Raw genomic sequence first — 72089 nt, forward strand, 5'->3', positions numbered from 1 at the left:
CTGCTGCTCCTCCAGCAGTATATCGTCCTTACGCAATGATTCCGTTGACGTCCTATGAGCATACTATTTTGTTCAATGGCACCCTTCCTCACCCTGTCTCTTTTGTTTGTATGGGCCCCTTAAGTATCAATGGGGCTTCTTGGCCAGTTTTGGCTGGTTTTACACCACATCCAAAAAATCTCAATATTACTATCATTGAGCTTCGTTTGCTATATGCACAAGTAATTTAACTTTATATGCGTCTTTGGTAGCTCTGGCTGGAGCTGCTCCTCCGGCACCAGCGCAGGGTGGAGGTTTTGTGATTAGTCCCATCATGATTAACTCCGTGATGGGCAAACGTCCTCAGAATCATGAGTACCTACCATTTTGGATAGCATGGAAAATTGAGCAGCTTGAGGCTGTTTTTCCACACACATTTCCTGTTGAGAAACACAGAATCCTTACGATGTATTTGCCAAGTGGTTTGATTCCTCCTTTAGCGGACTGCAACACTTGGGGGACAGTGTTTGCTTCAGTGTATACACTGTGCTTTAGCACCTCCTCCATGAGCGTTCTAGCGAGCGTTCTAAAATGTGTACAGGATAAACACTGGGCTTGTCAAGCCCTGGATTTGAGGAGGAAGTTAATGGGCATATTCCCTATTGTCTCCAATATGCTTCTGGCCAACATTAAAGAAGTAGCAGTTTGCTTGTAGGTGCGCCAATGCCTATCTGCGGTGGCGGATGCTGATCAGGAGCTACAGGTGCCGATTATTATTGCGGCGGTGTCCATGTTCTTAGGGCTTGATAATTTGGGGGTCCGATCATTTACACAGAGTAAACGCTCTCCAGACAAGGAGGGTCATCTAGTCTTTCCAAAAAACACATGGAATGAAAATTTGCAAGCAGAAGCCTAGTTCTCGTGCTGTTTCGCCTCCACCTGACGCTTCTGAACGTAGATCTGATTTATGTGAGCGCTCTAAAATTAAAACATCCGAGACGTTCCAGGATACTGATCCCTGTTCCTTTCAGGAGTTGTCGGATAAACAATTTGGCGGAGGAAGGCGACAGGATCACAGGTAAGGCGAGTCCACGTAAACAAGGTAAGACCCCCAGCGTCAGTTTGACGAGAAAGTCCAGCAGGAGGAACCACCACAATATCAAGCCCCATTTCAGAAGAAAAAAGTTGCCGCTTTGACTGCAAAGTATGCCTCTGCTGGTGAAAACCCTCCTCCTCGAAAGGAGTTGGGCGGTAACCCTCCTCGACAGCGCTGCCGAGGTTACCATAGAGAGACAGACACTACAACAGTGCGGGAGGCGAAAGCAACTGACACTTTTATTATCGTTGAAACCGCTGACACCTGTGTTGCTCCTCCTGATAGGCTTTATAAACTGAACCTCCAAATTGAAGGGGATAATAAACACACTGTCACGGCAGTTTTGTGTTACAATCTAACATCGTCTTATATTTTGATGATGGAAGAGGTTGATCGGCCTCTCCCATTTGTCTTTGCTTCCTCTAGGGTAGAGGAGGTTATTCTACCATGTTTTTCGCAATATTGCCAGAGGAGACTAAAAATGCTTATGCTTGGGAGTGGGCCCTAGCCTTTGCTCATGCATTATATCATAATAAGGCGGGTTGGGACAAGGATTCGCCAGTGCATATTATTCCTTTGCATTCTATGCCACAGCCCCAATTGCAATATCCAATTAAACGTGATGATAAGGAGCCCTTGATGACATTCTGACTCAATCGGAATATCAGGGTATGATTGAACCCTGTGATTTGTCAATGAATAATCCTCTTTTTCCGATATTGAAACCGGACGGTTCATATCGTGCATTTTTAGACTACAGACACTTAAACAGTCATATTCGCACCTTTGCAATACAGAACACACACAGCTCTGCGCTGGTAAATAACATTGTTCAAAATAAATATAAAACTACGTTGGACAGTTCCAATGGATTCTTTAGTCACACATTGGCTCCTGAAAGCCATGACTTAATTGTATTCAGTGCTCTAGGCAATCAAAGACGATATACGAGATTGCCCATGGGATATAAGACTAGCCTCAGTCTGTTTGCAGCACGCTCTGTGCCGATTTTACATGAAATTGACCCTAACGCCCTTTCATATGTCGATGAGATATACTTGACAGATGATTAAATAAATCTCATCTCATGCACGTGGATCTCATTATCATGCATTTTGCAACGTTGGATTACAAATTCAATTTTGCGAAGCCGCATATTGCCTTTTTGGCTGTCATTTTCCTTGGTTATGAGCTCAATAATGAAGGTAGGGGGGTAGACCCCCAATTTTGGGGAAAATGTGCTAAATTGCATCCTCCATCTACCCTAAAAGAAATTGCAGTCTTTGCTGGGTTTCTTGAGTTTCTGGACCTACATTCCTGATTATGCCCAGCGTATCAAACTGCTAACCGTGTTGATACAACCTTCTTTTTCGTCATCCACTTGGCTTTCAGAACATATACCTGTACTTGGGACTTTGCAGTCTGATCTGATCTGCTTGCGACTCACTTCTTGTTAACTGAAGACAATACAACAAATTTGGTAATAAGAATTGTACCAGGAGCGTTAGGATTCACCTAAGTGACTTGAAGGGGACACACTTCCCATAGCTTATAAATCACATTTGTAAACTGCTGAAATGCGTTTTTCTTCGACCAAACATTTTTTGACAGCAGTACTAATGGCGATTCTCAAGGAATGCTCTCTGGCTCAGGGAAAACACATTTCAAGGTTTCTCCGGTGCCCACATTAGAAGCTCTCACAAAGGTGAGTGCACCCAATTCTAAAGCCCTGCATCTTCGTTGGATACAATGGGTTAGTTCATTGACATTGGCTGATGCAATTTTATCTTTGATCCTGCTTTGCAAACACAGGAGTTTTTACAATATGAACATGTTCATCCTCCACCTTTATCACTACTCCCTCTTGATCAGGACAGATGTATAATTTACACTGATGGGTCTGCACAGCCTGCCATTGGTTCTAAACATACTAATTCAGCAACCTGTGCTATAGTGGCGTGCACAATAAAGGACAGTGGTTTTAAATCCTCCTTGGTTCACATGCAATCTCTTGGGGATAGTACAGCACAAATGGCTGAGTTACGTACCTTGCTTTTGGCTCTACAGTTTGCTGATCCTGAATTGTCTACACTTGTAGTCTGTGATTCCTTTTACTGTGTACAGTCCTTTAATGACAACTTGTGAAGAACCGGGTTTTAGAACCCAGCGGCGCCATGGGCACGCCCAAAGTCTTTGAATTCACCTGTCTTAGTGTACAGAGACGCGGAATACTTCTGGGTGGCGTCAGAGACCAAATGTATTAGCTGCAGCTAGTAACAGTAATCTCAGCAATACAACACGGTGTACATCTCAAGAAACTGTTCAATTCTTGTAAGGCAAGACATCCCTTTTTATCCCAAAATTCACAATACGAATACACACCCATTGCGCAAAATTCTACCCAATAAGGTACATTCTCAAACAAAGTATCACATAGCAAAAACTCTCAGTATACATTGCCCCAACCCACAAGTTAATTATTAGGAATGTTCCAAATCCAATCTTCACAAGCCGGACAAACCCATAATTGAAAGCACAATGCATGTAATGAAAGAGCATAGAAAAGGAAACAATGACAGATAACGAGCAAGATAAAGCATGTGTAAGGAACCTAAAAGTTAACGATGTCCTGAACCTTGGTTCGTAATCTCACACATCCCACAATTAACCAAGGAAATTGGCTTAGCGAGGTCAGTTTCAGATGGAGGGGCCTGTTTCTTACAATGTACCTTAAAGTCAAGAAAAGGCCTAGTTAATAAGTGTATGAACAGTGAAGCTCATGCAACTTCGTTCGTTCGGTTACCTCCACGGGCCCACGGACCTACGTGATGGCAACACAAAATGGAGTCACAAACAAAATGGAACCCATGTTTGAAAACGAAGTCTCTGAATACGTAATGAACTCGCTAGTAAACATGACGAATTCGCTCCATATTAGCCGTATTTACTAAATACGGTTTGACATCACCAAAATCGTGACGGAACCATGACCTCACGAAGCAAGTCAGGATTTCACAGAACCTCAGACCCTCCTTTTGCCATTAAGTAGGCAATAACCCAAACTCACGTTAATCTGAATCTAGGTCTATATCAATATTCATCAGATCATCAAGATGTTGCTGGAGCATTATCCTACTATTCTCTACTTCTCTCGAGACAGGTCCCCGTACACACAAGGCAGTACTAAGACTACAGACAGCGGGAGCACACTGGATGCAAAGACAACAAGAGAAGAGAATAGCTAAAATCATACCAAAGAATATCAGAATCTTCCATCCCCATCTGGGCAGTAGTCCCCAAAACCATCCCGTCAATGACCAGTCACCTTTGTCCACGTGAATAGACTCGGAGACCTTATGCAGTCTAGAAATGGCCTGGTATACCGTAGGGGCATTGTCTGGTATGAAAACACAACAACTAGATTGGATCAATTTGCATACCCCTCCTCTATCTGCAAGTATAATGTCTAAAACCATACGGTTTTGTAACGTCATAAGACGATCCGCTTGAAGCTCAGCGGTGACATTACTAAGGGCACCTGCAGTCTCATTGATAGTGGCCTCAACCACTCTCGTAAGGTGTCGTATATTCCTGCTATTGGCCATAGGACCCCAAAACGATAGGAACCCCTTGAAAAAGTCTCCTACTTCCTGTGCTGCGGTATCTTCCTGATCAAAGACACCTCTACCATATCTTGTCCTATGATAGTCTCGAGTAGCAGTATACGTAGAGGGAAGCAAAAATGCCACATAACAAGATCCTGAAAAATCAGGTGGCAGCCATGTGTATGCTCTGTCATGACAAACAAAATACGTGCCTTTAGCTGGCACGAACGGAGGAGAAGTCTGAGATGAATAAACATAGGTGTGAGCACACACACTCTTACCTAACTGAGCTCTCGGATTTCGACCACTAACTTGCAAACAAAAGTGGCCTCGATGGGGTACAATCCAAATCGGGGGAGACCTTTTTCGCCTCTCCTTCTCTGTCAGACTAGTACTATACCCTGTCACGTTCCATCCAATGTAAGCCTACACCTCATCCTTAGGGATAGCATTATATGCATCAATATCTCGGATCATATCTACTTTTCCCTTTATCAAGGCACTATTTCTCGGATTGTCTTTCAAGGAACGTAAAGGATATACCTCATTCGCATAGATAAACATAGTCTGAAAAGCCCATACAGACCCATTGAAAGTAAAAGGCAAAACCAGATAAGGCATACCTCTATCTGTCGTATGAGGCATAAGACCACAAACCCAGCAATTAGTGGTATTCACTACCAACTGATGCTGATGCAACAGCTGTATAAAAGAATTGTTAACAAATTCCGATCTCCTTATCTGTTCATGTTCAGGCAACGTGCAAAATTGGTGCGAAGAAACAGTAGAAAAAGAAAGCATAGGTTGGGACGTAGGTGCAGAATTCAGTGGAGTAGCATGGATAATCCAACCCGCTAAGGCTGATGTGATACTTAAAAGCATAAAAGAACACAGTATTATAAAAGATTTGCTACGCATCAATGTACATAATCTCATCTTAAAATTCATTTTTTCAACAACTCTCTCAGTTACAAAAAAACTCCATCCTCTAACCGTGCTGTTCGCGGCAGTTGTTTCTTTTCGCTCAAGTGTGCGTCTGTAAGTCCAGGGAATGCCCTAGAACAAACCAGAACCGCTGACCTTGTGTCCACACGGCTCACAACCTTAAGTCTTTATACCGTGACCCTACAGCTGAGCTCGGATGGTAGCTCAAAAAAGAAAAATAGAACAAAAAGTTTCTTGTCTGAAAGAGTATAGTTCCCAAAAAAACTAAATTTTTATTTGTCCATGTTAGATCTCAGATTGTAGCGTTCTTTACCATCTGATCCTTAAAAAGCAACTCTGGTTGGGTGGTATCAAGCTTCAGTTGCGGAGGCACAGCTTCTTGTAGAACTTCGTCATCTGCACGTTCCGACTGAGTCCATGTCAAACATGCATCACTAAAAAGCACAAAATTAGAGACCCTTTCGGTTTCTGAATCTGCAATTCCTTCCCTCACCCACTGATCATATGGTAAGGGCAGAGGAATCTTCTTGCAATGGGTGGCATGCACCCAGTTATTTTTTGCCAAAAACTTTAACGTCAGTCCTTGTTGCGAGTAGAACCTGAAATGGTCCTACCCACCTCGGTTCCAGATTCTTTGTCCTCTGGAAATTCCTCACCAAGGTCCAATCTCCAGGTTGTATTGAATGTCCTGGATCCACAGAAGCTGAAGGTAAGGTATCGTGCACCTGTTGGTGAAGAATACGCAATTTAGCAGTCAAGTCATGTAAGTAGTCCACCAATATAGGATACTCGATATCACTATACTCGTTCGGCCTCGGCACACCCCAAACATTTGCCGGGCGACCAAAAACAATCTCATACAGACTGAGTCCCACACGAGATTGTGCTGTCGTCCTTGTTGACAAAAGTGCCAACGGCAAAGCATCGGGCCATGTAAGACCAGTGCTCGCTTGTATCTTGGCCAATTTAAGCTTAAGAGTGCTTAAGAGTGCCATTGTAACACTCAACCAAACCAGCTGACTGGGGGTGATTCGCAGCATGAAATTTCTGTTTGATTCCCAAACTAGCACACACTTTCTTCATTTTCTGGCCCACAAATTCACTTCCGTTATCACTCCATACCATCCTCGGCAAACCGTACCTGGGGAAGTATTCCTTTAGCAAAACCTTGGCTGTAGATATAGCAGTATTATCCTTTAGGGGGTAGGCCTCTACCCATCCAGAAAAGGCACAAACAACCACAAGGACATACTTTAGGTTATTACATCTTTCCATGTGAATAAAATCCAACTGCAACACATCAAACGGATATGTTGGAGGAGCAAAATGACCAGCTAGAGTTGGGGTTCCCTTGCCAGTATTATGCATCAAGCAAATCATACCGTTTTTAACCAGATTCTCTGCACACTTTGGAATTCCAGCATTCTGCCATACCGGAGCCAACAACTTACATATCCCTTTTGAACTGATGTGAGCCAATCCATGCGCCATTGTAACCACTGGGAGCACATACGCATCAGGCAACAACCATCGCTGATGCTCCGACAATTTAACCCAACAGCCAGTCGAATCCAACATTCCCGTAGTCTCTCTCCACACATTCAATTCTTTCTCAGTAGCTTCTGCCTGAATCGATTTCACACTTTCTATCGTGTCTACGCACATTCCTCCTGCCATAACCCATCTAGCAGGGCCTGCAACATACATTCTACTCGTCACATCTTTCGCCGTTTCTCTCACTACTTCATCCGCAAACGCATTACCACGACCAACATCATCCGTAACCTTCCTATGTGCACTGCATTTCACAATCGCAACTTGTGTCAGCAAAGTAAGTGACTCAAGCAGTTCATTCACCAATTGTCCATGCTGAATTTTCGTACCATGAGAGGTAATAAAACCTCTTTCCTTCCACAAACGTCCGAAGCTATGGGCAACACCAAATGCATACTGGCTATCAGTATACACATTCACTCTGTTTCCTTTCGACAATACACACGCTCTCGTCAGTGCAATCAACTCTGCTGCTTGAGCTGAATTCTGTGCAATTCGTGCAGTTTCAGCAATCGTGTGCAAAGTCGTAACCGCATACGCTGTGTCGTATCGCCATTCGGGAGCTTAAAGCAGGAACCATCTACCCATAGGGTACCATCTGGTTTCTCAAGAAGAGTATCTTTCAAATCAATCCTACGCTTCGTTTCCTCCTCTGTCCGAAGAAAACAATCATGCTGTTCCTGAACATCTGTCTCTACAGAAATCGGCAACAATGTAGCTGGATTCAACGTGTTGCACCGCTTAATGTGAACATGACTAGCCAAAAGCGTCAACTCATAACCCGACAAACGTGCACTAGTAAGGTGCTGAGTCCTAGTCTTATTCAGTAAGGTATCCACTGCATGTGGGACCATCACAATCAACGTATTATCCAATACCAAGCCAGCAGACTGTCGGATAGAAACAGCCGCTACCGCTGTAGCTCTCAAACAACTCGGCAACGCTTTAGCTACCGGATCCAAAATAGACGAGAAATACGCACATGGGCGCTGCTTGTCCCCAAATTGCTGTGTCAGTACTGACAACGCACAACCCTCTCTCTCGTGTACGTAGAGTGTAAAAGGCTTACTGTAGTCGGGAGTACCCAACACCGGAGCAGAACACAATGCATCACGCAACTCAGAAAAACTCTTCTGACATTCGTCTGACCAAGGAATAGGATTCGGTGTATCCTTAAGGGTAAGTGCCAACAAAGGTTTCGCCAATAGAGAAAAATTCGGAATCCATTGCCTGCAATACGAGGTGATACCCAAAAACGCACGCACCTCTCTTTGTGTGGATGGCACAGTCATCTGAGCAATCGCTTGAATACGTTCTGGGGTCAATCGTCTTCCCTCCTTCGACAAGAGATGACCTAAGTAGGTCACTTCTTGGTGGCAATATTGCAGCTTCGAAGGCGACACTTTATGGTGAAGGTCAGACAAATGTCGCAACAAAGAAAGCGTAGCTGCTTTACAAATCTCTTCATCATCAGCAGCGACCAACAAATCATCCACGTACTGGATAAGAGTCGCACCAGGAGGCAAAACAAAAGCATCAAGCTGAGTTTTCAAAGCCTGACTATAGATGGAGGGACACTCACAATAACCTTTAGGAGCGCGCTTAAACCGGAAGCTTCGACCTCCTAAAGAGAAGCCAAAAATATCTCTACTTTCTTCAGCAATCGGAATACTAAAGAAAGCATTCTTCAGATCAATGACAGAAAACCAAGCAGCCGAAGCAGGGATCATAGTCAATAGGGCAGTAATGTCCGGAACAACAGGAAACTGTGGCACAACAATTTTGTTGACTTCTCGAAGGTCAATCACAAACGGATACACAGGTGGTTGAGAAGAGTCACTACGCTTAAGGACAGGCAAAACAGGACTGTTACACACGTTACCTCTTGTTTCTTCAATCACACCTTTCTCAACCAAATCATAGGTAATCGCTAAAAGAGCTCTCTCACCATCACTAGAGATCTTATATTGGGGAATGCGAGGTAGCTTAGCATTCGACTTGAGAGTAACAACATAGAGTGGAATCTGCAAAAGGCCAACATCGTTCGGACCTGTAGCCCACAAAGTATCAGGAAGCGAACGCAATTCCAGTGGAAGCCGATCTTTAGACAAATACATCGGAGAGATCACTCTCTTACCCAACGTAAGATGTACTAACGAAGGAGAACAATGTAATGTCGCATACAATCTTTTCAACAAATCCAAACCCAACAGATTCTCACCACAACCTTTCGTTAGAATAAGGGGTGCTTCCAATTCACAAGGACCATTAGAAAGAGACAAAGGACTAGAACCCGGATTACGAACTAGAGCGCCAGAAAATCCTACCAAGACATTCGTCAAGCCAGACAAAGGCGCACCAGGGTGTTTAGAGTGCATGATAGAATTCTTAGCCGCACCAGTATCCAAAAGAAAAGGTTCTGACACACCTGATGTAATTACTTCAACATAAGGTCCACTCTGGTCTACTGGAACTGACACTACTCCCTCTCTTTGTCCACGGCTGTCCTAGCTATCATTAAAGCCAGCACTCTCACCTTCAACATAATAGTCATCCGTGTAGTACTTAGCAGACTGAACAGACAAATCGTTCTGTTGATCAAAATAATTCATAGAATTCTGAAGGGGAAAGGAACGTTCATTCTGAGAGAACGTACCACGTCCTCTACCCCTAGATGCTTGTTGAAAACCACCACGGCCTCTCTGAACAGACCACCATTCGCACGTTGTAGCAACACCGGACAACTATTCTTGAAGTGACCCTCTTCCCTACAGTAAGCACACTGATTAGGACCTAACGGAAGTCGCGGAGGAAAAGACTCAGGCTTCTGCAACAATCTCTGGAACTGTGGGGGCTGCTGAAACTGGGAAGGTTGCTGACGCTGATTCGAGCGAGGCGGATACGACTGCTGTAAAAGAACCTTTGTCTTTAAATCTTTAGTCTTCTTTTCTGCTTTATCCTTCTCTTCTTTATCCCTATTCTATTAGTACTCTGCAGTAGCCAATATCTGGGACGAAGAAGAAACAGCCCGTGAACTCTCAGAGTCCTTCAACTTATTACAAAGTTCGGGAAGCAAATTAAAACCAAACTTATCTACAAACAGTCGTTGGCCACCTTCTGTACTCATGTCCTGACCACTGTTATCGATGAATGTTTCTTCAAAGCTAGTGAAGAAATCAGACACACTCTCATCTTTCTTTTGTTTGCATGCTGCTAACTTATCCCAATTCACTCGCATAGGAGACATCAAAGTTTTCCTTAAATTAATAATCCTACCAGGTAATTCTGCAACTAAAGGCTCAAGTTTGGCACCTCCTACCTGTCGACCATCTGCAGCAGCAATGTTAGACCATGCATCTCCTAACTCTTGTGCATGATCCTCATGACGAATCTTCGCCCACAAAGGTTGAGGAACTACATTACCCAACAACATATCTATATCAGCTAGATTCATAATACACGATTCAACTGTTTGGGACAACTCCTTGTAGTACCCAGCAGGATTCTTACAGGGGCCAGGCAAGGTCTGCTTAAGAGCCAAGACCTCTGCTCTCTTCCAAGGAACATGTACCCATACGCACTGAAAATGAGCCGGTACACCTTGAATACCCTGATTAAGATTAGCCACAACTTCCTCTCTCCATACAGGGGGAACTTCTCACATAGGATACTGCTTCACTTTCCTCCTAACAGAAGGATCGGGTTCAAACAACAACTGAGAAGGAAGTTTACACCTAAACGCAAGAAGCGTCTCTACCGCTTCCTCAACCTCAGGACCCACTATCGTCCCTTTAGCAAATTCAGACTGAACATCAAGCACTTCCTGCGGAATCAGACCCAACTCATTATTTTCCCATTCTTCACGAAGGAAAGTACACATTACATCAAAAACATACCTTTGCTTAGGCGGATCCCACTGCAAGAAAACATCCATAACTGCTTGTAAATCATACCTAGAAGCATTCGAAACCCATGTACGAGCCAAAAGATCCAACACTATCCGCTCTTCGGGACCAGGAAGCTGACTACGACTCTGCTTACGTTCCGAAACCGGGGTCATATTCAGTGACCCAAAGAATGGAGACAAAATACTAACAACAGTCTCAGACATCCCTTTCCGAGCAGAAGGAGAAGTAGTCGACATAAGAACAGGAGACAAAGTGTTTTGAGGAGACAAAGACATAGGATCAGTAGAAAAAGAAATCAAAGGCACAGGAGAAGGGGGCAAAGGAGTTTGAAGCAAGACTGGTAGCAATGCTGGCGTCCCTAGAGAAGGCTGCGCCAATAGAGAAGGAACCAACTGTGGAATAGCAGCTGGCGGCTGAGCAACACCAGGGGGTTGAACAACTGGGGGTTGCTGAGGTGCTGTAGCACTCTGCACATAATGGGGTGGTAATCTTAACAGATGCGACATCAAAGGATCCTTTTCAGGGTCATTTGTCGCATTTGAAAGAGGAGGTGGCAAAGCCGGATAACATTTATCAATGGCCATACAATGCTGTCTATCTGACACCTCAATCGCACGATCTTCTTCATCTTCTTTAAAGTGGCTAGCAGCTTGCATAATCGATATATTCTTCTCTTTCCTATCTTTCTTCGCTTGCTTAATTTCTCGCTGTTTGGCTTCCTTTCGCCAGAGGCGGAAAGAGTCAAACATCGCCGGTCGGGCTTTCTTCCTAAATAGCGCAACTTCTAAGTCGTCTAAAACCTCTGATTCTAAACTACCATGTTGGGGCCATCGTAAGACACCATCTTTCCTAGTATAACGGAGCCATATTTGATTATACGTAATTGGACCCACGCCATGCTTCGAATAGAGCTCATAAGTTGGAGTTCCAATCGGAGGTATCGGACACGAATCCTCCAATCGGGAATCCCTTCTACAACTACAAGAAAACTATTTCCTAGATTTGCTAAGACCAGGCATCTTATAGCTCGCTAATCTAGCTTCAAACTTCTAGGGGTTATCAACACGATATACTCGCAAATATACGAGCCCCTCGGCTTTGATTGTTGCAACGATCAAATCAAAGAAACGCAAGAAACCAAACAAAGTTGTCCGAGTGACCCACTTGTACTTAACCAAAATGTCTGTCACGCCACCAGAAGACCTTCTATCGTCTCGCCTTACAATTCTTCACAAACGGGTCCAAGTCAGGGCGACAGTCAGGGCAGCAGTCCTTCGTAGCCGTCGGAAAGGGGAAGCCTCGCAGTAAAGACCTTCGGTCCACAGTCGACATGCAGGGGTCGATGAAGTGGGGGCCCTCCTCCAGTATTTCCTTACGAAGCTCCTCACGATCTTCAGGCTTGGACCGGTACCACTGAAGTCACCCTACGTTGGGCGCCATTTGAAGAACCGGGTTTTAGAACCCAGCGGAGCCAGGGGCACGCCCAAAGTCTTCGAGTTCACCTATCTTAGTATACAGAGACACGGAATACTTCTGGGTGGCGTCAGAGACCAAATTTATTAGCTGCAGCTAGTAACAGTAATCTCAGCAATACAACACGGTGTACAACTCAAGAAACTGTTCAATTCTTGTAAGGCAAGACATCCCTTTTTATCCCAAAATTCACAATACGAATACACACCCATTGTGCAAAATTCTAACCAATAAGGTACATTCTCAAACAAAGTATCACATAGCAGAAACTCTCAGTTTACATTGCCCCAACCCACAAGTTAATTATTAGGAATGTTCCAAATCCAATCTTCACAAGCCGGACAAACCCATAATTGAAAGCACAATGCATGTAATGAAAGAGCATAGGAAAGGAAACAATGACAGATAACGAGCAAGATAAAGCAGGTGTAAGGAACCTAAAAGTTAACGATGTCCTGAACCTGGGTTCGTAATCTCAAACCACAATCAACCAAGGAAATTGGCTTAGCGAGGTCAGTTTCATATGGAGGGGCCAGTTTCTTACAATGTACCTTAAAGTCAAGAAAAGGCCTAGTTAATAAGTGTATGAACTGTGAAGCTCATGCAACTTCGTTCGTTCGGTTACCTCCACGGGCCCACGGGCCTACGTGATGGCAACACAAAATGGAGTCACAAACAAAATGGAACCCATGTTCAAAAACGAAGTCTCTGAATACGTAATGAACTCGCTAGTTAACGTGACAAATTCACTCCATTTTAGCCGTATTCACTAAATACGGTTCGACATCACCAAAATCGTGACGGAACCAGGACCTCAAGAAGCAAGTCAGGATTTCACAGAACCTCACTTGTTCTTATGGGAAAAAATGATTTTCGTGATTCTAAAGGTAGTGCAATAAAGCATAAAACGCTTTGGGTCCAAGAGGCCGCTCTTTAGGAACGTTTGCCACTCATACATGTTATCCATACTCTGGGCAATCAGCATGTGGGGGCACACACTGTTCATAGTTCTATGGCTGATGAGGCAGCCAAATCTGCAGTTGCCTCATGCTCTGTAGCAGCAGTTACTAGGTCTATTTCTAAAATTCATGACATTTTGGCTTCTATCGCCACAACAAAATTGGGAACAGTTTCCCCAGTATTCCCTTCTTATTACACCACTCACTTAAAGCCTGATCAAATTCCATTTGTAACTATTCCATCAGTTAGTGATCGTTTGATTCCCAACGAGGACCGCAAGCTTTTTTTTTTTGACTGCCCCTGCAGGCATGGCTTCTGCAGATGCCGGAGTGACAACATGTACACATGTTCTTTCTTGTGACATTTGTCAACAAATTAAACTTTTTACTGTTTAACGTCCACCACTTACTCAACTCTTCATTTCAAATCAACCGTTTGGTTGTATTTATCTTGATCACTGTGGTCCTTTGACATCAGACAATGCTTTCATTTATATTTTGGTTGCCTAAGAATCGTGCACTAAGTTCCTTCGGGTTTGGCCACAACACAGTGCTGATGCTCAAACGGTTATAAAATATTTGCATGTTTTTGTTGGTGCATATGCCCGTGGCACCTTCCATTCAGACTAAGGTTGGTTTTTTGCCTCTAAGTCTTACCGTGATATGATGAAGTCTATGAGGGTGTGGGCGCAATTCTCATCTCCATATCGCCTGAGGGCAATTCTGTTGTGGAGCAGATGAACCGTGACTTTAGGCAATCTTTAACAGCAAGGGTATTAGGTATGGGTTGAGGCTAGTTGACTCATCTATACAGAGTCTAACGTGCAATAAATAATCTCCCTAGAAGATCTCTGGGTGGGTGGATCCCGTACGAAATGGTCTTTTGCTTTAAGATGTTTGTGCCAGATCTTGATGATCTAGACGTCGTGGCGGCTGCCACAACATTTGATGTAGATAACAATTGTGCTATGTTACAAGATCTACATAGGAATTGTGACACTCTTGCGAAAACTAATTTGCCCTCACCCACGGATGCAGCAGTGCTGATACCAGTTTCTGGCTGGCTTCCTAAAGTTGGTGAGAAGATGGAGAACAAGAAAGAATTTGGTCCAACGTACCGTGCACCAGATCCTTGGTTTTAAAGGCACCTGAACTGTGGTCTTACCTCTGCTTCCTGGATGTAAAGATGATCGATTCATTTCTATTGAACATGTCAAGTTACACCATATGCCTACAAACATTCTGCTTGTAACCGAAACAGTGGTTCCTGCGTGGCAATGAAAACTATATTGATAATAATGTGCACAATCGCAATGATATAGGGTTACAGTGACATCAGAAAGAAAGGCTAGCAAGGACATAGATGGCTGTATATCCAATATTGCTTTTATATGTCAAACAATTAAGTATGGGCGGAAAATCCGTTCCGCTCGCGGATTTTGTGGATTTTCGGGAAATTCGCAATCCGCGAGATTCGCGAATCTCCCGCAAAATCCGCAAATCCGCGAGCAGCGGATTTTGCTCGCACTGCTCGCACTGTTCGCGTGAGTTCGCGGCTTCCCAGTACAACTTCGCGCCCCGCGAATAAGTGCTAAATTGCAGAAATACGATCTTAGCAAAACTGAAACTACTTACCAGGTTCAAAAGTTCAGGCTCATCATTAGTAGCCATTTCCTGTAGTGCTTCCTGAGGGGCCCCTCCAGAGTTCAGTTGCCAGTTGCAACTATTATGTGACCCTGCTCTGAACCTTAGAATAGTTACACATATGCCACAAAGGTCCTGAATTACAGCTAAGGGAGACAAGCAGGAGCCAGGCTGGAAGTTAAAATCCATTAATCAGCCCCTAATTCATTATTGTCAGTTGGGGCAGGGCAGGTGTTGTAACTAATTTTGCAACAATGAAAGCACTTAGCAAGTTCAAAAGATCACTAATCAGGGCGCACTAAGGAAGCAGGTGCCAGCTAAAAAAATATTCTGTGACACATTAATCAGCCCCAAATTAATTCAGGTCACTTGAGGCAGGGAAGGTGTGCTTTGCTTTGCCGAAAATAATGTACACTGGACAACCAGAGGGTGTGGTGATGAAACAGAGGGTGGCATGGGTGGGCCAGAGGGTGGCATGAGTAGTCAGAGAGTGGCAGTGGTGACAGAGAGTGGCAGTGATGAAGAAGAGTGTCCCAAACAGGCTGGACACGTAGAAACAACAAGTTCGCAAAACTTGCGACCCGACAGGTAAGTTCGCAAATTGCGAAATTGTAAAAACCCTCGCGAACTGGCAGAAACACGGGCGAACACAAAAAAAAAAAATCCGCAAATTCGCGGGAATTCGCGGATTTTGCGGATTGCGAGTTCGCAAATCCGCAAAATTCGCGAACGCGAGATCCGCAAAATTCGCCCATGCTTACAAACAATGTATCAATGTATACATAAAGGGAAAATGGTGACAGATGTGACTTGGTTTCCACAAAAAAACGACCATAAGCAATTATACAATGATCACAGCCTCTGTGTACAATAATCAGGGCTGATTAAATTGGTTTGTTTTGCTAGGCTGTCAACTACGTTTCGACCCTTCAACACAGTAATGGGTCTCTTCAGGACCTATGGATGTAGGGACATCTGAAATGTAATTGCTCAGCCATGTGAAGAATGTGATACAACGGTTGAGTGAAAGAAGAAATAAAAGATACTTACAAGGGACCCGGCCGGGTGCCCTTTGTGTGTATCGGGGTGAGGGGCTGGCAACCAATTAGATGCAGAGCGCGGTCATTGCTGCAAGATAAGGAAGATGATGTGTTCCGCCTGTGAGTGGAGAGGAGAGATCTCGGGAAGTGACTGCACACATAGTGCAGGTGCTGCTGTGTTTGAAATTCGGTAAGTTAACACGGCTACTGGATCGTGACTCCATGTCCAGGGATTTTCTTATAATTGGATGAAGGAGATCTTTAGCGTGTGACCCAGCATCGCAAAGAGGTAGATATGAATAATCCATCTACAATGATCATTGAACCTGGGTAGAGTGGGCCTGGCCCACTTTTTTAAAGTCATTGCATCTATCCTTGTCACCTCGTTTCAGACTATTTTGGGAGTAATCCTTGCTTTTATTCATTTTATTTTTTCCAGCGTATTCAGAGGGTTTCCCCTACTACTCCTCCAGGTTTGTGGTTTTCTGTTACTTCTACTGCTGCTCCATAATGGCTGCTCGATCTGTGATACTGCCAACCCAGGAATAGTTGTAGCTGTACTGTGATTGGATGCAGCAGCTTTTAGGTTTTATTCCATTGGACGCTCTTGGCATTGACTATCGGGTGACCTTCCATTATGCCTACTTTACATGCAGGCAACCTGTGCTCTACTGCATCCGGTGCCCTTTTCAATGGGCCCTAGACGTCTGCCTGTCCACAACGTCACATGCTACCCTGGATTATGAACTGTTGATGGGTCCATTGGTGTCCCTTTACCAGGACTGTTAGGTAGGTAGGCGCTTTGTGTACGATCCTTCAGCTGGACCTGTGGCAGATTAGAGTCTGTGTGCTTGTGCACAGCGCCTCTTGGAACAAAGTTTCATCAAAGAGGACACAGGTTGCCCTAGAATGCTCCTAACGGTCTCTGGATATGAGGAGCATGTCTGCTCATTCGAATTGCTTAATTGGATGGTGTACCTTTTTAATATTGACCGTTCTGACCACTTGTTGAACCTATGGCATTCCACTGATACGCTGTGAATAGATATCGTATTGAATTCAAGAATAGATATTGAATTGAATAAAAAGAAAAATTATCCTAATTCTTCTTCATTTTTTCAGTCCACAGTGATTCTACTTTGGATTTGAATCATTATTTGGCCTTTGACCTAGATGCTTTGCCTCTGCTCACCTCTGATTTTCATTTTTAGCCCAGGTCTACCGACCTGACCAAGGGGAGGGTGTCACATGGCCCATGGTGACATTGTTGTCTTCTCTATGTTAGCATGAGCACACTGCAGACTGTCCGCTGCTTTGTGCATGTTACAACAGGAGTTTATTTTGCAAATGCCTCTTTTGCCACTTTTATATGAGAACCTACTGCTGTGTTGACACACTGCAGGTTCCTGGGATTTAGTCTGAACATTGTGAGCAAGGTCAATCAATAATGCCCCTTCTTATTCTGTTCTGGTCAGGCCCTAGCACCTAGACAAAACATACTGATGCAGCTGTTGTTTAGGACTTGGTCTTATTGGAATACACAAATAGGTAACACACACTAGGAGAGAGACTTTTCCAGGGAGAGGAGCACAACAGCACCTATTTTGTAGATCTACCATCTATAGACTGAGGTATGGGGTCTGCAGAACACGCCTAGAGATCTTCTAATATATAATCATTCTGCTTCGATACAAGAGGAGGGAGGTTAGGCTACACTGTCTTTTTACAATGACAGCTCCTTTCATGATTTATGGACTACTTGCTATGCTCACCGTGTTTGTGTATGCATTTTCCTGCTTATTGTGGCACGTATACTGCATATTAGAGCACGTTAATTAAAATAAATAGTTTAAACATGTTTGTCATATCCCCTTCAGATCTTATTGTGAACAAGTACAAGAGTGCAAGCAAAATGGTGCGTCTTGCAACCGCGATTCCATATATCCCCTTCAGATCTTATTGTGAACAAGTACAAGAGTGCAAGCAAAATGGTGTGTCTAGCAACCGCGATTCCAGAGATGGTTGGAGTGTTGTGTTTTGGAGTGTCTAATCACTAGTTTCTTTGTGAGTTAGTAGGAGAGTAAGTGAGACACTATAACTAGTTGGTCCTGGGATCATGGGTACTAAGGTGGTAGGATGTCTCAGTCCCTGTGCACTAAGGACCCATAATTCTAAGCATAGTTCTGTGTTTGCGCAGAATCCCTGCAACAGAGGCATCTATTCCAAAATGTTTGATACTTCGGTTTTCTCTGTCTTCCCTTGTTTTCCTCAGCACGGGTTGCCCTCTTTTGTATAAGAATTTGGATCCACTGTCGTACCTATTTCGGGTGGTTCTTCTTTCAGCCGTCTTCCTCAGGCTGCTATCCAGTCTCAGCCTTTGTGTAAAGTGATGCTTTTTACAGTGTGTGACTCTGAGGCTGTTTCCCACTTAAGACACCCTCTACAGAGGCACAAAGAGTTGTGAGGTTTCTGCACATCTCATCAGCCCAGCTAAAGGAGTAATAAGGTACAGTCTAAAAGGCAGGCCTCACCTCTCACAACAGAAACCTCAATCTCATCCTTCACAACTGCCATCCCCCTAATGGCAGTGCTCGAGAAAACTAACCGGAAGAGCCTCAATAATAAAAGGCTTAGTGGAATTTATAAAGGTAGGCCTAAATCGATAGTTGTCCAGACTGGGCAGGGGGAGCATGACGGCCGGAAGCTAACGGCCGTGACGGAGCTCCTCCCACTTTCGTGCATGGCGTGTATGGCGTTTCATCATGTTGGCTTGCTCGTAGTTCAGCGAGCTTTGAAGTAATTTTCGTGGTTGAGGATACCTGGAATAATTGAAGCGGCCCCTTTTCGAGCTGTGGCGGGTAATGACTGCTCCATGTATTTCTACAACCTCGAGGTAGGAAATGCGGTGAAGTTTTTTTTGTAGCAGCGGTGGCAGGCGATGTGTTGGCTCTTTGGACTTGGAGGCTGAGTGTTACCTACCCGAGTATCGGAAGCTTCCCCTATGAAGGAAGAGCACTCGGCACCGGCAAATGCGTGTGCAGGCTGGGAGGGCTCTTTTCCTCTCTTGTTGTAATTAACCGAGGAGTGACATTTTTCAGAGTATTGGGCATCTTTTCTCGAGGGGAGAAACATCCGGGGTAGGCAAATATGTGTGCGGGGTGGGAGGGTCTTTTTTCCTTTTTACCTCTCTTGTCGTCTTTAACCCTTTGCCGCCTTGATTGCCTTAGAGATTAACTGAGTAATTATTGCCCGATTTTGTGGCTCTGAGAGCATAAGACACCTTCAGGCAAAATAAAGGTTAGGGGTGAAAACAGGTTAAACATCACTTTTTGGCATCCTTCCCTTCGTGGTGTTTGCAAGTAATAGAGGACTAGGCAGGGTTGGGTGAAAATAATTTGGTATTGACATTGTATTGGTCATTAGAGAGTGGAAGATACCTTAGGCGGATGGTGATGAGAGGTGGTGGTGCGCCCTTAGAGCCTGCCTGGTTCCGGGGACTGGGTGCTGTTAAGTCCTGGAGGTGTAATCTGGGGAGGCCGCAACAAAAAATAGGCAGAAGGGTAACCTACTCACTGAGAACAGTAAGCCTGCCTCCTGGCAAAATACAGGTTACTGGTTGTTTTTTGAGGAGCGGGGCTTATCACCATGACTCTATAACCCTCACTTTGGGGGTTTCAGCACTGTTTAGAGATACCGCTCTCACTCAGCAGGTTAGAAAGGGAGTAGAAGTAGGAGCTATCTGTAGCGGCATCTCAGATATTGTACCCTACGTCCCTACAGTGTTTATCTATCACCCAGGGATTGCTAACAGAGGTGAAGAAGGGAAGCAATGTATGGAGAAAAACAATCAGGACAATACTCGCCTATACCCCGACCTTTCCCCAGATAAGTCAGATAAATCAGGCTTTGTGGTATCTAGGACTCTCCCTCCAGTTGGAAGGTATACTCTCCGCAACCAGACTTCTAACTTAGTCCCAGGTATCTCTAGACCATTAATCCCCCCCTCCCCCCGGTAACTCTTATCACAGCAACATCACAGAAAAGGAAAGTGAAGGGAGATCATAGTGAATCAGACACACCGCCAGGAAAAGGGAAAAGCAAGAAAAAGACAAAAGGGGGGCCACCAGCAGTAGTGAGAGTAACTCCGTCATTAAAATCTTATTATAAGGTTCTCTCTACTACTACATCAAACGGGACAAAAGTGATGGCAGCGGCAAAGGCAACAATGAGTGCAGTAAATGAAGATGCAGAAGTAAACAGGGAAGAGGCTCCCTTAGAGGAGTTAGCCAATGTGAACACTCCACTTCCATCTGCATTCACACCTATTCAGTTCTGTCCATCTCCGCAACCATCTGTACTCTCTGCAACCAATATGTTTGAAACAGTGCATCCGACTGTGGAACTCTCTAATAGTTTTTCGGCTCTGGATATCCAAGATGTAGAGCAACCGGAGGAGATATCGGGGCACAAGGAGGATGTTCCTAACAGTACCCCCCCGGATATTACGACATCTACACCAATTGCCCCGCAAACTCTGGCAGATATTTTACTGGGTCTAAGAGAAGATATAGGGAGAAGGTTTTACCACTTCAGAGGATAATCAGATAGCTATTCAGGCCTCTTGTGAGGTGCTTGCCCAAAAAGTGGAAGAAGTCTCAAAAAGGACGGACGCCCTAGAAGCAGAAGTACCTAAGATTAAAGAAACCCTTGCTACATCTGTAGTTAATATCGACAAATTGGTCCAAGAGAATCGGGAAATGAGAGAAGATCTCGAAAGACTCGAAAATCATTCTAGGAAAAATAATTTAAAATTCTGGAATATTCCCGAGGACCTTGAAGGGAAGGACATCAAGGCATTCATTGTCGCAGTGCTTAAAACTACAATATTAAAAGATTCCTCTGACTCAGATCAAGAACTAATGGATGACATCCAGAGAGTCCACCGTGATCCTTTCAGGCAAAATACAGCGAAAGAGCGTCCAAGAAAGATCTTGGTCAATTTTCTTACATACGCTATCAAAGAGATGATTTTGGCGTTGGCCCTCAAAGCAGGTCCTATAAAATCAGTGTCCTTCCCTACACCCTTTACCTTTACAATCCGCTCTGATATATTGCACATTACAGCATCAAGGCAATGGGAAATGGGTAGGAGAATGACAATATTTAACTCTTTTGGGGCACGCGCTCAACTACAATTTCCTGCTTCACTTCGGGTGATGTGGAACAACCACATGCATATTATCCGATATGTGGAGGAAGCGGACAGTTTGATCGAAAAAATATGAACAGATAATAAAGGGACAAGTGATGAAGAGTGGCAGCTAGACGGGGCCGCAGGAAAGGAGTGAAAGACATAGCTGTAGTAACATGGGAGAGAATTTTAGTTGGGTAATTAACTGTTAGATTTGAAGTATGTTACACACTTATTTCAGGTACCAATTGACACGGAAAATTTAATCACTTACAATTTGTATCTTCTTTACACATCTTTACACATCTCTATACATCTCTTTATAAACATGCACTGGGTGGGGGGAGGATCCGTCTAAGAGCGGAATGCTCAGGAAAGAAAGGAGGGTTCCCCAGGGAGGTAGTGAGGGTGTGGGGGGCAAAGGGGGGGGGGGGGGGGGTGGGGAGGGTGCAGAGGGAAAAAAGAAAAAAAATATGTCCTCGTTTAACAGGTACTCACAAAGACCCCAAATTAAACAATACTGCGTAGATGGCTACATCGCTATTAAGGCAGGAGGGAGGAGAGGCTAATCTTTCTATGACTCATAACAACATAGATTTTATATCTTGGAATGTTAACGGCCTTCACTGTACAAGTAGACGCAGGGTGATCTTTAAGTATCTTGAGCAGTCAACTGCGAAAATATTCTTATTGCAGGAAACCCACTTGAGTTCTGGCGAGAGTAAGGAGATCTTCGGGAAACTTAAATGGGTTGGAGCCTACTGTTGTTCTGAGCAGTCAACATCAAATAAGGGTGTAGCAATTTTAATCAACACTGGCTCTGGAGGCATTGTAAGGTCATTTACATCAGACCAGTCAGGAAGATGGGTTCAAGCGCAAGTCGATGTAAGTGGAAATGCCATGACTATTGTCTCTTACTATGGGCCAAATATAGATGACCCAGCCAGCCTGCAAAAGATACAGCTCAATCTAGCCGAAGTTCGCTCCCCTGTGATTATAGGGGGTGATTTTAATATACTTCTTGATCCATCGAAAGACCGCTCTAATCACCATTGGGTAGTCACCACTCCGAGATCCCGCCGTGCCATGACGAATATGAAACACGATCAGGGCTTAATTGATATTTGGAGAGCCAAGAATGTCCTGGAGTCAGGTTTTACATACTTTAGTAAAAAGCATGGGCACGCATCAAGACTTGACTACATTTTGATTAACAGAGTCTGTCTAGGGGCCTTGCTAGACATTAAAATCTTACCCAGTATTCTGTCCGATCATGACTCTATTTTCTTTTCAATTAATACGGGGAAAGCTAGGGTTCCAACTAGTCGCAGATGGACCCCAAAAAGGACAGCTCTGAATGATCAGGATATAGTTACAGCGATTGGCGTCTCCTCTAATAATTATTTTTTGGATAACACAGGGTCTGCCCCGTTTGAATTTGTCCGGGACGCCTATAAGGCTCATATTCGAGGTCAGTTTCTTAGCCTAACTAGCCTTAGTAACAAAAAAGAGGCTGCCAAATTTAGGACAATAGAAGAGAAAATCTCATCTCTGGAAGTGCAGAGACTAGGGGCCAGATGTAGGTAAAATAGATTTACCGATTTTTAATTACTGAATTTTACCGATTCGGTAATTAAAAATCAGTAAATCTAAGGGGTGGATATATAGGTATTCCAGATGTGCTGGAATACCGATTCGGAAGAATTCGGTATTTACCGAATCGGTAATGCCCATTCATTCCTATGGGCTTTGAAGCTTATAGGAATGAATGAGCATTACCGATTCGGTATTTACCGAATCAGTAAATACCGATTTTCACAAGGGTGCAGGGGGTGTCACTTTGACACCCTCTGGCACCCCCAAAACAGGCTCGGGTGCCATGTGGCAGGCATACATGCCCTACGGGCAGGTCTGCCTGTCCCATGGCATAGGTGTGCATGCACACATGTGCATGCACACCGGAATCGGTATTTTACCATCAAATTGGATTTGATGGTAAAATACCGATTTGGTAAGGCCTCTGGGACTCTGACGAGTCCCACCTACATCTGGGTGCCTTCGAATCGGTAAAATCACCGAATTTTTATTTTACCGAATCGGTAAAATTACCGAATCGGTAATTTTACCGATTCAGTAAAATAATGCCCCCTACATACCTATCACCCATTTACCGATTGGTAACGGCCAAAATCGGCCGTTACCGCTCGGTAAATGGCCTCAAACGGCCACCTACATCTGGCCCTAGATGTCCAAGATGATGCCTTGGCACAAGTCTTGGCTGAAATAGAATGCATACTCCTAGAATATCGAGGTTTATTAGACCAAAAAGTCAAGGCCCAGTGGGCTGCATATTCAATGGAAAACTATGAGTTTGGAGAGAGGGCTGGTGCAGTATTGGCTAGAAAGATAAGAGCAGACCGGGTCAGAAACAACGTCAATAAGCTTATAATTGATGACCAGGGAACTATATCTTATAATCAGGAAGATATGGAAAAATGCTTTTTTTCCCTCTTTTCGAATTTATACCAAGAAGAGGCCTCCCCTGATTCCCCCACCACTCGACAGTGGTTGGAAAGTAAGGCTCTATCGGGCGTAACAGAGGATGGCCGCAATATGCTTAATAGTCGCTTTACTGAAGAAGAAATAAAACTATGTATAAAAAAAATCAAAAATAATAAGGCAGCAGGGCCTGACGCACTTCCCGGCGAAGTTTATAAAACGCTTCAGGATATGTTGGTACCAAAACTTTGTGAACTATTTAATTATATATATAGCCCTCAGGGTAAAATTCCGCCGTCTTGGAAAGAGTCTACCATTGTGTTAATTTTAAAGCCAGGGAAGGATCCCCTTAGGGCGGACTCTTATAGACCAATCTCCCTGCTGAACGCAGATTATAAGATCTTTACTAGTGTTTTGGCAGGGAGATTGGCCAAACTAGTCCCGTGTTTGATCAATCCGGACCAGAAGGGTTTCATTCCAGGGTGATACATCCACGAGTTGACCTTACAGTTGATCGGTAATATTGATCTTGCCGTGAATCGGTCGGAGCCTTTAGCGGTGCCAGCTTATGACGCGGCAAAGGCTTTCGACCGTGTCAATTGGGGTTTTCTCTGGGATGTTCTTACTATCATGGGGTTTGGAGAGACCCTTATTCAAACTATAAGAGGATGCTATGAGGGTGCTTCGGTGGCAATTTTACTGAATGGCTCTTTATCATCACGTTTTGATATCAGGAGGGGTACAAGGCAGGGGTGCCCCATCTCACCCCTCTTGTTCGACCTCTATATCGAACCTTTGGCACAAGCATTGAGGCTAGATGATCAAATCACTCCTTTCAGAATAAAGGAATACTGCTGCCAGCTGGCATTATATGCAGACGATCTACAGGTTTATACCAGCAACCCAGTAGAGGTTTTCCCCAGAGTCGAGGAGATAATGGCAGACTATGGTTGATACTCCGGTTATTTAATCAACAATACAAAAACAGAAATAATGTGCTGGGGTGTCGACCGGTGGGAGGAAGCAACAAGCAGCCAGTTCAGGTATTTAGGCATATTAATTACATCTGATCTTAATAATATAGTGAAAATAAAACTGAAAAAGGTGGCTAAAGATATTGACCATCTATTTTCGACATGGCAAAACCTTCCCTTAAATATATGGCTGCGTTAATTTGGTCAAAATGGTCATTTTGCCCAAAATAACCTATCTATTTAACGCAATCCCCTTAACATTCCAGGATAAAATCTTAAGGAAGATCCAGGGGAAGATAGGTAGTTTTATCTGGGCAAATAAGAACGCCCGGATGTCCTGGGAAAAACTGAAAAGAAGATTGATAAAGGGTGGGTTGGCACTCCCGGACATTGAGTGGTATGCTTTTGCTTTCCAGCTAAAAAATGTCCTCACCCTTCTAACAGTCCAGACAACTCTCATTGGGGGCAGATTTTGAATATGATGTTAGATCAGGAAGGGGGTGGCCCTGGTTTTTTGTATAAGTTTTGTGCGCCAAGATTTTACAAGAAGGTTCGCCTAAAGGTATTGAAATCGGCCTTGATTCTTTGGAACAGAGTTAAGGGGTATTGGGGCATAAAATATTATTCAGATCTTGCTCCTATGTGGGACTTCCCGGGTACTCCGCAATGTCTCCAGGATAGCCTTTCTCTGTCAGTCAGGAGAGCGGGAATAACAATCTGGTCAGACCTAATATCATCAGAGGGGGTACATCCCTGGGAGGTGTTGCGGTCTAGGATTGGGGACTCCCTTTCAAAATTTAAATATATTCAACTCTGTTTGTGGTATTCCTCTGAGAAAAATAACACAGGTGGAAACTGGGACATTGAGTTTCCCTTTCGGCCCCAACTCAGAGGAAGAAAGAAGTGGGTTTTCTGTATAGGAAGCTGATTGAGGCAGATGAAATTCGAGCTCCACCATTACATCAAGTATGGAGACTTTCTGTCTTAGAGGCACCTTCAGCTGATCTGTACAATTTCTCCCTTCAATATCTATATAGATTTGTTAAATCCGCTCCCCTTGAATCACTATTATGTTATAAATAGGCTTTACTACACCCCTAAACAAATCGCAAAATTTGTCAACCCACCTCCTGTATGCCCCAGATGTGACATGCCAGAGGCCGATAATATCCATGTTTTTTATGAGTGTCCTAAGATTGCCTCTTTTTGGGCCACCATCGAGAAGACACTGGAGAGTATCTTCAAGATGAAACTTAGTTTTAATCTTGTAAGGGTCTTTTTTGGTTTGGACATTCATCTCTTAAATGGGTTAAGGGAGACACAGGTGGCTTTATTTTTCACGCTTATTCTAATTGCACGTAGGGAAATTTGTGAAGGATGTCACCCCCCCCACACGAAAAATGGCTTCAATCTGTACTAAGAATAGCACGCTTAGAAACCAGTACAGCACACAATAGGAATAGCGCAGTATGGCAACCTCTGATGGAATGGGCCAAGGAAATAAGGCTGGTAAGAAACCCTGTCATTTTCCAATGATTACACCTGGCCCCGGAATAAAGGGGTAGCCGGGTCGGCTCTGGGTACAGCAAGAACTTCAACCCGGGGCGCCCAGGATGGATAGTGGGTTGCGAGTGTTCATTTGTACGTTCCAAGGTGAGTTGAGGACAAAAAGAAAAAAAAAAAGGTAGGCCTAACTCCATCCTCCTCATTTCATGCATAGATCACGCTCCAGCTGCAGGAAAGCAGACAATAGACTTTTGCTGCCCGGGAGCACAATCCTAACCCTCCATCGTGTTCTGTTACATGCCCAGGGTATTCAAAATCAATCCTACTGGCCTGAGTTACTCGGGCTTTCCCCACACACAGTTCATGATCACAGATATGTTATAAGCATTATACATGTGCACACTCTTTACACATACAATCCCTACACGATTCTGGCCCAAAGTTCATAAGAGATCTGTTCATCAGACACGATCCTTCTCGCAATCTTCGGTCCGCTCACAAATCCCTTTTGAGTGTCCCTTCTTACAAAAGGAAGCGTCTAGGCGGTTGCTGCTTTGATCATCTTGCAGCCACCTTCTGGAATTCCCTTCCTCTTCAATTGAAATTGAGCGGTAATATTCTGAGCTTTAGACACTCTCTCAAAACCTGGCTATTCTCCCAGGCTTATTGCTGAGCTGCTTTATCTCTATTTTTAACTGTTTTGCAGCGCCATGAAGCCCTTGGGCGTACGAGCGCTTAATAAATGAATATTAACATTAACATTAACAATCACAAAAGAGGGGCGAGGGTCAAATAAGTTTAAACTCTACCACCCCGAACCCCCAGAGACCTATAGTTGTACACACAAAAGGGGTGGGTAGAGTAAATAATAAAACCATATATACTAATACGGTGAGGAATAGAGCAAGCCCCAATAGGGCAAATCACTCTATTTGAAAAAACTGCCCTCACTCACATACCAAGGTATGTGACATGCTTCATCATTGGGCCTGCTTACAATATGCCCTGGTGTACCCCACACAGGACGGAGCATAAGGGAGGGGGAAAATAATAAATTTCTCTTAACACAACATATAGTCAAACAGACTGAACAAACACAACACTAAACACATCCAATGAGGTGAAAATAGTGCAAACACCAAGTGTTTCCAACCGAAAAGTGCGACAAATGAATCGTGCAGTATGAGGAGTGATTTAAAACTGATTAAAGGTGTCAACCAGAATACAAACTTTATTAGACTTTTCTTGGCACCTCTACCAGGATTAAAAAATAAGTGAACAAAGGATGGGAAAATGCCTTCAGGAGATAATTAGGAACCTCAAGGCTTCCCTCCTACCACTGCCAGAGTCAACATGTTTCGACCGCTCTTGATGCGCCTGTATGGTCACTCCGGTCTTCTTCAGGACCGTCGCATTCGGTTTCTCTCAGGGTTCCCCCGTATTCCGGAGAAAAATTATTACCCCAACAGGGAGGTAGGTCCAATTAATCCATACCAATCCTGTGTAATGTATGGAAAGTATCCCCTTAAGTGCGGGAAAACAATCACGAGTTTATGTAATAAATATACTCGTACTGGTGTCCGGTGTACAGGACGCCAAAGAACACAATCGTTCCGAAGGCTTGTCCTGGCTGTATCTAGCACGACCAGGCCCAATGATGAAGCATGTCACATACCTCGGTATGTGAGTGAGGGCAGTTTTTTCAAATAGAGTGATTTGCCCTATTGGGGCTTGCTCTATTCCTCACCGTATTAGTATATATGGTTTTATTATTTACTCTACCCACCCCTTTTGTGTGTACAACACACTCTTTACACACACATGAAATGCCAGCAGAAGGTTCTAGGCATACATATAAAGGTGGTACTTTAATCAATTGGGCCAAATGCCCTCACTCCCATTGACACAGATAGAAAAGGTCTTGTCATACTACTGATCCCTTCTAAAATTATAGTATGCTTCCACCACTACTTTATGTGCTTTTCCCAGAGACAGCAGTCCACTGCCCGCGGTGAGGGCATGCTTGGTTCGCCCCTGCAGGTCACAGGACAGTTCCAGGTTCTCACATCGTCGTGGACATGCCTATCCCTCTGGGCACATGCTGGATTAGCCTGATAGCAGGACAAAAATAAAAGGTACCAGATACGCATGCAACTGGACATTCAGGGCAGAAGACGACCCGTCTATTCCATGCTGGCGATATTTCCACTCAACATTATCTCTTATTGGTAAGCTTCCAAGAGGAACACTGTGAAAGTGAGTATCTTGGCTTGGGCAACTAGGGTTCACTTCCTGTGAAGAAAAGGGGCTGAAGACCGTGCACAGCTATCTTTGCATTCTAATAGACGTCAGCATAGCTGCAGAATGATCCCTGTTGAGCCCAAATGCCATATGGACAGCTGCCAAACCATCTCCAAAGAGGAGCATCCCTCCCGCTGCGGAGGTCACCACTAAAGTGCTCAGCCCAATATTGTGCAGCACGTTGTCTGCTTTCATTCTGAGCTGCAACATGCAAGCACACAGGGGACTTTGTTATTTCAAATTCAGCTTTGCCCAAAACAAAGACCGAATTTAAGGGGCCACCAGGCCTCCTTTTGTTCAAGTATCCTGGCGTGGAGCTTTCTGGAGCCTGACACCTAGATGCAAATGTAATCAGGGCCAAGTCATAAAAAAAGAAGTGGGGGGACGCTGTCATCGGAAGTGACGTCACGGCAGGAAGGGACGTCACGAAAGGGGCCGAGCTCCTCGTCCCAGAGAGGCCAAAGAGTGAAGTCCAGCTGTTTGGCAGGGGGGACGGCGTCCCCCCCCCCGGTAAAATAAGTGGGGGAACGCTGTCCACCCACGTGGTACCCCGACTCGAGCCCTTAATGCAATGGAGGAGAAACAAAGGTACTCCGCTTGTTATTACTTCACAAGTACTTAAGAGAGGCTTGTTTTTCGATTTTGTTCTGTCCCTGTATATGAGGTATGCATGCACTGTAAGAATGTCAGACGTGTTGGCCTGTCCCAGTATTTAGAAAAATTAGAATGTAAATGCCACCATTGAGTTTAAAAAATAATGTTTTATAGCGCTACTCATCCCACATACACAGTATACATCAACAGTAAATTGTGCGTTTAAATCAATGTACAGGATGTGTTATATAAGACGTTGAGGGTTGCAAGGTAAAAGAGTCACATGTCCCTTCTAGCTCACTGTGCTTTATTAGAAGGATTACAATGCATTTACATAAAATTAAAATCTGTCATCTGCATGTTACATGATGTGCTTTGTAGGAGACACGCTAACCCTTTATGCTACCTTGATTCAAAACTGAAATTAGTCAAAACAAATCTGTCCAGCAATTGTGTTAACCGCCAGACTTATCTCACCATTAAAATTATTCCCTAAGATTTTCTGTGCAGCAGGTGACCTAACCACATAAGATATTTTACAATACAATCCGCCCGATTCAGCAATGAAAATAGCGCTCGCAAAGGGTCAGATTCTGAGAATCTGGCCCTTTGCGAGTGCGATTTTTGCATTTGGGATTCAACATCCCAAATGCAAAAATCGTTATTTGCTAATTCGCATATTTGCAAGGATTTACATTTAAGGAATCTCTATTTGAGATTCCTTAAATGTAATTCATCATCCATTTTACAATTGCGAAATCGCAATTTCGGGCCGCAATTTACCGCAAGGTCAAACCTTGTGGTAAATTGCGAAAACTCAGAAAAATGCATTTAAATGCATTTTTCTGAGTTGCACGTTACACACACACATGTCCTTTGGACATGTGTGTGTGCAACACCTGTGTTAATTTCCATTGCAGGGGTGCTACAGGGTGTCCTTTGGACACCCCTGGCACCCTTGTACTCGCAATCTCATTTGCGATTAGCTAATTGCTAATCGCAAATGAGGAATGACTCCCCATGCATTCCTATGGGCCTTTTGGCCCATAGGAATGCATGGGGAGTTATTCCTTATTTGCGATTAGCAATTAGCTAATCGCAAATAAGGAATCAGTGGGAATCGCAATTAATATTGCGATTCCTACATGAATACCGTTTTGCGAGTCTCAAATAGCGATTCCTTATGATTCGCTATTTGAGCCTCGCAAAACGGCCCGTTCATGAATCAGGCTGTATGTTTGCAACCAATTAAACAGAACATATTTACTTGCGTGCTTCTCCTTGCTGGTAATTTCTTTGTGGCAGTGTTTAGAAAAAAAATACATGAATTGAGGCCCAGATTTTGCATCTGGGTTGTGTTACGTTTTTGGCACAAGTCGGATGCAAAGTTTCATTTGTTAAATCTTGTACTGCGCTCAGATTTACAGACCTGTTAAGCATGTGTGAACCCTTCTGTAGCCAGCATTATGTCCAAGGCCAATGAATGTTTGTAAAATATAGGAAACTCAAGGGGCCCTCTTAACATGCTGCAGGTGGGATCCCCTCATTTTATGTTACGCCACTGGAGACCTCTTTCAATTTGAGAAAAGGGACAGCGGGCCATACGTATCATTCCAAATTGCGATTGCAAACACTGAAATTCGCAGAGTTTCAGCGTTTGCGATCACAGTGGGGCTTAGTGGTATGTATTAATTAAAAAGTGCCTCGCAAAATAAGGAATTGCAAATTGCGATTCCTTAAATGCAATGTTAGGAGCACAGAGAAAGTGCAATTTGGCCTTAAGGAATCGCAAATTACCACCAACTTCAAGCCGGTGGTAATTTGCGATTTCTTTGGGCATGTATGTGCGCCACATGTGCACCCATGCTCATTTTAGGGGTGCAATAGGATGTCCTTTTGACATCCTTTCAACCTTGAAATGGCATTCTCAATTTGCGATTCTCTAATTGCTAAACGCAAATTGAGAATGTCTTACCATTCATTCCTATGGGACTCTAGGCCTTAGGAATGAATGGGGAGAGTTTCCTTAATTGCGAATCGCACTTTGCAATTCGCAGGGGTGTAATATGCCCCAGAGACTCTTGCACCACGCATAAGGAAAATCTTATGGCTCACTTCCCTCCAAAATAACTTTGACCACTAAAGCTACATTTCCCGCTACACCATACAAAAACATTGTTGAAACGATTAACTGTTTCGTTGCACACTTAGAAAGCATGTTCCTCACTGTGACTTAGAGAATGACATGTACAAGGAAACACGTCTCTCGCAGGTTATTGCAGATTGTGACTTGTCTTCCACAGTTCCACCAAAAGCTTCTGCAACAGCCCCTCAGGCTAGAGAACACTCTGACCATGGCTTGTGCCTCCTGCGCGACTGAGCACAAGCCTGATGTGCTGAACAGACATACATGTCAAAACACAACAAAGGAAGTAATGGACATTGTTAAAAGTCCTGCGCAGCAAAGGCAATGACTCCGCATGCTTGTGTGTTGTTGCTGTCTGCCTGATGCCCGCTGTGTATAGCATATTCAATAATGTGACAATGCGGGTCCTTTCAAAACTGTCTACAGGAGCCGAGCACAGCACAAGGGTACAACCTGACATTTTAGCTACTACCGAGTCCAAATGACCTAATCCAAGAACCAAACGCACCTGGAGAACTGGGGTACTTTAGCCATACAAAGAAACAGACGAAAAAGCAGCTGCATTTTTCTTCTTTCGATACCTTGTCCTGACGAATGACAACGGCAAACTTTGGTAACTAGTGCTGAGCATTGAGATGCACGGGATGCCGATTTAAATACACAGACACCAGATCTACAATAAATGCCAGGGGACTCATTTATGAGACTGTGCTTCACTTTTACGCCGCCGGTGCGTCACTTTTTGTGACGCATCAGTGGCATAAAAAATGTGCCTTGTTTCGCCATATTTACAAAGTGACGCATCTAGGTAGATGCGTCACTTTGTAAACCCCTGTGCCACATTATACCTGCTCCAGGTATAATGTATGGAAGGGGGGGCGTATTGACGCAAGAAAGGGTCGTAGAAGTGACGTAGTGAAATCTATGAGATTTCACTGCGTCACTTCTAGGACGCCATTGCGTCAAAATCTTGCGCCTGCCTCACAGCAGGCGTAAGACTGACGCAGGCCCTTTTGTGACACACTCCAGCAATGCGTCACTTTTGCGTTTACAGATACGTCAGAAACACTGACGTATCTGTAACTCCTTGCACCATGATGCGTCATACTGATGCGTCATACTGTAAATATGACGCATCATTGGTGTCGCAAGGAGGGCGCAATGAAAAGTGACGCACCGCTGTTTTCATGCAGCGATGCGTCACTTTTCATAAATGAGGCCCCATGAATGGCGCCTCTTTCACAACAATGCCAAGCAAGCCTTTGTTGAAGCAAGAAAATGTCCGCATTTGTGCGCATGGCTTGGGGAAGCCTATCGGGGGTATACATATATATTGATATTCAGTCTCTCTCACTCGTTCTCCCTCCATTCCCCCCACCACCACGCCCCCCCACACACACCTCTGACAGCAATGCCTCTGGCGGAATCAGCTGCTGGCACTGTAGACAGTTTTAAACCTCCAGCTAGCGTGGGGATTCTACAAGTCTTAAGTCAATCCATTGCCAGGGTCTCCAAAGAGTTAAAGACGATAGATCTCGGCCAAATGTTTCCTGAACTCTGTTAGGGCATTGACAAGCTCAATGTCCAACTAATTCGCCTGTACATTGATGTGTCACTGGAGCAATGGCTCAGCAGTTCTATGGGATACCATGCAATTTACTGAAACAGATAGATTGAGGATGACCTTGGCAATCTGCTCAAGCAAGATATCAATCTTTCAGTCGATGGGACTAGGTCATGTGTGTCTCCAATTGACCCCTTTCCAGAACTCAATGCTGGATTCAGGATTTGCATTTGTGTGGATACGTGCTCCCCTATCCATGCAGAGATGCATCTGCGCAGGGGTGTAAGATTCCTTTCACAATTGTACTTGGTAGTATCTTTATTTGATTTTGAAGGTTGCAACATTTACACAGAAATAGTGGCAAACGTCACCAAGGTGCCCAACAGGCACCTAACAACAACTGTTAAATTGGGAAGGAGTCCCGTGTCCACATCCACACCCCCTTCCCTCATCCAGTACAAACACAATGGTCAACATGCATGACATGTCGATATTGACAAGGAGGAATGATAGCACTGGTTACAGAGTTGTTCTTAAACCATCCTACATCCTGCATTCAGGCCGAGGAAATCCTGCATCATCATCAGAAAGGAATGTCATAGGGCTTCAACCACCTACCCCATACCTTGTGAAATTTATGTGGGTATCCCCTACTTCCATAAGTAACTTTTTTGGCTGCCATATACAAATCCATCCCTCCCTTCTTCCACTCCGATAGCTTCGGGGCCTCAGGTGCTCCCCAGTGTCGTGCCACATTGCACTTGGCCACCATCACTCCCAGATTACTGAAAAGACGCACAGCCTTAGGGACATCAACAGCTCCTGGTATCCCTAATAGGATATACTTGGGAGCTAAAGGAATGACCTGGCCCACCACCTGGACAATTCCCCAATCACCCGTGTCTAGTACGCCCAGGCGGCTGAGCAGCTCCACAGCATGTAGATGTAAGAGCCTCTCATCTCCTGCAGCGAAGACACTCTGGAGAATCTGCCCATCCCATTTATGTAGCCACTCCCTGTCGCAGTATATGCTGGGCAGGAGTTTCAAATGCATTAGGTGAAAATGGGATTTTATATCGGAGACCCAGCGCTATCCGTAGGTGGCCCTCCCGTTGTCTGTGGGGGCTCCAGGAGTGCTACACGACGGTTCGAGGCAGAGGTGTGGCCTGGTGCACGCCCGGGAGGCTGGAGCCGGGGCCTGCAGTGTCGCGCCTGGCCGGGGCCCTGACTATTGAGCCGGCGGCGGAGTGCCGGCTCGCCGGAGTTCCGCGGAGCCCTGCCTGCTCCCCTGTCGTGGGGAGGCCCCGGCCGCTGCAGTGCGAGGCGGATCGGCGCGCTTCTGGGCCTCCCGCTGGGATCCTGGATACCGGGGCCGGCCGTGGCGGTGCCGGGGAGGTGGATGCGAAGGGCCGATCGCCCCCCTGGAGGACAGCGGCCATATTGGATGCTAGACCCGCCGCGGGCTAGGTCTTGGCCCTAATATATGTGGATTCTGTGCTATGCAGCTTCACTGTGGAGCATTTGATATTGTGGGCCTGAGGCGGCGCCTGGTGTGGAAAACCAAGTCTCTGCATGCGGCCTGGTGGGGACGGTGGCCATCTTTGATCTCCCGGGCAGCGCGCTGAGACTCCCAAAAGCGCTGAGTGGAGGAACGCGGTGGCGGAGCGGGGATGGCCTGGGCCTGGAGTGCTGGTTCCCCCCCCCATCGGACTTTGGGGCGCTCCACCACATCCACAGTTGGCGTAGCTGGGAGACTGTGTGTGCCAGCCTCGGGGGATCCTGTGCAGCCTGCTGCGATGACTGGCTGGAGCTCGGGGGCAATGGACTCATTGCGCTGACCCGACCGGTGGTGGTGAGTTGGTTGCAGAGGGGTGTGGGGCGTGAGCACCGAGGGTGAGGGCGCTCGCTCGATTCCCCCCCCTCTTCCATATATCCTGCCTGGCTCCCCGGTGGAGTGGTGGTGGCCCTGCTTCTGGGCGCTTGGCGGCCTCATCCGGCTGCGGTGACTGGGGGTGTGACGGCTGCAGTCATCTAGCGTGGCTGTCCGTGCGCTCTGGTCCCTAGGGGCCGGGGGCGGCGATCTGGACATTTGAGGGTGTGCGTCAGTGGTCGGCTTGGGCCATAGTGCACAGAAAGGAGTAGGGTCCCCTATTGGAGGTGAAGACCTGGCCCGCAGCCTTCCATATTGGCCCCGCGGATCTCCAGTGTGTGGGCGCTGACGGGTGTCGCAGTGAGTTGACGTTATGTTACTCCGTCAGGATCTACGGAATGCTGTTGAAAGGATCACCGGCACGGAGACTCGCATTTCCGAAGTAGAGGATGATGTGTCTGTGCTCAAGAAAAAGGTTGCTGCCATGGAAAAGATTCAAAAGGGCCTCGCCATGAGGGTGAGGATGCAGAAGGGCGTGCTCGGCGGAATAACCTCCGCTTCGTTGGTTTTCCGGAGGACTGCGAGGGCAACAAGGCAGTGCGCTTTCTGGCTCAGTGTCTGGAGAGCTGGATTCCCTCGGACGCGCTGTCCCGCTGCTTCGTTGTGGAGCGGGCTCATCGGGCCCTCAAGCAGAAACCCCCGTCCGGGGCGCGCCCACGCCCAATCATTGCTAAATTTTTTAACTATGCTGACCGTGACACCATCCTGAGGCAGGCGCGGACGAAGGCCACTCTCACCTATAACAATGTCACCATACTCATTTTCCCGGACTACACACGGCTGGTGCAGCAACAGCGCCAGTCTTTCCTTGCGGCTAACGCCCACCTCCGAGGCTCAACATCCAGTATGCCTTGCACTACCCGTCACGATTGCGGGTCATCTATCAGTCCTGCACGCTGTTCTTTGATTCCCCCGAGGAAGTCTTCCAGTGGACGGATGAGACAGTGAAACTTCGCGTCACCACAGCTCCGGGCGGCAAATTGGATTCTTCCTCGAGTGGGAAGGTCTACGGAGTCAGCGGCGTCGACGCAAGGGCTCGACTACTGGCCGTAGCTCACGCCTGGCTCCCCATCTCGCCAAGGGTGTCTGACTCCGGAACAGCAGCAACAGGAAGACTCCTGATGTATGGAACTCTTGTTCTGAACTTTGTACACAGCAGTAACAGACGCTCAGGTGCTCAGGTACTGGGGGCTGTAGCCTGCCTCAGTAGGTGTGGGTGGGTGGGTGGGCGTGAGAACCCTGTTTCCATGGGTGATCGCTCGGCGATCCATTGGAAGGAGGGGCTCGTGTTCCCTCGTTGGGCACCGGGCTGAGCTCCGACCGCGACAGATGCTTCCATGCTTGGGAGGTGCAGGGCGGGGATGGAGGGGGTGTTTGGTGTTTGGGGTTGAAATTGGGGGGACTGTTTGCGCATGTTATGCTGATCTGTGTTTGCTATGCTTTTTACGTGCTGAGTCACCAAGACACATGTCATCTTTATGAATATTTGACTCTATGTCTGCTGTGGAGGGAGGCGGACCGGTAGGTTCCGGCTCTTTGCGTATTTTAAGTTGGAATGTGCGGGGGTGTTGGACAAGGTGAAGAGGGGTGCCTTTTTCCAATATGCTAAGAGGGCGGGGGTGGATGTCTTGTTATTGCAGGAAACACATCTGCTAGGCACAAAGGTACCATGTCTCCAACGGTTTGGGTACATACAGGTGTTCCACTCAGGCTTTGTTAGGGGTCTAGGGGGGTTGCTATTCTTGTACATCGAAGGGTCTCCTATGCGCATGATACACTCTGAATTGACCCACAGGGCAGGTATGTTTTTGTGCAGGGCAGGGTAGGGGGTGACAGGGTGACCCTGGGTAGCGTATACGCCCCGCCTCCTCTGCAGTGGGCTCTTGTGGAAAATCCCATGTCCCTTTGGGGTGCCATGCCAGATGCTATTTCTATTATAGGGGGGATTGGAATGATGTCATGGACCTGGGCAGTGATAGATGACGTAGGGGGTTGGTCGATGGGGGAGGTGGGTGGGAGCTCACACCACCAAACCTCATGCTCTGGTAACAGGTTTGGACTGGACAGATACGTGGAGATATCGACATGGATCACGTAGGGAATACACATACCTCTCTGCAGTCCATGACTCATTTTCTCGATTGGATTACATCTTTGTTCCGAGGGGGCTGGCCCACAGAATCCACTCGGTGGCTATTCTACCGAGAGCCTTGTCTGATCACTCACCAGTAGCCCTCCTATTTATCATTGGCCTGGCCAGGCAGCCGTTTCGCTGGCGTATGTCTGCGTGGCACCTGACACCGGAGGACTACGGGGAGCACATGGCCAAAGAATTAGATCACTACTTGTTGTCCAACGTGGGCTCCGTAGATTCCCTGACCATTATATGGGAGGCCTTAAAACACACTCTGCGGGGGGTAGCCATTTCTTGGTGCGCAGCGGCCCGTGCGGAACAAAGGAGAGAATTGGTGCGGCGCGAGGCTGCGCTCGAGGTCTTAGAGCGTAGGAGTCGGGGGGTGGATGGAGGACCCGTCAGACGTCAGCTGATACTTGCCCAGCAACAGTACACCGCCGTTCTAATGGATGAAGCGCGACAGGCTTGGCTGGCCCTCACAAATCGTGCAAAATTCTACACCGCCTATGTCAAGGCACTTTACATTCCCAACCTTCGCCCCAAATTATAGGTCCTAGTGGGGAACCTGTACTCAAACCCATGGCCATCGCGGAGAGCTTCGCTGCGAACTACAAAGAACTTTACGTGCCCCGGAAGTGCTTGCCGCCTGATATGGTCCAGAAATTTATTGATGACCTCCCACCGCGGGCAGTCTCAGATGAGGTGCGGGATTTATTGGACAAGCCGCTAACTGATTATGAAATTGGCACGGCTCTGGGTGAGTTGAACCCCGGTAAGGCGCCGGGTCCCAATGGCTTCCCTGCCGAATTCTTTCGTCGGTTTTATGTGCAGCTGGGTCCGCGACTCTGATCGGTAATGGAGGAGACGCGCGAGGGGGGGTGCTCCCACCAGATTGGCGTCATGCCGAGGTTGTGGTCTTTTTGAAGCCGGGCAGGCCCCCGGAAAGTCATGCGTCCTATCGCCCGATATCGCTGCTTAATACCGAACGTAAGGTTCTGGCCAAGGCTCTGGCCAATAGGCTTAATGCCTCAATTGGCCACTTGCCACAAAATTCGAAGTGCTCATTTCGCGATTTCCGCGGGGAAGAGTCTGGGGAGCAGGCAACGCTTTTTTTAGCTGACATGGATCGCGCCTTTGATTCCTTCAGCTGGGTATACCTCTTTGCCCTGCTGCGACGCCTTTACCTAGGCCTGCGCTTTTTGGCATGTATTCAGCTGCTTTACACTGATCTTACGGCCTCCGTGCGTATCGGGGCGCAGTCTCTCATTCCTTTTTAGTTCAGAGGGGGACACGTCAGGGTTGCCCCCTGTCCCCCTACCTATTCGCGCTTGCCATGGAACCCCTCGCGGCGTGGGTGCGCATCTATGCTCAACCTAAAGGTTTTAGGTGGTCTGCGGATCTGGTTGATAAAATATCGCTGTACGCCGATGATGTCTTCTTTTTTCTTACGGATTTGGACTGCTCGGGCCTGCGGCTGCTGCGCATTCTGCAGATTTTTGGCGAAACTTCCGGCTTATATATGAACCCCGCTAAGTCGATGCTGTGGATACTCGGTGGGCAGGGATGGGTTGGGGTGTGGGCGTCGGACCTCCAGATGGCGTCGGGCGGAGTGAAGTATCTGGGAGTGTATTTATCAGAGGATGCTACAGTCTCCCGGGAGCGCAATCTCACCCCTAGTTGGAATCGTACGTGCAAGGATATAAAGGTGTGGTCCCGTATGTCATTGTCTATATATGGCAGATTGGGCATTTTTAAGACGGTTGCGCTTCCCCGCATTGTGTACCAACTACAAAATAATCCCTATCGGATCCCGCCCCACTGGTTCCGACAAGTCAACTTGGCGCTGAGTTGTTTCATGTGGGAGGGGGGATTGCTCCTGTGGCGCTGCGGACGTGTTTCCGCTCAACGTATACTGGGGACTGGCCACATCGGACGTGCTCTCTTATTATCAGGCAGCCCATCTGCTGGTCTTGAATGACTGGTGGTACGGTGACCGGGGTGACCCGGCCTATGCTGTGGAGCGATTCCTCATGGGCTCGGCGTTGGTTCATACGCTGCTGTATTCAACAGTGCTCCGGCTGTGTCTTCCCTCTGCCACGCAGGTGGTGTTTTGCGTCTGGCGACAAGCGCTGCATAGAATGGGGTGGTGGAACGGGTTCCATGATGAAATATCGGTTAAAAAAACATCGACCTCCACAAATATCATCACAAAAACATTGCCTACTAAAATATCGAAACAATATACTTAATTAAGGATTTACACAAATATCGATAATTTTTTATCGACTACTTTAATATCGTTAACAATAATATCGATAACATAAATATCGACTACTACATTATCGACAATCCTTGAAATAACATTACCATCTACACAAATATCGATTACACAAATATCGAGTAACTTACCACCTAATTAAATATACTAAAAATATCGACTTTTTCTCTATAACCTTAAATACACTATACCCTCAACACATTTTATTTTTTTACATTATTAAAATTATACAAATGCGTTTCAAACATATATAAATATCCTATATATTTCATAAATGTATATATTTTATTTTAAAATTCATCATTAATATAAACGTTACTAATTATTGTAATACACTCATTTTCGAATACTTTTATTAAGACTTCACTTATTTTAACATTTTTAACATGATTAACTATTATAATGAAACACATACTAAACATTTTTAAATACATACTAGAACGATAATTAATACCACTGCCTCATTTAAAAATAACGGTTTTCAAATTCAAACTAAGGTTCTCATCCAATGAATTTAAAATACATTTAATTTAACCAATGAAAATGAACAATTACTTAACTCACTACTATAAAAACAATTACATACTTAATTGAAATTACAATTTTTGGCCCAAACTTGGAGAAAAACGGTTACTTTGCTGAAGAGATGAGAATACACACCTACAACAACTACTACAACACAGTCTACTGCAACTCAAGTAAGTGAACTCCCATTTTATATAGTAGAAAAACCTTGCGAAAAGTAGCTAGACTCCCTGTACTAAATAAATGCTCTCTCTTTTTAGTAAAATAGAACTAAAACATCCTATCTCAACAGCCACAATATATAAATAAACGAAAATATGAACTGCCTTATCAATGTCTACTTAGAAAAGTTTTAAATAAATAAGAATATAGCAAGCAGAAGTTATAAATACCTTGATATGGTATGGGCTACAAATGTATCCAATTATAATAAATAACTAATAGTAACTTTTATTTTCAGAATCGACAAACGTCATCTACCAATCTACAACTACACAAAAAACAGCTTCTACTACATTAAGTAAGTATACCCACTGTGTCAATTAATAATCAGAAATGAGAAACAAACAATTATCAAACTATATCTTTAATTACTACTGTTCTCTACCACAACTACAGGACATTCAACAGTGAAACTCTGAATATAAGACAAGAAATCATCAGAAGAGCTGAAAAACCGCATTGTAAGTACATTTTTAAATTTCATATTTTAACCTAAACATTTAAATAAATGTTTAACACATTTACTAAAAACACATATATATGTCTTTACAGATCTACCTTAGAAATGGCAGAAGAAAATAATGCTCAGCTACATGGGTTATACCTACAGCCAAGAAAAAGTGAAAGAGAATAAAACCCATTGGAAATGTAGTAAATATTATTCAACTGCATGCTATGGTAGAGCAACTACTGTTGATAACAATGTTGTAAATGTACGTGAGCATAACCACCCACCCAATGTAACAGAAGTCGAAGTAAGAGAAGCTTTAGAGACACTAAGAGAAGCTAGTACAGGCTCCCAAGAAACAAGCACCACTATTTTGAAAAATGTTTTGACCAAAGTCCCAGAACACGTAACAGGACAGTTACCTTCAATCACCAACTTGAAAAGATTGATAGCTAAAACAAAACAAGCTTCTGATCCAACTCCACCACCACCTGAAACTTTTAAAGAGATTACAATATATCCAGAATACACTATTACCCACAATGAAGATAAATTCTTAATGTATGATAACCAAAGTCATGATAAAAGAATTTTACTTTTTGCAACAAATAGCAATTTGCAAAAACTAAAATCGTGTGAAACATGGATGATGGACGGAACACAAGGGTGTTATTATCACTACAACCAAAGTATATGGAGACACTTACAAAAATCAACTTTAAGCATAGAATATTCAACAAACAGTATCTTTGCTTACCAGATTAAAAAATTAATAGCACTTGCATATGTCCCAACAACAGAAGTAGCTAATTATTACAATTTATTACTTGACAGAGCTTTCTACCGCAGTAATGAGAAAAAATTTACTCCCTTCTTAGACTATTTTGAAGACACCTGGGTGGGATGATTACATTGTTCTGGTCACCGCAGACAACCTAAGTTCCAAATTCCATGGTGGAATGTGTATGCTAGTACTATAGCACAGAAAGCCAAAACCAACAACGTGGTAGAAGGATAGCACAATGCCTTCCAAGCCACAATAGGAAGAACACAACCAACACTTCATAAACTAATCCAATGCATCAAAAAAGAGAAAAGATACCAATAACTAATAATCAAGCAATCTCTATCAAAAATTGGGCCAAAACTAAGTAAACAAACATTAAATATGTACGAATACCTACAACAAAAAACAAGAATGTACCCAAGTATCCAAGGTCTAGAATAATTAGACCTAATTGCAAAATGTATCCTTTAAAAAAAGACAAATAGGAAACCATCAAACAATAAATGAGAGAGACGATTTATTATTTAATTAGTTAAATTATGTCATGTAAAATAAACGTAAATTATTATTACAAGACATAATAGAACTAATTAAACACCAAATTAACCAATAAGCATAATCCACCCTAAAAAATAAAGATAAAAAAACTTACGGTTCTGCCACTGTAGAATGTGTTCCAATTAGATGTTTTCAACACAAATGCAACCAAATGCAATCCACATCGTAAAAATAATCCCCACAAAATGCAAAAAATACAACTGTATAAAAAGGGTCCAACGTAGCAATCCTCTGGATAACGAAACCATAAAAAACCCGAAAATAAATCACGATGAAAAACGCTCCAAAAGCACGAAAAATAAGGAAATGTACATAAACATTTCCCTGTATGTTAAATAAAAAAAACTAAATCAAATCCATCTGGTCGCCAAAACGAACACCTGTAAATAAAGTACAAACAAAACCCACCCGCAATAAATACTAAACCCACAAAATAACATATAAAAGACAGTAACATACATAAAGTAATATTTTAATACAATAGATTAACATGACATCCATATTAAATTCCAAACTAAGTACGCTATCACTAACGTCCTTAAATAACACGTACTTTTCACATAAACAGTAAAATAAAAAACATAGCAACACCTACACACTAAAACTAGTTCAATATATTCTTAAAATTAACTTAAAAGTAATGAAAATTAAACTTACATTCATAAACACGAAGCAGCTCCCAACCGCGAGGTTCTGTCTTCTGAAATGACACAAAAAACGATGTAGATAGACTATAAAGTGAACTACACCAAACAAAATGGCAGCATAATTAAAACAAAAATAGGACTTAATCCCCATTATAATAAATCAAAAATATGTAAAAAATTGCTTATTATTTTGCATAAATTATTATAATTTTCTAAATGTTAACAATAAACATATGAATAATGTAAAATATACGATACATTTTTATTATATAAATATATATTAAGAAATTATTGTATATTAAAATATGTTTATAATTGAAAAATATTTTTTTTATTATATAAAAATGTGAACTATTTTATGTATATACTTTTGAAATTGCCAAACATATGTAAATTAATTAACATATTAAATTTTAAATTAAAAATGTTAAATTTAATATGCTAATTAATATAAAATTACAATGTATATGTGACAAATACTGCAATGTAAAATTTGAATAAATACAAAAAATTGTGTTATAAATTTGTTAAAATATTTCCATGTACAAAAATTATGTAATAAAAACAGTTTTTTTTACAAGACTATATTATTATTGTACTTTATAAATGTTTAAACTTGTGATATAAATGTTAAAATGTTTTAAAAATCTATATTTGTTTGTTTATAAAAATGTTAATAAATATATATCTCTAATAATATTATCAAATACTAATATATATATATATATATATATATATATATATATATATATATATATATATATATATATATATATATATATATATATATATATATATATTTTTTTTTTTTTTTTTAATTTTTTATTAATCTAACTCCAAATCCAACATAACTCATTGAAAGTGTTTGACAGTAAACCATAATAATTTACTATTCTAACTCCAAATCCAACATAAGTTAAGAAAAGTGCTGGACAGTAAACCATAATACTTTACTATTCTAACTCCAATCCAACATAAGTCAGCGAAAGTGCTGGACAGTAAACCATAATAATTTACTATTCTAACTCCAATCCAACATAAGTTAGGGAAAGTGCTGGACAGTAAACCATAATAATTTACTATTCTAACTCCAATCCAACATAAATCAGGGAAAGTGCTGGACAGTAAACCATAACAATTTTCTATTCTAACTCCAAATCCAACATAAGTCAGGGAAAGTGCTGGACAGTAAACCATAATAATTTACTATTCTAACTCCAATCCAACATAACTCAGGGAAAGTGCTGGACAGTACCATAATAATGTACTATTCTAACTCCAAATCCAACATAACTCATGGAAAGTGCTGGGCAGTAAACCATAACAATGTACTATTCTAACTCCAATCCTACATAAGTCAGGGAAAGTGCTGGACAGTAAACCATAATAATTTTCTATTCTAACTCCAAATCCAACATAACTCAGGGAAAGTGCTGGACAGTAAACCATAACAATTTACTATTCTAACTCCAATCCTACATAAGTCAGGTAAAGTGCTGGACAGTAAACCATAATAATTTACTATTCTAACTCCAAATCCTACATAACTCAGGGAAAAGCTGGACAGTAAACCATAACAGCTTACTATTCTAACTCCAAATCCAACATAACTCAGGGCAAGTGCTGGACAGTAAACCATAATAATTTACCATTCTAACTCCAAATCCTACATAACTCAGGGAAAGTGCTGGACAGTAAACCATAATCATTTACTATTCTAACTCCAAATCCAACATAACTCAGGGCAAGTGCTGGACAGTAAACCATAATGATTTACTATTCTAACTCCAAATCCTACATAACTCAGGGAAAGTGCTGGACAGTAAACCATAACAATTTACTATTCTATCTCCAATCCTACATAAGTCAGGGAAAGTGCTGGACAGTAAACCATAATAATTTACTATTCTAACTCCAAATCCAACATAACTCAGGGAAAGTGCTGGACAGTTAACCATAATAATTTACTATTCTAACTCCAAATCCAACATAAGTAAGGGAAAGTGCTGGACAGTAAACCATAAAAATTTACTATTCTAACTCCAATCCAACATAACTCAGGGAAAGTGCTGGACAGTTAACCATAATAATTTACTATTCTAACTCCAAATCCAACATAACACAGGGAAAGTGCTGGACAGTAAACCATAACAATTTACTATTCTAACTCCAAATACAACATAACTCAGGGAAAGTGCTGGACAGTAAACCATAATAATTTTCTATTCTAACTCCATTCCATCATAACTCAGGGCAAGTGGTGGACAGTAAACCATAATCATTTACTATTCTAATTCCAAATCCAACATAAGTCAGGGAAAATGCTGGACAGTTAACCATAATAATTTACTATTCTAACTCCAAATCCAACATAAGTCAGAGAAAGTGCTGGACAGTAAACCATAATAATTTACTATTCTAACTCCAATCCAACATAACTCAGGGAAAGTGCTGGACAGTTCACCATAATAATTTACTATTCTAACTCCAAATCCAACATAACTCAGGGAAAGTGCTGGACAGTAAACCATAACAATTTACTATTCTAACTCCAAATCCAACATAACTCAGGGAAAGTGCTGGACAGTAAAATATAATAATTTACTATTCTAACTCCATTCCAACATAACTCAGGGCAAGTGCTGGACAGTAAACCATTATAATTTACTATTCTAACTCCAAATCCTACATAACTCAGGGAAAGTGCTGGACAGTAAACCATAATAATTTACTATTCTAACTCCAATCCTACATTACTCAAGGAAAGTGCTGGACAGTAAAGCACATTAATTTTTTAATCCTACTCACCCTTCGCCCTATACACTCAACTAATAACTACTAAAACATGAACCTTAGATAAAACATTTTTTTATTTAAAATAATTATTTTGTTAATTTCCAATTTTTAAAATGTTGAATTTTTTTCGAATTTTTTGTCCACATTTTATTTTTTATGATACATTATCACACATTTTTTAATATTACTACCCACTCTTATCCATCATAATGCTAATTACCCACTAATAAAACATTCACACACTTATTTTATTTTTAAATTTAATTTACAGTATTTATTTCAATTTTAAATTTTGCATTTAAATGTTTTACTTTGTTTTAATTACAATATTAGTTTTTTCAAAATATTAACACACATTAATATTATTTTGTACCCAACCGTAGCAACGATATAACATACAACCCACTAATACACTTTATTTAATAGAAATTTTTAAAAATATTACTTTCAAATTTCAAATTTCAAATTTCAAATGTTGTTTTTTTAATACAAAACTCTAAATAAACAATCACACACTTAATGTAATGTAAATTAATAAAATATTATTTTTCAAATTTAAAATTTAAAACTTTCAATTTTCAATTTATTTACATTTATAAATTTTTTATTAAATAATTTAACACATTTTAAATTACTACCCACCCTTATCCCCTATATAACCAACAACCCGCTACTAAATCTTTTACATACTTCTTTGTAAAAACATTTATTTAAATATCTAAATTATTCAAATTTCTAAATTAAAATTTCAAATAATTATTTTTCTTTTTTTAAGATTTAAAATTCTAATTAAATTTCACACAACATTTTTAAATTACTACCCACCCTTATCCCCTATAAAACCTATAACCCGCTCCTAAGAAATTTACTTAAATTTTATAAATTTTATTAATTTTTTTACTATAAAAATAACAATACACATTAAATTACTAACAATTTTAACATTATTAAAAAAAATGTAAACATTTATATAACACAACTAATTATAATGTCGATATTTCTCTCATCTATATTCTATACAACGATATTTTTACATGTCGATATTTCTGTAATTCTAAAATAACGATATTTACAACAACGATATTTTTGTTGTCGATATTTAACTAATTCGATATTCTTACCTCGATATTTCTGCTAGTCGATATTTTCCCGTCGATATTCCTGCTGTTTACCGGTGGAACGTAGTTACTCAGGAAACCCCTCTTTGGTCCATTGGTCGCCTGCCCCAGATGGCTGCGCTACTGTGTTTCCGGGGCTAGGATGCCATAGGTATCTCCTCGTTGGGCGATGTGATGGCAGGATGTACTCTTAAATCCTTCCAGGACTTGCAAAACAAATTTGGATGCCCCGATCCCAATTTTTGAAATATCTTCAATTTCGACATGCCTTAACGCCCTATCTGTCTAACCTAGAGCAGCTCCCTGATTTTAGCATGCTTGAAGCCAAATTGTTCATGGGGGAATTACCCGATAACAAACTCTCACGTATCTATCAGACCCTGGCGCACCATTGCTCCTGTGATCTACATAAACTCAAGGCCGCATGGGAGGGGGGGCATGGTGGGGTCCCCAGAGTGTCTTCGATGTGGCTCGGGAGTAGGTACACTCCTGCATACTGTATGTGGATGCTCCGCATTACAGAGGTTTTGGGATGGGGTCTTTCGATGCTTGTCGGAAGTGTTGGCCTGGGTGCTTCCTCAGGACCCCAGATTGGCGCTGCTCATTGTCATGAAGGGTATTGGGGGAAATAGGTACAAACTTCATTTGCTCCTCCTGGGCCTTACCCGAGCTAAACAGGACATTGCCAGGGCCTGGAAGGCGCCCCTTCGCCGCCTGGAAAAATGGTATGGACTTTTGTATGGTGCTTGAGCAACCCAAATTTCTGGGCAGGGGATGCCCAGGCAAACACTTTAGAATATGGAAGAGATGGTGTGAGTATCGAGGGCTGGACAGCAGACAGAGTCCCTCTTCTTTCCCTGTAGAGATAGTAGAGGCACAAGCAGCCTGTAAATTGTTTGCGTTCCAACCTATGGTGGGGGTGGTCCTAGGTTGTAAACACTGCCACCAGATGTGTTGCCCAGTAATAAGACTGAAAGTCTGGGAGCACAATGCCTCCATTGTATGGGCTGCGCTGGAGAGTGGGAAGGGCTATCAAAAAAGTGCACCAGAGTAGTAAGCGCATAGTACTCTCCAAACCGGCGAACACCGAGTGGCTAGTAGGTGTTTTGCATAACATACAGTAGCTTCGGTAGCAAGATCATTTTTAAAATGGCTGCTCTTCCCAGCAATGTGACTGGCAGCGTACACCATCTGTCCAACCCGTCCCTGAAGGCATGAAACACTCTCCTGAGATTTTTGGAGAAACAGGTATCCCAGTTGTCTGTCAAACACACTCCCAACTATTGGAAGCTACCAATCACCACTTCCTGCATCCGAAGGAAACTAGAGTATAAGGATGGTACAGTATCAACTTATTCCAGTCACACCTCTTAGAAGCTGTGCCTCATATAGTGTGCCATGAGTGTTAGCACTTGTGAGCCTCCCTACGTCCTTTTGTGGAAACCATCTTTTCTTAGGTGATACTAAAGGCCTAAATGTTAGGCCCTCGCAAAGTTGACATAAAATCATCATTTCAAATGCTTGTGCTTCTCCATGGTTCAGAAAGAAAGCTGCTCTCGTAACGCAAGGCTTGCCCAAGAACTGTATTAGAACAGCACAGGCTGCTAGCTTTGCCACAAGGGTTCAGCACATCATATTCAGAAATACTCCTGCTACGTGCTATGTATTATATTGCAATTATTTCTATGGAAAAGTACTAAGGATAATAAATCTTATTAAAGTTGAAAGTCCCAAAGGTGTCACGTACACAGGATACGTGATAAGCAACATTATATCTCGGACCATAAATGGTTTAACACAGCTATGCCTCCTCTGATTGGACAAATATGGAATGCTTAATTTGTCTTTCATGCATTTCCTGCATGTTCTTTCCTTTTGTGGGTTGTACCAATAAAAGCTGTCAGAAACATCACCTCTTCGGCCACTCAGCTGGCTATGTTGATTGTCTCCGTGCTGCACGTATTTGCATTATCTTGTTGACCTACATTAAATTCTATTCATCTTATGTGCTGACAGAGAGTTGGCATTGTTTATCTCTTTTTTTAGGCTTCTACACTTTTTGACTCCTAAGCTCTCCCCAGGGGACATAAGTTGCATAAAAAGGTAGTATAATAAATATCAACAGGAGACCAAGGACATTTTAGAAAGGCTAGTTCATTTCCCCTATATAAATCATAATTATCAAAAAGAACTGGCTTGTAATAAAGACAAAACCCTTGATTAGTTTGTGCTTACGAAAACCGTTTTTTTTTTTTTAAAAGAACCCTCACCCACCAAAAAGTTGGTGGCAAGCTTCATCATCAGGTTCCCACCCAAGGTGCTGAGTGCACCCTGGGTGTGCTACGACGCCTGAACTACAGCGGAGCTGGGTTTTTTGTGTTTGGTGTAGTGAGGTCATCTCTGATTTGAAACCTCAGTGAAGAGAGTAAATTCAATAATGGGGCCCTACGGCAGGGTTAAAAATAAATAAGACGGATACTTTTGAGTTTTTTAGCATTGACCCATATCCTATGTAAAGGTCTACATGTTTTAGCCAGTCATTTCCATATGCTGGCTTTCGTCGGGACCAGAAAATGTGTTATCAGACTGTGGAAGTATCTGCAGTCTGAAGCGAGAAGAGTGCGCACACGCTAAGGTGCGTTGGGAAGCAGAAAACCTATTGTTTTCTTCTAAATATTAGTTTACAGTAGTTTTTTTAAGGACTTTGGTATCTGTAAAAATAACAGCACAAACAATAATCAAAAGACGCACATGAGACATAAAACACATGTATATGAAACAAACATGCACTCGTGTGCATCACACAAATTTGTACACCCATGCGTGCATCACGTATTCTATGGAATCAGCGTTGAGCATATAAAAAAGATAAGCTAATATGGTTGTGCATTGATCAGACTGTGCAACCAATAACTCTGAGTTTGTAGCGTTTCATATAAAGCGAAGGTGGTGGCCAAGTTAGTGCAAATTGAAAAGGCTGACATTATTGAGAAAGAAAAAGGACCCACCCTGTGGGTGTCCCCTATTGTGACAGTATGGAAAGTTAATCAACCAAACAATTAATGCATATATATATGGACATGCGTCTACCCAACAATGCTGCCAATCACAATTTCACTGGGGAGGACAAAACTTCCTTCTTTACCTCTCTGTGCAGGTTTTTCCCGTGTCGAATGTCGACAAATCAATATTTTAGGGTAGTCCTTTTGCTCCCAACTACTGACTCAGAAGTGCATCCTTCCATTGCCATGGTATTAATTTAGTATTCAGTAGTGACAAGGGGTGTTAGAATCCTGTTGGATACCTATCACTACATGGCAGACTTGTCATGGTCCAAGAAGCCGAGACTGCTGAATAAACAGAAGAACATGTTAGATTTGTAGTTTAAGGGTGGCGTATGTACAGTCGGCCACCACAACAGATGACCTCAGTCCGTTATTAATTCAAGCAACACATCAAAGCCTCTTTTAGGAGTCCTTCATAATCAATTTTTTTAAAATTAGTTTTATATAGCGCGAACTAGACCCGATACATCGGGTATCAGAGTGCTTTACATGAGTACCAGTTTCGTTAGAGAAGGACACATTCATTTTCAGGATGTTGAGCGTCATTGCCGAGACTCTAACCCGGTTCCCCAGCTTCGAGGTCGACCGCTCTAGCCATAAGGCTACAGCTCATTAGATCTTCGCATCCATACATCGTGTCTGTGGTGACCACCCTTAGGATTTGCTCTTCAGAGGCAATCATCTTGTTATGTCATCAGCCTGTAATGATAAAGTTCTTCAGTTGGTACATGCTGACTGACCATCATGAAGGCTGACGCTAGATTGAGAAACATGGTGTGGTTCTCTCAGTTGGATGACATGGTAGAAGGACTAACCAGGGTCTGCACTGTTTGCCAAGTATGTATGTATGTATGTGTGTTCTTATATAGTGCTCGACTTACCCCTGGGCATCTCGGCGCTTGCATTGGGAACCCGTCCTGGCTTTTCCCTGTGAGATAACCCGTACTGGGCAGGGTGAAAGCCAGGCATCCCGCCGCGAAAGGGCCGTAGTGGAGATTAAGCAAGCTATTGCCCAGGGTTGCAGAGTGTGAACCCGTGATTCGAGTAGGCACCGAAGTGAGAATTATCGAGTCCGTGGACACTTGGGCTCAGACCCTGCCGCGTCGGGAATTGAACCCTTGTCCCGGGTCTGACCTCTGCTTCAGGGTATGCCTCCTCTAACCAGTGAGCCACACTTCTCCTTGTCATAGGGGTACCAGATCTTCCAGTCACCATCATCTCCAAAAGACATTTCCATTCATCCATGTTTATGAGCCTATTCGAATTTCAGCAACTTTCCCAATAGAAGACACTTCCTAGTGGTTATCATGATTATCGATGACTACTCAAAATGCCCAGAGGTGGAGGTTATATTTATTGCACCTGCTGAGGAAGTGATTCCTAATATTAAAACGGTCCTAAAACCACACAGGCTGCTGACAGACTTGATCCCAGACAATAGAACAACAATTCAAAGCGAAGAGTTTTATGACGACCTTTAATTGCGAACGTCCCTGTGTTTGAAAGGTTAATCGATTTAGTCTATGATGTATCACATTTGGTTAATAAAACGTCCAGAGAACTGGGCGTGAAAGACCCGAGCATCAACATGTCTCTCTTCCCTTCTAACTACAATGCATCTGAAGCATGGCAGTACTTTTGTTAATATCATTCATGGATTCAGAAAAAATACTAAAGGCCTGATTACGAGTACAGAGGTCCATAGGACTGCAGTACTTGCTGTGGTGGTCCAACCACGCCACAATGTAGCAACGTGCGCTGCATTCTGAGTGTGGCAGTCGGACAGCCACAGGACTGCCGCCTCTGCCTGGAACCAGGATGCGGTGAGCAAATTCCAAGTTGCCAAACCACCACCCCTTCCATGACGTTGAGCAACCCATAAAAAAGGTGGCAGTAAGGAATCTACAGGACCCCTAATAGGGCCTGCATGCAGGAGGGGGGCAAATGTATTGTCCCCTTGGATTTGCACCCCCAGTCCTGCACGGTGTGGCATGTATGCCACACCATGCAGGATGGTGCAGTCTGACAGCGGCCGTCTGCATGTTAGGCTCTTCCATGAGCCGAACAGATCACCACTGTCAGACAACCGCAGTGCCACCAGACCGGGATTTAACTCCTAATCTGGTGGGTGGCAGTACCACAGCTTTGGCAGTCCTACAGCTTGTTGCACCAACCGCCAAAGTCGTAATCCGTCCCTAAATCTTTTGGCGAGGGAATACTTACTGTGTTGTAGAGACAACCTTATGATTGCATAATAGATCACAAGGCAAAAGGAGTCGAAGTGCTTAATATTTCAGACTCTTGCTGTGGATTATCCTGAAGGATCTGGTGCATTTACTGATTTTCGGTTTTCAGTTTAGTACATGTAGAGAGTCCAGCCAATCTTTTACCCATGGCGAGCTATGAGAGATGGATATTTAGTCTTTAGAAATTAGTTTGGAAAGAATAGACCATGTTTAGACCACACTTTTAGATTTAGCTGTGTATTGTCAGCATACAGGTTTTAGTAGAGGTAGATCTTTTAGGCCGTTTTTAGGATTCTGGCTAGAGATTCTATGTACAGATTGAAAAGAGCTGGATATAGTATGGAACGTATAGGACATCAACTTGGTCTTGTGTCTTTTGATTCTTGGCAGGATAATGTTAATCCACCTTACAGGTAAAATGGCAGCACTTTTATGATGAATTTTGTGTAAACGTGTTTAAGATATGAGTGTTGAATGTGTCCTCCAGGATTTTGTTTTAACTGAGGGTATTACCTTTACGATGTCACAGACCACCAAGATAGCATTAAAATGGTCTATTAGCCAAACTTTGTGCGGTTAGGTGTGTTGGAGCCTATGAAGCGTTAACGGATGAGATCAGGCCAACAGGTACTAGACAACTGTTGATCTCATTAAAGATGACATTTAAACTTCTTTCTTCTCCACCAATTGCCAGATGGATTGAATGGGTGATGTCAGAAGCGGGCATCGTTACCTCTTCCTTTGGGGCACATTCTTCCAGGGGAGCCTTGACTTCTAACGCTTGGGAGGTCAGTTGGAGGATACTTTGCCGGCAGTTGACTGGTCGTCAGATTCAATATAAAAAAAATCCTTTATACCTGTCATGAGTAGCATCAATGGTGATAAATAAGCTTTAAACAAGCTTAATCTGAAACCTCTGGTCCTGACATAAGTTGTAAAATTTCCTAGTTATTGTGAAGCAACCATTATCTCACCAGTGGAGAGATCAAAGTCATCCTACTCGTATGGCCGGGATGCCCTTCACCCCCTCCCAACACAATCCCCAAGGATGGGAAGACGGACGCAGTTCCGAACTTTTGGAAGGCGGGAGGGAGTCACACTCCCGGCCGTATTTATTAAAATATGAAACAAAATTAAAACATTAAATAAAAAGTTTCATAATCATGTACAATTTTCATTTATTACATTTCGATGAAGACATGTTCTTTGGCTAACCTTAACAAATCTCTAATACAAAGGTTTCCTAGCCGAGTCTAACATCCTGCAAATGCATACATTCTAAGTAAAATTGTACATCCTAGCATTAAGGGCCAACGGCAAGGTCTTAACCGGTGTCAGATCCCTACTACCAAAAACTCTCGCCCTCACGGTGTGAGTGGCGGCCGCGCAGAGGACTGTACCCTCCTTGCCAACTCTAATTTCCCTTGTCTTGTCGGGGGCCCCCCTTTCCGCTCGACGCCATCTTAAAGGTCGCCCGAGCACCCGTGTGAGGTATCTGTAGGAAGGACAGCGTGGACTACCCCCCACCCCCACACTCTCTATCACATCCGCCGTCGCGGATATCCGGGCCCCCGGGAAATTCGTAGGAGGGGCATATAGCCGCCTCCTCCCCGAAAAGGGGCCTATGGCCGTCTCCCCTTAGGCGACCCATCCTTAGTGGGTGCCGCGTCCCAGTGGGAGGGGCCAATGACCGCCTCCCCCCGGGCGCTCCCATCCATAGTGGGTGGCGCCCCCCCTCTAGGGACCTTGAAATTACTGCTCACCGATCATGACCTTACCCCCCGACCAAAAAATAAATACGACATTTGTTCACCTACTAAGGAGGAAAATATCATCCTACTTATTTGTATCAAACTGTTTACTCCTAGAAGAAAAAACAGTATCCTACTGACAGAAGTCACATCATCAATCTAGACATTCATTCACCTTCTCTACGGAGGGAAAAAGATGTTATCAGAGCAAAACTTTATTGCAAAACCAAACATTGCCATAAGGGGCTGGTGGGTGGGTCAAAATTGCTCCCTGTTCCGTCGAGGGCTCACGAGCAACGAGTGGGTGCAGCCTTCCAAGCACAGGAACAAGAGGACGCTTCTTCGGATTCCCGCTCTCTTTATTCTTCTTCGGGAGGGCGTGTACCCTCCGCCGGTACGCCTACTGGGCGTGGCCATCGGTGTAGGTGTCTAGGACAACCCCTCTTGGGCGGGAAAAGGCGCGCCCCGGCTACGCCGCTTCGGGCATACCAGCCGAGACACACCTCCCGCCCAAAATGGTTTCCTGGGAGGATCGGGGCACCCAACCATACGTTCGGGGGGACCGAGTGGTCGCCCCTTTCCATATGGCCGGGATGCCCTTCACCCCCTCCCAACACAATCCCCAAGGATGGGAAGACGGATGCAGTTCTGAACTTTTGGAAGGCGGGAGGGAGTCACCCTCCCGGCCGTATTTATTAAAATATGAAACAAAATTAAAACATTAAATAAAAAGTTTCATAATCATGTACAATTTTCATTTATTACATTTCGATGAAGACATGTTCTTTGGCTAACCTTAACAAATCTCTAATACAAAGGTTTCCTAGCCGAGTCTAACATCCTGCAAATGCATACATTCTAATTAAAATTGTACATCCTAGCATTAAGGGCCAACGGCAAGGTCTTAACCGGTGTCAGATCCCTACTACCAAAAACTCTCGCCCTCACGGTGTGAGTGGCGGCCGCGCAGAGGACTGTACCCTCCTTGCCAACTCTAATTTCTCTTGTCTTGTCGGGGGTCCCCCTTTCCGCTCGACGCCATCTTAAAGGTCGTCCGAGCACCCGTGTGAGGTATCTGTAGGAAGGACAGCGTGGACTCCCCCCCCCCACCCCCACACTCTCTATCACATCCGCCGTCGCGGATATCCGGGCCCCGGGAAATTCGTAGGAGGGGCATATAGCCGCCTCCTCCCCGGGAAGGGGCCTATGGCCGTCTCCCCTTAGGCGACCCATCCTTAGTGGGTGCCGCCTCCCAGTGGGAGGTGCCAATGGCCGCCTCCCCCCGGGCGCTCCCATCCATAGTGGGTGGCGCCCCCCCTCTAGGGACCTTGAAATTACTGCTCACCGATCATGACCTTACCGCCACAGGCCGGATAGTTGACCGGCTATCTGGCCCCCCCAAAACTCCTCCTAAAGGTCATGCTTCCTCAAACCCCTTAGCCATGCTATGAAGTCTCCTATGAGTAAAACATTCCCCTCCCGGGACAAGTGAACCCCATCGTTCAGATACATGTGATCACCCCAAATACACCCATGAGGAATGCTATGCAACTGCGCCGAGCGAAACAATCTACCAATTTTGTTGTTAACCTTCTTCACCGAATGGTTCAGTGCTGACACTGAAAGGCCCCCCCGCCACACCTTTCTGGGAATCATGTGGGACCAGGCAATCGTGCACCCCGGGATTCTTTTTGCCAACCAGCTAACGGCCGACAAAACTTGCTCGAGTAATACTCGTCTACCCAGTGTCACCAAGTCATTGCCCCCCAGGTGTACTATGACTACAGATGGCGGTGACCTCTGCCGCTCTAAGAGACCCTCAACAAAAGATTCGAATTGGTCAATACAGAGCCCGCCCCTTCCATGGAAGGCCACTCTGTGCCCGTATTCCCCAGCTGCGCGAGTCGCGTCACCTGCTTTGAATACGTCCCGGCCCGCCTCACGTATGAGTGGCCCACGACCCAAACCACTCTCTCTTCAGATGGTGATCCATGACCGCTGGTCCCCTGGTACTGGGTCGACTGCAAATTCCGCCCCGCATGACATGCTCGCGAAACTGTAAATCAAACAGAAGACAAGAAGCGTGAGTGCATGTAACTTGACTTCACAACATGTGCAATCGCACATACCTTTTAAAACAATTCGAGGACCATCGTCCTAACTGTTTCACTTCTTCTGCACTCCGACCCCTGGCTGTAGCCTCAGTAGCAGCCCCTATCCTAAAGGAGTGGGTCCCGAAATCGCACGGGTCCATGCCCGCCGCAGCGATTGTCAGTGCTAGCACCCTCTGGAACTGAAACCTCGTCAGTGGGGTGGCATCGATGTGCCTCAGCAAACTCCCCCCCCATGTATCCGCCCTCAGTGCCAAGTATTCCTCTATACACATTATCGGGCACGTGGGGGACCCTCGCATGCGCTGGACAACAACACTGTTTCCTATAGTTCCCTGGTCAGTTTTGGACCTAGCTATCGTGACTACCATCGAATCACCCCTAATTAGGATGTGATCCCTGCACAAGCCTCCCTCCACATCTTTCTTATTCCTTGCAACCAGTTCGCTCACCCGCATAGCCCCATGGAATGCTAATGCGAAAGCTGCCTGGAACAGAACTGCTTCGAATTGGGAGGAGCATGTCGTGCCTAGTTTCGCCATGAGTAGGGACAACCTTTCTAAGCCAATTGGGCGCCTCTCGTCTTGCTTGCGACCCTCGAGGCGCTGCCAGCCGCGAAGGGCTCTTTTCGCTAAAAAGGAACCTGTTGGGTCTTTGATACCATGCACCTGCGCCATGAATGAGATGGCCGCCCTATGTCTATTGGCCGTTGCCGCTGATCGGCCTTCTCTGTGCAGTGCTACCAGGAACCCAAGGAAGGAATCCTCCTGACCCAAGTTCTGACTCCCTGTCGGACCCAAAAATGCACAATAGGAACGAAGCGCTCCTTCGTATGCCTTCCTCGTCCTGGGGGCTAAGCTTGCTGCCATGAGGTCTTGTAATCCGGGGCACCGATTAGCCAGAGTGCTTCGGGGAATGGTGCCGCCACTAGGTCCGCTGTAGGTAGATAACCCCTGAACGCCTGCATATGTGAACGAGAGAGTGCATCAGCCGCATGATTCAGTACACCCGGCACATGTTTCGCCCTGAACTGTACATTCAGCCTCATGAAAAGCAGCACAATTTCCTTCAACAATCTCAAGATCCATTTGCAGCGTGCTGCCTGATTGTTAATGCATTCTACAACAGTCATATTATCAGACCAAAATACCACTGAGCGGTCTCGGAACTCGTCCGGCCATGCCATCAGAGCAACAAAAATAGGGAATAGCTCAAGGAACCCTATGTTACCTGTGAGACCGCTGGTGTGCCACCACGTCGGCCATGTTTGCGCCGACCATCGATTACCAAAGATGGCGCCAAATCCCACGCTGCCCGCCGAGTCGGTCCACAAACCCAGCTCGTCCGAAGACGCTGGCGGCTTGTTCCAAACTACTCGACCGTTGAAGTCTGCCAGGAATGCCAACCAAATGCGCATGTCCTGGCGAACCTCTGCAGACAGTCTCGTGCGGTGGTGCCCTTCTTTGAGACTAACCATAGCTTGTGCAATAGAGCGTGAAAAGGGGCGGGCCATTGGTATCACTCTCAAGGCAAAGTTAAGCTGACCCACTGCTTGCTGTAACTGGTGCAGGGTCACTTTCGCCTTACCAAGGCAAAGTTCCAGGGAAGCCCTAAATTTAGATACCTTTCCTACTGGCAAACGGAAACATCCCTCCACAGAATCAAGCTCAATTCCCCGAAACTCCAGTGAAGTACATGGTCCAACCGTCTTACCTGGTGCCAATGGCACTCCAAACTCCCTCATGAGGATGCAAAAGTCCTGTAGCGCCTGCGCACATTTTGTGTCGCCGGCTGCTCCCAAGAACAGAAAGTCATCTAGGTAATGCATAACATGCCTATGCCCCGTGGCCTCGGTGAATGCCCACTCTAAAAAACAGCTAAATTTTTCAAAATAGGCACAAGAAATGGTGCAACCCATCGGCATGCATTTATCCATGTAATAACGTCCTTGGAACGCAAAACCTAGCAGACGCTGATCCTGTGGGTGTACCGGGAGCAACCGAAACGCCGATTCGATATCTGATTTCGCCATCAGCGCCCCGGGGCCCAGGCGATTTAACATGGTGACGGCATCATCGAACGATGCGTACCGCACCGAACAGACTTCCGGGTCAATCGCATTGTTTACTGAGAAACCCCTTGGAGCAGACAGATTATGGATCAGCCTAAATTCCCCCGGGTCCTTTTTGGGGACCACCCCTAATGGGGAACAGATGAAATTCGCCACTGGCTGGCGCTGAAAAGGCCCAGCCACTCGGCCTAGGCTCACCTCTTTTTTGATTTTTTCTCTCCACCACACCTGGATTATGCTGTGCCGAAAGCTGGTTTTTACAAAAAGGTTCCCCACGAAAATCCCCCGCCGGGATGTGGAAGCCATATAAGAATCCCTTCCTCAACACCCCAGCAGAGACATAATCAGGGTATTTGTTTAACCAAGGAGTCATAGCCATGAGATCAACGGGAGTAGGCAATTGTACACAACAATCCCCCTCAGTCCTGCTTGGACCCTCCTTTACCTCCCGACCCGCTATTTTTCGTTCTGCATGAACTCTCCGGGTGAGAGGAATTCCCACAACCCGCACACACGTGTTTGAACCTACATGTACCTTGCGGTCTGTTACAGTTGCCTCTATTGAAGCCCCAACAGACCCCCCACTTTCCACCATTCCCGCCGGTTTTCGGCTGGTGATCGCCACCGGTGCCTGCTTGAAAGGGCACCGCGGGCTTCTGGCGGGAAACCCCCGACCCATTCCCACCTGGCGAGGAAGTCTTTGCCGTCCCAGGCAGGAGCTGCTTATGCCAAGAAATTGAGTCGAGGCAATCCCATGTCAGAGAGGAATCATACTCTTTCGCTTTACGGAATTTCATGTCGTAACCTTTCCATTCATCCCCCTCATACGTTTCATAAAAATCCATTATACGTGCCTGATAACAAGACAGTTCGGGCAATACCTCGGGCTTACGTTCACCAATAATCGCAGTAAACATTGCAAAGGCCTTCGCCCAATTCGTTATCGTCTCCTCCACCCTGAACTCCGCCATCTTGGCTCGCCAGACGCTCGGGTGCCACAAATCTTTCTGTGTTTTAGCATATTCCATCTCGCGATGGTCGGTTAACAACGAAAACATGTTGACATACTTGTCTGCCCATATCAATTCTTTTGTGGCCATCGGGATATGTTGAACCACCCTCTCCCGCCTTGAGGGTAATGACCCCTCCCCTGCCAAGGCGAGCTTACCTGGTGCGGTCGTTGTTCCCGCCGTTTTCTCGAGACCAGCTGCCGGTCCTTCTGGTGTCGCCTGTGGGGAGACAAGAGGGAGATTCGCCTTCGCGGCATCCCGCGACTGCCGCAACTGCTGGATTAGCAATTTGGCCTCTTCGGCCGTGTCTCCTGGCGCCGTAGCACCCCCTGCCTTCTTATTGAGCCATGCGGCCAACTGGGTGGCCAATTCAGGAGGCATATCCTCGTCGTTAGCGGGCATAATCACAACCGGAATCGGTTGGCCCGCGTCTGGGGTTGGTACTGGGTCATCAGCTGGTATGGCAGGGATGACCGGGGGCACCTCAGGGACCGGGACCTCCCCTGACACCACCCTCCTCTTAACCCGTTTCCCTCTGCCCTCGGGGACGACTCCCGGCAATGCCGGGCCTATTACCTTCTTCGGGTTACCAGGCTTGTTCATTGCGGCCAGTTGCTTCTTGACATCCGCCAAATCACGACCAAGCGCTGGGACTTTTCCGAAGCTTTGTTCCATTCTCGCCATTCTGGTCACCAACATGCGAAGCATCTGGTCTGTCTCGGAACCCTTTCCTGCCTTCTTGCCTGACATGGTTTCGATTATCAAAGCTAAGCTCTCGCAACTACATATGTGGTAACAATACAGGGTACAATGACCAAATTTGAAAAAGAAGCGCAGAAGCAGGTTCTTTGGTGTATATCTTCTTGTCACAGCAAGATGTTGATTTTATTTTCTCCAGACTTGAGAAATGTTACTTTCGCCGACACGTGTTTCGTCGTGTACGGTTGAGTCAACACGACTCTTCAGGGCTTAAACTCCAATTCCAAATGTAAGGTTGGAGTAAGTCTGGGTCTTGTAATCTATGTTCACTAAGTACTAAGAAATAGTCGATACAATTGAGAGATTGAACCAGTAAGGATATAAGGGTGGTGAGTCTCTCGTCTATTAGTGATCACTTCCCACTGGTTGGTGATGGATCTCGAGTTAGGCGCTGGGTACGCTTGGGTATCAAGCGGAAAGCCGGGAGGGGATTCTTCTATTGTGCCCACGAAGGAAACGGGTGCGTCTCCTCTACGGCGGTATGCCGATGAAGGCAATCCCTCCTCTGTTAGTTCCCGGCGGTCGTCTCTCAGTACACCTTTTTACAGTACACATGGTTTCGATTATCAACTGTTAGCCGATCAACACGGTCCTGGATCCTTCGCTGTAAAGTCTCTGAAAGAGAAACACAAGAATTACAAGTTCTCAAAATTGCTCCTTGTTCCGTCGAGGGCTCACGAGCAACGAGTGGGTGCAGCCTTCCAAGCACAGGAACAAGAGGACGCTTCTTCGGATTCCCGCTCTCTTTATTCTTCTTCGGGAGGGCGTGTACCCTCCGCCGGTACGCCTACTGGGCGTGGCCATCGGTGTAGGTGTCTAGGACAACCCCTCTTGGGCGGGAAAAGGCGCGCCCCGTCTATGCCGCTTCGGGCATACCAGCCGAGACACGCCTCCCGCCCAAAATGGTTTCCCCGGAGGATCGGGGCACCCAACCATACGTTCGGGGGGACCGAGTGGTCGCCCCTTTGAACCCTCATGCTTGTGAACTTTGGAATTAATTGGGATGAGTATGTTCCATTAATTTTCGGTTATATGGCAATGACTGTCTGATCAGACTTCTAACATACATGGTTGTTTCATGATCACTTTGTTTAGATGACTTTCTGTTATTTTGCTGTCCGAGCATAGAGTTTGGATGAAGTATATTCTAATGACGGTCTGTACCTCATAGGTAATGATCAGATGTAAGATTTCCAGTTAATGCATTATCTCACTGGAGACTTCTGCATGAAGAATGATGATTTGCTGTTCCTTGAGGATGGTTTTATGTGATGCCTGAACTACCTGATTGGTGAAGTATTCAGTTTGTACTGACTCTAAGGATTTGTTGTCCCTCATGTTGGGCTGCAAGCTAAACAAATAGTAGAAAGATAAGCATAATCTTCGTCTCTGTCCTTAAAATAATTAAAACTTTCCTTCACGATAGTAGGAACTTTTACATTATGCAGACGATGTACAGACTTTTTTTTCAAAATCCTTCTCCCTGGCCAAATAAGGCATTCTCCTTTTGTATAGTTCCATTTGATGACTACTAATGTTTTTTTAAACAGTATGCTGGCAAAACAGCAAACATGGTAGTGGGAGGTCCCGCAGAGAAATGGCCACGTTCAACCTTGGCAACAAGACCATCAAAAACAGGCTAAAAGCCATCTCATTTATTTATTTTTTAATTTGTTTATTTAGTTTTTCATATAAATAATACAAAAGACAAAATAGCAGTGTTGTTACACATTGACAAAAACAATATTGTATAGAGGTGGGTGGGTGTAAGCAGGTCCCAAGTAGAATAGGGGGCCAATATATATCTTCGTTGTCTGAGATAAGAGAGGCGAAACCACAAATCTCCCCCCTCACTCCCATATCATAGTACCCTATAGATTGGCTCATGTGCAGAACAAAGTGGCCCCCAACCACACCCAATTCGACCCCTGCGGTTATGTAAGGGGGGCACTGACAATATCCACCCAACCCAAACCCTGTGTCCTATCAAGCAACATGTTTTAGTCCATTCCACCTTCCTACTCACTCTCATCAGTTGCTTCTGTGTAAACCCTCCTCACTGCTCCCATCTTTCTCCTCTTCCTCATCTCTTTGCCCATTGTTGTCACCAAGGACATCCAGCATGCTCGATATCCCTCTCCGCATTTTCATCTGTACACACTTTGCTTTTTTTTTTTTTTTGGTGTTCAAACTGCTTTATTGCATAATATGTAAAGTACACTGCTGCATTCGCCTACAACCCGGAGGCCGGCAGCGTAATGTCCAAATCAATAAGAAGCGAAAGTCAACAAAATAAACACAGCCTTGGAACCGGCATCCCGGGGGCCCGGTGGCGGTAAATCGTATCAATTAAGGAATGCCTGGTGGCAAGTACTGTAAGAGGAAGGGAGAAGAGTAGGAGATCAGTAAAACAAAGAAGTGGACCAGAAGAAAGGGGGGGGGGGGAAGGGAAAAGGTACGTATAATTCAGGATTTACTGCAGCAGAACAGGTTTTTTTTTCAATTTTTGTCAATCCCCAACAGTAAACAATACAGAAAGGCCAAATAAACATGTCTGAATGAAGAGTTCCTGAGCGATAGGGTTGCTCATGAGATAATGGTTGTTCATTGCTATATGGCACTGTAGCAGTGGTCCTGGTGTCAGGTGGTCATGAAAAAAAGGATGAGGGTCGTGAGCTGTACCCCAAGGAAGCTATAGTATGTAGTGATGAGGGACTGTGGCGTGGACCGGATGGTGGATTAACTCGTGTTCGTGCCCAGTGCAAGGTCGATATCTGTAGTACAGCCTGCGGGGGAAGTGTGCCGGGCCGGGCGAGATAGAACATGTATGTGTCAGGAACATATGTCTCCTAGCCCCTGAAGTCGGCAGCTTAGTCAGTCACTCGCCTGCCCTTGCTCCGAGGCAGCGCTGTCATCCACCTGAGCCAGCAAGTAGGTAACCAGCGGACTCCAGATGTCTTTTGGCCTGTTAGGGATCGGCAACAATTCAGAAAAAGTGATGTGTTGGTCCTGACAGTAAGTCATATCTGACAGCCAATCCTTAAACTTCGGTGTTCTGCCTCGGCCCCAGCTACATACCACACGCCGCTTTGCCAAGAGCAGCGCAGTGTCAATGAATTTCCTGCTGGATTTCGGAATGTGCGGCTTGTGCCCTAGCAATGTGAGAAGCGGTACCGCCTCAATGGTAACCTCGGTCATCTCTGAAAGAGCATCAGGCACCTGCTGCCAGTACGCACGAACAGACGAGCATTCCCAGGCTAGGTGTAGAAAGCCCACATGGTCAGCACGGCAGCGCTCACATCTGTCACTATCAGCCAGACGGAACCTGAGTTTTTTGACTGGAGTATAATACAGCAGTTGAAGAAACTTATAGTGTATCATCTTAAGTCTGCTGCTGGCTGATATCCTAGCCGTGAGGGATCAACAGTAGTGACCCTGCTCATCAGTGAGCGCAGTGGACAGGTCTGTACTCCAGGACGCCCTAGCGCCCGTCCTGGGAGGTTCGATATCTGACCTAAGTTTGCGGTACAAGCCAGAGACCAAATGCGTCCCATCCTGCGAGCATAGCAGAAAGTGCAACGGGCGAAGGAGCTCCGGTTTGTTAGGGTAATCAGGTAGGATATCTTTCATTCCCTGCCGGAGGCGAAGGTAATAGAATACGTCAAGCGGGGTGCGGTCTTGGGTAGCAAAAAGTACCTCCATGGATTTGAAAACCTTATTTACGAATAGATCACCCCAGGAGACAATATGTAACTATTCGCAAAGCAACCGAAAGCCTCTTTCCTGCAATAGTGCAAGCGCAGGGTGGTATGTCAGGGGGAGTCCAGGAGAATACGGGAAGGAGCAGGAGAGTCTCTTAGCCATGCGGCGCCATGCGTCCAGGGTGCAGGAGACAGAAGTGTTCGGAGTTTGGATCACCAACTCTGGACAATGGAGTAGACCATTGAGCAGTACGGGGTGCACGATCCAGTCCTCCACCACTAGTTGTGGCATAAAAGGCGTGGGGACTATCCAGTGATATGCTTAGTGGGCCTGCGCGCACAAATAGTAGGCTTCGAGATCGGGCACGTCGAAGCCTCCAGATTCGTAAGGCAGTATGAGTGTAGACCATTTCAGCCGTGGGGCCTTGCCCCCCCAGAACAACCGACAGAGCTCCGACTTCAGAGTTTTGAAGAAAAAAGCACCCGGATAATACGGGATATTGAGGAAGACGTAGAGGAAACGGGGCAACACCACCATTTTAATAAGAGAAGCTCTACCAGCCATGGATAGCGGTAAGGCAATCCAGCGATCAACCGAGGCTGTAAGGTTTGTGATTGCCACCCCGTAATTGGAGCAGATTGTCTCCTCTCTATCTCGCAAGATCTGTATGCCGAGGTATCGGAGATCTGTTCGACACCACTCCAGTGGGTAGTCGAGGGGGAAGTCAACGACCGCGTCGGTGAGGGGGAAGAACTGCGATTTGGACCAATTGATGTGTATCCCCGACATACCCCCGAAGGCTACAAATTCTCTTAATAAAGGGTTGAGGTGAAGTTCAGGGTACTTGACAAAAAGCGTAATATCGTCAGCGTACAGTGGCACATCTATTTGGCGTTGAAGGCATTGTACGGCGCCCTCGCGGTGCAGCTGGCGGAGCCGACAGGCCAGGGGCTCGACCGCAATTGCGAAAAGGAGGGGGGAATAAAGGACACCCCTGACGCGTGCCCCTTGTGATGGCGACTGAGTGAGAAAGACGACCATTGATGAGGACCCTCGCCATCGGCTGTGTATAGAGGAGCTGTACCCAGGAAAGAAAAAGTCTGGGGAATCCCATGCTCGTCAGGACTGAAAACAAGTAGGGCCATTCAACCGAGTCGAATGCCTTAGTGGCGTCCAAAAAAACGTCAGCCACCGGGAGGTCAGGATGAACCGTGTGGAGGAGTGAAAACAAGGTGCGCAGGTTATGGGAGGTGGAACGTCCCGGGACGAACCCAGACTGATCAGGTAGTACAATCCTGGTCATGAGTAGGGATAGCCTAGTAGCCAGGACTTTCGCTAGTATTTTCACGTCGCAATTCAGGAGGGATAGAGGGCGATAAGAGCCACATGAGCTGGGGTCTTTACCGGGTTTAAGGAGGGAGGTGATGACTACCTCTCGCATGGAGCTAGGTAGGACTCCATCAGCGAGCGACTCCTCATAGACCTCGCAGAGGACTGGGGCCATAATGTCTATATAAGTTTTATAGAACTCAGCTGGAAGACCATCCAGCCCAGGCGCTTTGCCATTCTTTAGTGACATAATGGCCTCACGAATTTCGTCCAACTCAAATGGAGCCGCCAAGAAGGCCCTGTCCCCATCGCTGAGCCAGCAGAGTGCCACATCACCCAGGAAGTCTGCATAAGACACGTCAGCTGGAGCGCTGGTGGTGTAGAGGGTATGGTAGTGTGAGGTAAAAGTGGCAAGCAGTGCATCTGAATCCCTGATCTTGTGTCCCCGGTCGTCAGTGAGTTCCAGGATGGCGTTGCGATCACGCGAGGCACACGTTAACATTGCAAGAGCCCTCCCCGGTCTATCCCCCTCGCAGTATCTTCTAGCCTGCCAGTGCTTTCCCTTGAACTTCGCCTCCCTGTCAGCTTCCTCTTCATATTTGGTTAATGTGTCCCGAAACTCAGCATGCAATGCAGGGTTATCCTCCTCGACTATCCGAATTTCCAATGCCCTCAGCTCCCTATGCAGTCTATGGATAGTGGTTTGTATGTCCGTCAGGACACCAAAAATTTTAGATATACAATATCCTCTGATAGTGACTTTGAAGGCTTCCCAAATATGTTCCACCGAGTCGACAGATCCTTGGTTCCTAGGAAAGAAGTCTGCTATTTCCTCTCCCAGCTCAGTCCGGAATAAGGTATCCAATAATGCCGCCGGCTGTAGCCGCCAATGGGGCCTAGGGCAATCCCACTCGGGTATCTTCTAGCCTGCCAGTGCTTTCCCTTGAATTTCGCCTCCCTGTCAGCTTCCTCTTCATATTTGGTTAATGTGTCCCGAAACTCAGCATGCAATGCAGGGTTATCCTCCTCGACTATCCGAATTTCCAATGCCCTCAGCTCCCTATGCAGTCTATGGATAGTGGTTTGTATGTCCGTCAGGACACCAAAAATTTTAGATATACAATATCCTCTGATAGTGACTTTGAAGGCTTCCCAAATATGTTCCACCGAGTCGACAGATCCTTTGTTCCTAGGAAAGAAGTCTGCTATTTCCTCTCCCAGCTCAGTCCGGAATAAGGTATCCAATAATGCCGCCGGCTGTAGCCGCCAATGGGGCCTAGGGCAATCCCACTCGGGTATCCGTGTATGCATCAGGACAGGGCCGTGATCAGAATATGTTCTCGGCAGGTGTGTGACTCTCAATACCTCCGGTGTAATTTCAGTGGTGACAAGGAAATAATCTAGTCGTGCCCATGTGCCCGTCTGTGGTGTGAAGTGAGTGCCCTCCTTTCTAGCCGGATGTAGGTACCGCCATATGTCCATCAGTGCTCCCTCAGTGATAATGCCCTCCAGGGCATCCCTTGGCCTGGGTTTGTAATGACAAGCCCCATCCGCTCTATCCAGGCTGGGCGCCAGTGCCAAATTGAAGTCTCCACCCCAGATTATATGGCGGGAACCCACGTCCATGATTTTGCCCCAGAGTGTAGTGAAGAAAGTAGGCATGTCTATGTTAGGTGCAGAGCAGTTAATGAATGTGATAGTGTTGCGACCCATTCGCCCCCATAGTAGGGCGTAACGGCCTTTCCCATCTGTCAGTTCCCCGCATTTCTGAAACGGTACAGTACGCCGAAGAAGGATGGTAACCCCCCTGGCACATCTGAATAGGATGAGAATACGCGGGTACCAGACCACTTACATGCAAAAGTTGTCCGTACATGTGGCGATAGATGTGTTTCCTGTACATGTACCTTTTGTCTGTTAAGGTATGCTAGAACATCACGACATTTCTTGGCATTATTAAACCCACGAACATTCCATGACATGCAATGTAACTGTACATCAGACCCTATGACTGCCATTGAGATTGGAACAGTGGTATATCTCTCTTTGAACGTAAGGAGTCAGTGACTCTCAGTCCACTCAGACCAGTTAAAGCAATATAGCGTGACGTAGTCCAAAACACCATTCGACGTGTAGGCCTCGCCCCCCCAGAAACCCCCTCCCCACCCACTACAGCATCCCAAGCATGCCTGCAGCCATCCATTCCCGCCCTCATTCCCCCCCTTCCCTCATCCCCTGACTTCAACAAATTAACAGTTAGCATGGGGTACACCCGACAGGGTAACAACATCAAGGGCGCACAACCACTTTACCAGCCAATGGCCTCCGAAACTGTACCGCCCTCAATGGAGGCCAGGGCTGGGCAAGCGGACCTTGATATACATTACCACAGGAGCGAACAGGCACTGCAGCTCCGTAGTGAATAGGCAGCATCTTCGGAGCCCGCAGGACAAGCAGAGAGAACACTCAGTGCCAGGTAGCTAAAGGTCCAGCCCAGTTAAGTGCACATAGTCAGTGTTCATTCTCCGCAGAGGACGGATCATCATCCCCCAGGTCCGCCTCAGCAGCACGGTCACCTCCTCTGGCCCTGCGAAGTGATTTTAGATAGTCCTCGGCTTTTTGGGGGTTTGTGAAAAAACGTTGCTTCCCCTGATGCGTAATCCGTAACTTCGCTGGGTAGAGTAGAGCATAGTCCAGTTGAGCTTTGCGTAGTTTCTTTTTCACAGGGATAAATTTGCGCCTTTCCTCCTGTACCATTGGGGTGAAATCAGGATAGATGGAGAAAGTAATGCCATCGTATTGAAGGGTTCGTTGAGTGCGAGCAGCTCTCAGCGCCACATCCAGGTCGCGATAATTCAACAGTTTAGCAATGATTGGTCTAGGCGGCAGACCAGGTTTAGGGACAGGTGCCAGCGATCGGTGCGCCCGCTCAATGATAAATTGAGGTGAAAAGGCATCCTCACCTATAGACCCTTTAAGGAGCTTCTCGACATAGAGTTCCATTCTGCCCGTGTTGGTGGATTCCGGAATACCCGTGACGCGGATGTTGTTGCGCCGACTACGGGCTTCCAAATCCTCGTTCTTTGCCGCTATGATTCTGAGTAGATTGTCCATACGGGCCAGTTGTGTAGTATGAGTCGAAGTCATGTCGTCCGCATCAGAGATACGCTGTTCCGTGGCCGTGAGTCGTTCCTCATGCCGGTCCACCTTGTGGGCCAGAGCGTTGAGTCTGGCGGTCACGCCGTCCACCTTTTCCACCACGGTGGCAAATCCCTGCCGCATTTCCTGGAACAGGTGGTGTAGATCAAGTTCCTTAGCAGGAGAGGAAACAGTGGATGTGGCAGCGGCACCTGAACTGGGGTCAACAGGGACCGCTTTCGTAGACTTTTTTGCGCCATCAAAGCTGATTTTTGTTTGGCGGTTTTCGGGCGCACCATCTTGGCCTCCGAGTCCGGTGTGTCCGTCCTGTTTGATATTTTTGTTAAATTTGGTTCTTAAACCCTGCTTTTAAAAACACCCCCTTACCTGCACGATAATTGGCCCCTGCACCGCCGTTTGGGCGGGCCTGGTCCTGGGGTGGGTGCCCTGTTCTATTTTGGTCGCCATCTTGGAGTGGGGTGAGTGGATTGAGGCGCTTTTACCTGCCAGCGCTTCAGTGTGCATGAGCCTGCCTGGGAACACCTATTTAAGGCGAGTCCCTCCGGATACCTCCCCCTGACAAGGTAGCTGATCGCTGCGAGAGCGCTACGCGCGTTTTGCTGAAAATTGCTTTTTAATATATCCTGTTTGATATTTTTGTTAAATTTGGTTCTTAAACCCTGCTTTTAAAAACGCCCCCTTACCTGCACGATAATTGGCCCCTGCACCGCCGTTTGGGCGGGTCTGGTCCTGCGGTGGGTGCCCTGTTCTATTTTGGTCGCCATCTTGGAGTGGGGTGAGTGGATTGAGGCGCTTTTACCTGCCAGCGCTTTAGTGCGCATGAGCCTGCCTGGGAACACCTATTTAAGGCGAGTCCCTCTGGATACCTCCCCCTGACAAGGTAGCTGATCGCTGCGAGAGCGCTACGCGCGCTTTGCTGAAAATTGCTTTTTAATATATCCTGTTTGATATTTTTGTTAAATTTGGTTCTTAAACCCTGCTTTTAAAAACGCCACCTTACCTGCATGATAATTGGCCCCTGCACCGCCGTTTGGGCGGGTCTGGTCCTGGGGTGGGTGCCCTGTTCTATTTTGGTCGCCATCTTGGAGTGGGGTGAGTGGATTGAGGCGCTTTTACCTGCCAGCGCTTTAGTGCGCATGAGCCTGCCTGGGAACACCTATTTAAAGCTCCTCCCCTAGCGCAGCGGGATCGCGCAGCGGGCGCGTCCTCGCGTGGCCGGGAACGTGCCAGAGTCCTGCCCGTCTGCGCCCGTCAGCACTAAGGACGCGCGGGCCGCGGCAGGACACTGGTGTGTCGTAAATATGATTCTTCAGTACTCCAGTCAGGCCCTTCGCCTGATCAGACAGAATCTGCCCTCTTGCTCGCACTCGGCTCAGCATCCCCTGTGTGGTCCCCCTACCTGCCCATGTGGTTGGTGGGAACTATCAGCACCGTTGATGGTCCTCAGCCAGGTACTATTACATCGGAAGAAGGTACTTTCTACTCCCAGTGCCATTAAACTCTGGCACCATAATGTCAGGTCCCTGTCGAAACATCATCGAGACATATACGAGCTTATCTCGTTAGAAGGCCCTGATGTCTTCTTTATGACGGAGACCTGGCTAGGCGATGAGGACGCGGCCATTATCAATCTGGCCCTCCCCCCGGGCTACGCAATCCATACATTAAATCGCAAGGGGAGAGGAGGAGGCATAGCTGTGGCTTTTAAAACTTGCTACACCTGTACCTGGAAGCCCATGGACTTGATTGGTGCTGAGGGTGCCCATTTCTCCATCAGCATTGGTCAGACTCAAACATTATCAGGCCTTCTGATATATCGCCCTCTAGGGAGTGACTGTGCCTTCAGGAAAGCCCTTCCTGAGCTGGTTAGCTCTCTGTCTTTGTTCTCCTCCAATATTACCATCATCGGCGATCTTAACATACATTTTGATGCCATGGAGTCACCAGTGGTTAGAAGCCTGCTTGACGATCTTGAAGCAGTCCAGCTATCCCAACTGGTCCGTCTTCCGACCCATGAGGGTGGTCATATTCTTGACCCGGTTTTTACAAACCTCCAACTGGCCGAGGTTTCTCCCCCTAGACCCATGGGATGGAGCGATCACCATCTCATTGAGCTTTTTGTCACAATGGTAACACGTTCTACCGGGAAGCCCGATAAAACATCTTTCAGGCGACCCTGGAAAAAGCTCAAATTGGAGGACTTCCACCGTCTCTTGGCCATTACTCCTCTGGTTCTTACGGATGACGTCACAACTGGGTACAACATCTTTTGCGCTTGGATTGTTCAAGCGCTAGATGTATTAATCCCGGCCAGCTGGAGCAGAAATCGATCTTCTCAGCCTAACCCCTAGTACTCGGAGGCACTTAGTCGGACTAAAGCCACCTGCCGTCAAGCCGAAAGAGCATGGAGGAAGAACTATGACAGAGATCTAAAAGTATGCTACCTGGCTAAGGTAAAGCTATATCATAGAGCTGTCTGCCGGGCTCGAGCTGACTACTATGCTAGGGAGTTCCAGGCGAGTTCCAATCCGTCCAAACTGTTTTTTAAAGTCTTGAAGGAGCTCACAGTGAACAGACTTCCTATTACGGAGATCTGTTCCCTTGCTCACTGTGAGTCGTTAGCCAGCTTCTTTGTGGAAAAAGTAAATACCATCTATCGCTCTTTTCCCAAAGTTGATCCTGACAGTACGATTTTCACATTGCATACCTCTCAGTGCTTGGCCTCGCTTCCCATACCATTGGAACAGGAGTTTAGTCTCCTAGCGGCCAAGGTCAAGTCTGGCTCACCGGATGACCCTTTGAGACCGGCCCAGTTTCTGGACTCGGCGTCCAGCTGCCTCCCTCCTATTCGACAACTGGTGGATCAATCCCTTACCACCGGGTCAGTTCCACCTAGCTGGAAGGCTGCCTGTGTCATGCCCATTATAAAGAAGCCGGGATTGGATCCAGTGAAGCCGGAGAGCTATCGACCTATCTCCCTCCTTCCATGGGTGACAAAGATCACAGAGGCTCATGTGAATAACATCTTAACGAAACATCTGACCTCTGCACACCTACTGGATCCTACACAGAATGGTTTTAGACCTGGGCACAGTACAGAGACGGCACTCCTATATATACTTGAACATCTCCGCTCTGTACTAGATGCAGGTCAAACGGCGGCACTGGTCTTATTAGACCTCAGTGCCGCCTTCGACACTGTATCCCACACCATTCTTATCCGCAGGCTTGGTGAGGCCGGCATATCTGGCAAGGCGTTGGATTGGTTTCAATCGTTCCTTTCGGAACGATCCTTTCAGGTAGTAGTGCCACCGTTCAGATCCAAGCCTCATGCCATCACTCAAGGAGTTCCGCAGGGATCGGCGTTGAGCCCCACTCTCTTCAACTTATACGTTCAACCTTTGGCGGCGGTTGCGAAGAGTTGGGATCTCACAATGGTATCATACGCCGATGATACCCAGTTGGCGGTGGTTCTCAACGGGGACTCTGACCAATTGGCTTCAAACTTTGCGGATGGTTTGAGGGCTGTTGCTGGCTGGCTTACTGCCAACTGTCTACAGCTCAACGCCCTCAAAACCGAGGTGATGGTATTAGGGAAACATCCTGATCTGTGGGGTGCGAGCTGGTGGCCTAACGAACTGGGACCCCCCCCAAAACCGGTCTCCGAACTAAAAAATCTTGGCGTGTGGTTGGACTCCAAACTAACCTTCTCGTGTCATACTAAGAAGGTGGCATCTATGTGCTTCGGCATTCTGCGTGGTTTGAGGCCTATCCTCAAATTTTTTTATGCCCCCACTCGCCAGATGGTGATTCAAGCTAGCGTATCATCAAGGCTTGATTACGCGAGCTCACTGTTTTTGGGTGGCAATCAGGCGGAGGTCCTGCGACTCCAACGGGTGCAGAATGCGGCTGCCAGGGCCCTGGTGGGCCTGCCACGCTTCTGTTCAGCCCGCAGTACAATTTCTAAACTGCACTGGCTGCCTGTAATTAGACGCATAGAGTTTAAGACTCTGTGTTTTGCGTTTAAAATTCTCAAAACTGACACCCCTACCATCCTCCAGCACCTCCTGACCCTGTACACTCCTTCACGTAGCCTTCGCTCTGCAGGTCAAAATCTAGCACTTGTTCCACGCTTCCAAAATGTAGATTAGGCGGCCGATCATTTACGGTGTTGGCCTCCAAGCTCTGGAACGCGCTCCCTGTTCATATTCGATCTTTAGAAGATCTCTTTGCTTTCAGGAAAGCTGTTAAAACGTATCTTTTCCCCCTGCCTTATTAAAATTTCCCTACTTTGTCTGCTTTTGTTAGTTATGTTACCTTCTCAGATATAGCGCCGAAACGCCCCTTCGCTGGGGCAGCTGTGCGCTCAATAAATCAATTAACATAACATAACATAACCTGAGCCTCACTGGCTTGGCTCCCACCGGGTCTGATCAAGGAATATTTCGAAGCCTGCAGCAGAAGG

This window comes from Lissotriton vulgaris, chromosome 2_1 (genome assembly GCF_964263255.1).
Source record: "Lissotriton vulgaris chromosome 2_1, aLisVul1.2, whole genome shotgun sequence".
Classification (NCBI taxonomy): Eukaryota; Metazoa; Chordata; class Amphibia; order Caudata; family Salamandridae; genus Lissotriton; species Lissotriton vulgaris.